Source organism: Lutra lutra, chromosome 4 (genome assembly GCF_902655055.1).
Source record: "Lutra lutra chromosome 4, mLutLut1.2, whole genome shotgun sequence".
Taxonomy (NCBI): Eukaryota; Metazoa; Chordata; class Mammalia; order Carnivora; family Mustelidae; genus Lutra; species Lutra lutra.
The window spans coordinates 160,562,405-160,632,041 of NC_062281.1; the positions used below are offsets into that span (position 1 = coordinate 160,562,405).

Genomic DNA, 69,637 nt, shown 5'->3' on the forward strand with positions numbered 1-69,637 from the left:
AAAATTTACATTTCTATTTTCATTTCTTTTCTTATTCTTTCATTTTTTCCTTTTTTTCCCCACCCTGTTACCTTTTCAAATAGATTCTTATTTCCCAGCCTGTATTTTTAAGTTGCTTCTTAACTTTTTTTTTACATGTTTTATAGATTTATGCCCCACACTAGTCTGTTTTTCACTCTATTCAATTTTATCTTGACATATATAAAAGTTCTGATTTCTTTGCAATTTGGAGATATAATGTCTACTAACACAGAGACCAAAATAAATCAGGAAGAGGCAAATCACCCTACTTTGTCCACCCTGAGAGATCATAAACTCTCTCCCTGCCCTTCCTCTTTTTTTTTTTTCATTTTTTTTTTTATTGTTTTGGATCATCTTGGCTTTGGTGGCATATCTGTGGTAGCTTTTGACCCTGTCAGATTTTGTCCAAGTTGATTTTGCTTGGGTCATGGTTGATATTTTGGACTCTATCCATTCGCTTAACCATCCCTCAACAGAATGACTAGGAGGAGGAACTCCCAACGAAGAAAAGAACCAGAGAAAATATTCTCTGCCCCAGAACTAATGGATATGGATATAAACAAGATGTTAGAGATAGACTTCAGGATAGCAATTATGGGCTTGAAATGATAGGCTTGGAAAAAGCATTAATGACAATATAGAACCTCTAAGGGCAGAAATGAGATCTAATCAGGCTGAACTTAAAAATACTATCCATGATGCGGAGAGAGGGGAACCCTCCTACACTGTTGGTGGGAATGCAAGCTGGTGCAGCCACTCTGGAAAACAGTGTGGAGGTTCCTCAAAAAACTGAAAATAGAGCTACCCTATGACCCAGCAATTGCACTACTGGGTATATATCCTAAAGATACAAACGTGGTGCTTCGAAGGGGCACGTGCACCTGAATGTTTATAGCAGCAATGTCCACAATAGCCAAACTATGGAAAGAACCTAGATGTCCATCAACAGATGAATGGATAAAGAAGATGTGGTATATATACACAATGGAATACTATGCAACCATCAAAAGAAATGAAATCTTGCCATTTGTGACGACATGGATGGAACTAGAGGGTATTATGCTTAGCGAAATAAGTCAATTGGAGAAAGACAATTATCATATGATCTCCCTGATATGAGGAAGTGGAGATGCAACATGGTGGGTTTGGGGGCTAGGAAAAGAAAAAATGAAAGAAGATGGGATCGGGAGGGAGACAAACCATAGAAGACCCAATCTCAAAAAACAGACCGAGGGTTGCTGGGGGGAGGGGGGTCGGGAGAGGGTGGTGGGGATATGGACATTGGGGAGGGTATGTGCTATGATGAGGGCTGTGAAATGTGTAAACCTGGTGATTCACAGACCTGTACCCCTGGGGATAAAAATATATTATATGTTTATTAAAAAATAAATTAATTAATTAAGAAAAATACTATCCATGAGATGCAGCTTAACCTGGATATTCTAACAGCCAGAGTAAATGAGGCAGAAGAATGACTCAGTGATCCATAAGATAAGCTGATAAAAAGGAAGGAAGCTAAGGAAGATAGGGATAGGCAGCTAATAACCCATGAAAATAGACTTAGAGAAATCAATGATGCCATGAAATGTTCCAATGTTGGAATTATTGGGATCCCCCAAGGAGTGGAGAGAGAAAGAGAGAGAACTAGAAGGTATATTTGAGTAAATCATAGCTGAGAACTTCCCTAATCTGGGGAAGGAAACAAGCATTCATGTTCAAGAGGCAGAGAGGACCCCTCCCAAAATCAATAAAAATAGATCAACACCCTGACATAGAACCATGAATCTTAGTGCAATAAGTGCAAATCTTACAGCCAAGGAAACTATCCTGAGAGCAGCTAGGGGGAAGAGATTTCTTACATATGAAGGGAGGAACATCAGAATAACACCATACCTATCCACAGAGACCTGGCAAGCCAAAGAGGGCTGGCAAGGCATATTCAGGGTACTAAATGAGAAGAATATGCAGCCAAAAATATATTTTATCCAGCAAGGCTGTCATTCAGAATGGATGGGGAGATAAAGAGGTTTTGGGACTGGCAGAAACTGAAAGAATATGTGACCCCGAAGACAGCCCTGCTAGAAATATTAAGGGGGAATTCTATAAAGGAAGAAAGACCCCCAAGGGTAACATGGACCAGGAAGTAACAGAGACAATAAGTAGAAACAGGGACTTTACGGGCCATACAATGACACTAATCATATCTTCCAATAGTTAATCTCAACACGAATGAACTGAATGTTCCCATCAAAAGGCGTAGACATATGCTGAGTGAAATAAGTCAAGCAGAGAGAGTCAATTATCATATGGTTTTGCCTATTTATGAAGCAAAAGACAGAGGGTTTCAGATAGGATTAAAAAAGAAGGAAACATCCATAAGCTGTCTACAAGAGACTTATGTTGAACCTAAAGTCCTCCAGATTGAAATTGAGGCAATGGAGAACCATTTACCATGCCAACGGACCACTAAAGAAAGGTGTGGTAGCAATTCTCTATCAAACAAATTAGATTTTATTTTTTTTTTTAAAGATTTTATTTATTTATTTGACAGAGAGAAATCACAAGTAGGCAGAGAGGCAGGCAGAGAGAGAGGAGGAAGCAGGCTCCCTGCTGAGCAGAAAGCCCAATGTGGGGCTCGAACCCAGGACCTGGGATCATGACCTGAGCCGAAGGCAGCGGCTTAACCCACTGAGCCACCCAGGCGCCCCAAACAAATTAGATTTTAAACCAAAGACCATAGTAAGAGTTGTCGATGGACACTATATCATACTTAAAGGGTCTATCCAACAAGAAAATCTAACAGTTGTAAATATCTATGCAACCAGCATGGGAGCAGCCAACTGCATAAACCAACTAATAACCAAAATAAAGAACAATATTGCTAATACTACATTAATAGTAGGAGGCTTCAAAACTTCACACACAGCAATAGACAGATCATCTAAATAGGAGATCAACAAAAACAAAAACTTTGAAGGACACATTGGACGAGATGGACCTTGTAGATACATACAGAACTTTCCATCCTGTAACAACAGAATACTCATTCTTGTCAAGTGCACAGAACTGTCTCCAGAGTAGATCACATACTGGGTCACAAATCAGGTCTCAACAAATACCAAAAGACTGAGATTATTCCCTACATATTTTCATACCACAATGCTTTGAAACTGGAACTTAACAACAAGGAAAATTTGGAAGGAATGCACACACTTGGAGGTTAAAAAAGAAAAAAAAGAATCCTGTTAAAGAATGAATGGTCAACCAGGAAATTAAAGAGGAACTTAAACAATTCATGCAAACCAATGAAAATAAAAACACATTGGTTCAACGCCTATGGGATACTGCAAAGGTGGTCGTTAGAGGGAAGTACATAGCCATCCAAGCCTCTCTCAAAAATTAGAAAAATCCCAAATGCACAAGGTGACCTTTATACTTAAAGGATCTGGAGAAAGAACAGCCAATAAATCCTAAACTAAGCAGGAGAAGAGAAATAATGAAGATTAGAGTAGAAATCAATGAAATAGAAACTAGAAGAACAGTAGAACAGATTGATGAAACTAGAAGCAGGTTCTCTGAAAGAATTAAGAAGATTGATAAACCTCTGGCCAGACTTATCCAAAAGTAAAGAGAAAGGACCCAAACCAATCAAATCATGAATGAAAGGGGAGAAATCACGACCAATACCAAGGAAATAGAGACAATTATTAGAACTTACTACCAGCAGCTATATCCCAACAAACTACGCAATCCAGAAGAAATGGATGCATTCCTGGATACTTATAAACTACCAAGACTGAAACAGGAAGAAATAGACAATCTGAACAGACCAATAACCAGCAAGGAAATTGAAGCAGTAATCAAAAATCACCCCATCTCTCTCTGCCTGCCTCTCTGCCTACTTGTAATCTCTGTCTGTCAAATAAATAAATAAAATCTTAAAAAAAAAAAAAGTCACCCCAGAAAACAAGAGTCCAGGGCTAGGGGAATTCTACCAAATATTTAAAGAAGAAATCGTACCTATTCTACTAAAGCTGTTCCAAAAAATCCAAAGAATGGAAATGAATGGAAAACTTCCAAACTCATTCTATGAGGCCAGCATTACCCTGATCTCAAAACCAGACAAAGACCCCATCAAGAAGGAGAATTACAGGCCAATATCCATGATAAACAAGGATACCAAAATACTCAACAAGATCCTAGCCAATAGGATCCAACAATACATTAAAAGGGTTATTCACCAGGAACAGGTGGGATTTATTCCTGGGATGCAAGGGTGGTTCAACATTTGCAAGTCAATCAACGTGATAGATCACATTAGCAAAAGAAGAGAGGAGACCCTCATGATCCTCTCAATTGTTGCAGAAAAAGCATTTGGCAAAATACACATCCTTTCCTGATTAAAACTCTTCAAAATATAGGGGTAGAGGGAACATACCTGAATATCAGAAAAGCCATCTATGAAAAGTCCACAGAGAATAACATTCTTAATGGGGAAAAACTGAGAGCTTTTCCCTTAAGGTCAGAAGGCAACAGGGATTCCCACTCTCACCACTTTTGTTCAACATAATATTAGAAGTCCTAGCCTCAGCAATCAGACAACAAAAAGAAATAAAATGCATTCACATTGGCAAAGAAGAAATCAAACTCTCTCTTTGCAGATGACATGGTAATTTATGTCAAAAACACAAAAGACTCCAACCCCAAATTACTAAAACTCATACAACAATTCAGCAACGTGATAAGATACAAAATCAATGCACAGAAATCAGTTGCATTTCTATACACTAACAATGTGATCAAAGAAAGAGAAATTAAGGAATCAATTCCATCTATAATAGCATCAAAAACCATAAGATACCTAGAAATAAACCTAACCAAAGATGTAAAGGATTTATACTCTAGAAACTATAGGACACTTATGTAGGAGATTGAGGAAGACACAAAGAGATGGAAAAACATTCCATACTCATGGATTGGAAGAATAAACATGGTGAAAATGTCTACGTTGCCCAGAGAAAGCTACACTTTCAAGGAAATCCCTGTCAAAATACCATCAACATTTCTCACCGAGCTGGAACAAGCAATCCCAAAATTTGTATGGGACCAGAAAAGACCCTGAATCACCAGGAGATTGTTGAAAAAGAAAACCAAAGCTGGGTCCATCACAATTCCTGACTTCAAGTTACATTACAAAACTGTGATCATCAAGACAGCATGGTATTGGCACAAAAACAGACACATAGATCAATGGAACAAAATAGAGACTCCAGAAACAGACCCTCAACTCTTTGGTCAAGTAATCTTTGACAAACCAGGAAAGAATATCTAATGGAAAAAAGACAGTCAGTTCAATACATGGTGATGGGAAAATTAGACAACCACATGCAGAAGAATGAAACTGGACCATTCTCTTACACCATACACATCTAAATGGATGAAAGACCTAAATGTGAGACAGGAATCCATCAAAATCCTAGAGGAGAACATAGGTAGCAACCTCTTTGACATTGGCTACAGCGACTTCTTTCAAGACAAGTCTGTAAAGGCAAGGGAAACAAAAGCAAAAATGAACTTTTGGGACTTCATCAAGATAAAAAGCTTTTGCACAGCAAAGGAAACAGTCAACAAATCTAAGAGGCAACCCACGGAATGGGAAAAGATATTTGCAAATGACATAAGAGACAAAGGGCTGATATCCAAAAATCTATAAAGAACTTATCAAACTCAACACCTCCAAAAAACAAGAAATCCAGTCAAGAAATGGGCAGAAGTCATGAGCAGACTCTTCTCCAAAGAAGACATACAAAAGGCTAACAGACACATGAGAAAATGTTCAACATCACTAGCCATCAGGGAAATACAAATTGAAACCACAATACGATACAACCTTACACCAGTTAGAATGGCAAAGGATGAATAAGACAGGAAACAACAAATGTTGGAGAAATGTTGGTGAAAGGGGAAGCCTCTTACACTGTTGGTGGGAATGCAAACTGATACAGCCACTCTGGAAAACAGCATGGGGGTTCCTTAAGACATTAAAAATAGATCTACCTACCCTATGACCCAGTAATTGCACTACTAGGTATTTGCCCCAAAGATACAGATGTAGTGAAAAGAAGGGACACATGCACCCCAATGTTCATAGCAGCAATGTCCACAATAGCCAAACTGTGGAAGGAGTTGAGATGTCCTTCAGCAGGTGAATGGATAAAGAAGATGTGGTCCATATACACAATGGAATATTATACAGCCATCAGAAAGGATGAATACCCATCATTTGCATCAGCATGGATGGATCTGGAGGGGATTATGCTAAGTGAAATAAGTCAAGCAGAGAAAGACAATTATCATATAGTTTGATTTGTATGTGGAAGTTAAGGACTAGTTTGGAGGACCCAGAGGGGAAGGGAGAGAAAACTGAATGGAAAGAAATCAGAGAAGGAAATAAACCATGAGAACCTCTGGACTCTGGGAAACAAACTGAAGGTTACAGAAGGGAGGGCGGTGGGGGGATGCGGTAACCGAGTGACGGATATTAAGGAGGGTGTGTGTGTGGTGATGATCACTGGGGGTTATATGCAACTAATGAATCATTGAACACTACATCAAAAACTAATGATGTACTGTATGTTGGCTAAGTGAACATAATAAAAAACAAAATAAAATAAAATCTAGTTTGTCTGATATAAGTATGATGATTCCAGCTTTCTTTTGATGTCTATTAACATGATAAATGGTTCCCCATTCCCCTCGCTTTCAATTTGGAGGTGTCTTTGTGTCTAAAATGAGTCTCCTGTAAGCAGCATATTAATGGGGCTTTTTTAAAAAATCCAGTCTGATACACTATGTCTTTTGATTGGAGCATTTAGTGCATTTACATTCAAAGCAATTATTGATGAGTATGAATTTAGTGCCATTGCATTACCTGTAAAGTCACTGTTCCTGTAGATTACCTCTGTTCCTTTCTAGGTTGTTGTTGTTGTTGTTGTTGTTGTTGTTGTTGTTGTTGTTGTTTTGATTGTGGCCTCTCCTTCCTGCTCGAAGGGTCCTCCTTCATAAGTCTTGCAGGCCTGGGTTTGTATTTACAACTTCTCTTGTCTTGGAAACTCTTTATCTCTCCTCTATTCTGAATGACAGCCTTGCTGGCTAAGATATTCTTGGCTGCATCTTTTTCCCCTTTGGCACATTCACTATATGATGCCACTCTTTTCCCACTTGCCAGATTTCTGTGGACAACTCTGCTGCTAACCTTACGTGTCTACCCTTGTAGGGACCTTTTGTCCCTAGCTGCTTTCAGAATTCTCTCTTTATCTTGCATTTTGCAAGTTTCATAGTGATATATCTCGGGGTTGACCTGTTTTTGTTGATTCTGAAGGTAGTTCTCCATGCTTCTTGGACTTGAATGCCTATTTCCTTCCCCAGATTAGGAAGTTTGTAGCTGTGCATTGTTGAAATTAGCCTTCTGACCCTTTTTCCTGCTCTTTTCTTCTGTGACTCCTATGATATGGATATTATTGTGCTTGACGGAATTGCAGATTTCAATGTCTACTTCCATGATCTAATAGTTTTCTTTCTCTCTTCTTTCCAGCCCCATTATTTTCCATAATTTTATCTTCTATCTCATCTATTCATTCCTCTACTTCTTCTTTGTTGTGATTGCATACAGTGGGTTTTGCATCTCATTTATAGCATATTTTAATTTCAGCCTAACTGGGTTTTAGATTTTCTACCTCTGCAGCAAGGGTTCCTCTGGTGTCTTCTACTTCTTTTTATTTTTTTTTTTAAGATTTTATTTATTTGTCAGAAAGAGAGAGTGAGCACAAGCAGGGGGAGTGGCAGGCAAAGGGAGAAGCAGGCTCCCCACTGACGAAGGAGTCCAATATGAGACTCCATCCCAGGACCCTGGGATCATGACATGAGCTGATGGCAGATGCTTAACTGACTGAGTCATCCAGGTGTTCCTCTCTGGTGTCTTCTATGCTTCCTTCAGCTTGAAAGAAGCTAGCATTCTAATGATTATTGCTCTAAATTCTTATTCAGATATATTGCTTTTATCTGTTTTGAGAAAATCCCTAGATGTGATTTCCTCTAGACCTTTCTTTTGGGGGAGAATTCCTCTGCCTTCTCATTTTGTATGTTTCCTGTTCCTCTTATTAATGCTACATTAAGAAGTGTCATACACTGTTGAGGACATGGTGCTTCAGGAAGTGCTCCCGGTGTAAGCTATGTTCACTATGCTGTTGTAGTTTGGCTGCTCTTTACTACAGGTCAGTCCTCTGCAGAGTTGCACCTTCCTTGTGGTGGGGAGTGTTTGCACTTTAACTAGGTGTGCTTTGATTTGTTTGTTAAAATAATTCTGGAGAAAAAGAAAGGACAAAGAAAGAGAAAGAAAAGGAAAAGAAATGAAAATGAACAAACAAAAAAACTATAAGGCTGTTCTGAAAGAAAATGAAAAGAAAAAGAAAAAGAATAAAAGAAAACCTGATCCAAAAAAAAGAGAAAAGGAAATGAAAAAACGAATAGAAGTCTAATTTGAAAGGTTGGGAAAACAGACAAAAAGAGAAAACGAAATAAAAATGGAAAGAAAGAAAGCCTGGTACTATTTCCACCAGAACTGTACTGATGGTTTGGAGCACTTTATGGACTTGACACGTGCAGGAGACCTTGGTTGATTTTCTGAGGGAGAGACCCACTGTGTTGGCTCACAGTCAGACTTGCCCGAGCTAGGCATAGGGTGGCAGGGTTTAGTGCAAGCAGCTCCTGCCTCCATGGGGAGCACTGTGTTTTTCTCTGATATCTGGTCACCTCGGTTAGCTAGGGGTGGGGTGATATTGATGCCACCCCACTCTTGTCTGTGGAAGGGGATCTCAAACCTGTTGCTATTCAGGAAACCCTCACAGAAAAGTGAATAATCTCCTATCCTGTGTCCCAAGCTCCCATCAGATCCCTGCCCTCACCCTGTCTCTGTCCAAGTGGTTGACACACCCACTGCCACACTTCTGTGTTTTATCTATGGTACCTGGCTGGGATTCAAACCTCCAAATGCCAAAGGATCTGGTGCAGCCTGGACACACTCTCTTCCCACTGAGAGCCTCACCAAGCTCTCAGTGAGAATATTTTTTAACATCGTTTTTTTTTTTGTTTTTTTGTTTTGTTTTGTTTTGTTTTTTTTAGGATTGTGTGGGGAGAACACATAAAGTTCCTTATTCAATGTCTAGAATATAGTAAGTGCTTACTAAATGCTATCTATTACCAATCATTATGCACCCAGTTCTGAGAGGAAACCGAGGACTCAGGAGGCAAACATGGAGTTACACCCAGAATTGCAACCCAGGCTGTCCCACTTCCAATCTTTCTCCACAACTGCCCATCATTTGCTAGGTACAAAGCTGGTACTGATCCAAGCAAGGGAAGGAGTTAGGCTCCAGAGTCCCTGGGCCTGGGTCAGAAAGGGGTGGTAAGTAAGCATAGAAATGGAGGAAAGTTGAGAGGCATGGGTTAACAAGGTTACACACACTTGGGTTTGGACAGGAGCCCAGGACTTAGAGGGAAATGGAGAGAACTGTGGCCCCATGGGTTGTGTAATAAATCTCCTGTCACAAGGTCGGCCACAGGAGGAGGGTGTGGGAATAACAAGGTAGATGGAGAGGAACATGGCAGGAGGAAAATCTGTCTTCCAAAGAACTCCTGACAAAAACATCTTGTTTTCCTTTCAGAGTTATGGGCTTGGAGTCAATTTGGGGGAAGAGAATCAGGAATGAAGTGAGGCTGAAAGACTTACTTGTCCTCCTCGGATGTGCTTTCATATGGTCTCCATGAGTCTTCAGTGCCCATCCCATTCCCTAGCACTCATCACCTGGTGAATTCCTATTCACCCTTCAGGGTCTCTTTCTTGTTTTTAGTTGTCTCCTTCCTGGGTGGGCCCACCCCCTTATTCCTTCTTTCAGTACAGGCCTTATCATGTTTTCCTGTACTACGTTCGTTTTCTGCCTTTATCTCCCAGACTGTGAGCTGAGGAAACATTTGCTGAGTGCATGTGTGACTGAATGAGCATTCCTAGGGAAAGGGATGATTACCGCCCCCCTTACAGTAGGAGAACCTGAGGCACAGAGAGTATGACTGGCTGGCTTCATATGTAATGAGCGAGCCCTGGATTGGGCCTCCTGAGTGTGAGGCCAGTGCTCTGCCCGCTGGCACAGTCATCCCAGAACATCACTGAATGATGGGCTGGGACAAGCATGGGGAACAACACAGGGGCAGCTGAGGCAGACAGTTTGGAGACCCCTGATTCTAATCATAGCTGACACTCTCAATGGTGGTTTTCCTCTGGTCACATCACTTTAGTTCCCTGTAAGTGTTTTCCTCTCACAAATGGGATAATAATCAAACCAAACCCACTTCCTGAGCATTTGGTAAACTAGACTGTGAAGTTTTTGCAGTCAGGATTCATGTCTGTTGTCAGGATTCATGTTTGCTGGCAGCTGTGTCCCAGCATATAGCACCTGCCTGGCACAGAGTAGGTGCTCCTGAAATATTTGAATACTAGGGAGAAGAGCAAGTGGGAACGTGCCCAGCCATTATCACTGTCTGCTGACAAAGCTTTCCTCCCAGTTTCCCATTAACATCCTCACAGTTAATGAACTTTAGAAGTCAGTCTAAGCCCCGCCCTCACCCTTCACCCTCCCTCCAGGTGGGCAGGGCCATCCTCCCCTGACTGTCTGGGCTGGGATGCTCAGGGAAGGTCAGCAACAGTCAGGGACAGTCAGGGAAAGTCAGTGATCCAGCAGCACCTGCACCATGAGTATCTCTGTGCTGAGTGTCATCAGACCCCTGAGCGGTGTCCCTGGGCTCCTGCAAGTGGTCTCCGTGCTAGGGCTGGTTCTGCTGCTGCTCAAGGCAGCACAGCTGTACCTGCACAGGCAGTGGCTGCTCAGAGCAGTCCAGGAGTTCCCGTCCCCTCCTTCCCACTGGCTCTTCGGGCACAGGCATGAGGTACGAAGGGGCTGGACTGGGGATGGAAGGGTAAGGTTGGCTGGGGAAGGCAGCAACCACCCACCCAACACTAGCTGTGTGCCAGCACTGGCTTGGTGTGAGGGCTGCCCATGGCAAAGGGAAAACCCACACGTGGAGGGGCTCACCAAGGGTTTATGGTTCCAACAAATGGTCAAAGTCCATTGAGGAGTTGTAGTCAACAGACCCAAGTAACCCAATAGCATTTTGGTAAATGATGACTTGATGAATGAACAAATGCATGAGGAAGGGATCCTAAAGGCCAATTCAGAGTGTCCAAATCTTCCCCCAAAAACTTGGGCTTCCCTCCATCATAACATTAATTATCCTCTAGTGTCATGGCCTCTTAATCTGTTGTCATCAAAGTAGTATTAATACACAAATTTAAATTTTGAAATACAGTCTACTTTATGCTCCAAATAAAATTGTATGGCACAATTGCTTACCATGTGATAAAAGTTGTCATAAGTTTATCATGCAAATGTTGGCTTCCAGTAGTTTTGTACACCATGGAGTTAATCCCTGACAAGTTTCTGTAGGCTGTTGATTGTGAAGGCCACTAACGCACTCGACAATGGGACATAATCTGGTTTAGGATAAACCTTGGACAACCAGGAAAGTCTGGATCAGAGCCAAAGTCATAAGAAACAGTTCTGAACACTTAGTTTGCTGATGGATCCAGAACTCTCTTCTTATGCCCATCCTGCCCTTACCCCTGGATCTAGCCACGGAACCAGAAGAAAGGTTTTATTGATTTCTCTTTCTTTTTTTTTTTAAGATTTCATTTATTTATTTGACAGACAGAGATCACAGGTAGGCAGAGAGGCAGGCAGAGAGAGAGGAGGAAGCAGGCTCCCCACAGAGCAGAGAGCCCGATGCGGGGCTCGATCCCAAGACCTTGAGATCATGACCTGAGCCGAAGGCAAAGGCTTTAACCCACTGAGCCACCCAGGCGCCCTATTGATTTCTCTTTCTTTTGGTGACAGTTGCAAAAAGAAGAGTACCTGCAACTGCTACTGAAATGGGTAGAGAAATTTCCATGTGCCTGTCCTCGCTGGCTATGGGGCACAGAAATGGAGGTCGTGATCTACGACCCTGACTACATGAAGCTGATCCTGGCACGATCTGGTGAGAGGACACCCGCATGCCTGTTGAAGCAGCTCTTCCCTCTTGGATACATGCCCAGGGGTCTGTGAACTTGCACAAGACACTGGAAGCTCAGCTATCAATACATGACTCTCTACCTATGACCCTCCCAGCATACAAGCCAGCCGAAGGCCAGATATTATTTAAATTGAATGTGGAAACAGCTGTGTTGGGCTGCTTTTTAACTTTTCTATTCCCTTCTCTTATCCTTTCTGTTGTGCACTGTTCATTCTGTTCTTCTCCCCTTCTTTCCTTCCTTCCTTTCTCTCCTCCTTCCTTCCTCCCTTCCTCCTTTCTGCCTGGCTGTTGCCGTCTTTCCTTCCTTTCTTAACCAAATTGAGACCATTCCATATCTGAAAGACAATTTCTTATACAAGATAACTTCAGTTTGGTACTTCTAAGTGTTCTCTATGATGGGTAATGGTATGGCTGAGTCACCACGATTCCTCAAAATACCTGAGACTCTGTCTTTTCACTGGCACTAAAACAGAGCCCTTGATTCTGCTGAATATACCTACCTGATCCAGTGGGGCTCTGCAGGGGGACTTTGAGTCTGCCTTCCCGAGCCTTCAGTGACTATCAGGAAAGAAAGAGAGTTCGCGTTGGAAGCAAGTAGGAGGTGCCTTGACACTAACTGCCAGCTAAGAATCATCAGAGAGGGATGGGGGACAATGGTCTGAAACATAGCTACCTCCGGGGGACACCATGCCTATGTTGGTCACCTCCAGTTTCCTGTAATGCCCTTCTTACTTTCAGACCCAAAGTCTGATGGTTCCTACAGATTCCTAGCTCCCTGGCTAGGTAAGTACATTTAATTATGACTGTGGTTTACCTTCTGCTTAGGTTTACCAACACCTATCCATTTGACCCAGATTAAATAAGAGGTGACCAGCACCACAGTCACTTCACTTAACTCTGAGTTGAGTCTCCATTCTCTTCTTCTAATAAAAACCTCACCCCTTCCTGATGGTGGGGGAGACCTCCTGATTCTCTGTTTATCCCACATCACTTCTGAGTCCTCGCCAATGATCTCAGCCCAACTTTTCACTAAAGTCCTTCTATAAACCAGCCTTAGCTCTGTTTCAGGCTTGATTTTTGCAGCTGTCATAACCACTTCCTGCGCACCAGGCTTCGGAAAGTCCCCTTCCTGACATGCACCGTCCTTTCCTGCCTTGCCCAGGATGCCCTTCTTCTGACACCCTGGGCTCCTCCCCAGTTGTCCCCAGACAACTCTTGGGAGGTTCCTCCCCCCCACACACACCCATTGTGGTCCAGGGTATGGTTTGCTCCTGTTGAACGGGCAGACGTGGTTCCAGCACCGGAGAATGCTGACCCCAGCCTTCCACTATGACATCCTGAAGCCCTATGTGGGGCTCATGGCCGACTCTGTCCAAGTGATGCTGGTAAGTTCAAACCCTGCCCACCTGCACACTCACACCCACAGCACAGTTCACAAAGTCCACTCTCAGACAGCTGTGTCCTTCAGACATCCATTAGACATGGCCCCCAGATTCACCCACTTATACCATATTATGAGACAGGTCCCCCTGAGGATAGATGGAATAGGAAAGGACCCAGGCACCTATTTTCTCCACTCTTTGCTCATTGCCCATAGGAGAGTCAGTCATGGTGGATAAAAGGTCCCTTCTCCTCCTGCTTTCATGTGTTTGATTTGGGCAGCAAGAGTAGTCAATGCCCCTAGACAACAGGACAAGCTTCTCCTGGCTGGTCTGGGCAGTAGGAGCTTCAAAGGCATTGTGGACATCCCATGTGGTCACTCAGGTGGGCTCTGGGCTGGGGCTGAAGGTTTCTGATGGGTTTTAGATGCTCCACGGAGGGAAATGGAGACCAGGTCTCTATCCCCAAAGCTGGGTCCTGCCATAACATCAACTCTGAGCATGACTCTATTTCTCACTCACTGTGCTCAACTGACATTTGTTGCAAAAGGGGAACTGAAGTCCCTGATATCCCTTCTTTAGAAACCCCAGTCTTAGCCCTTTGACCTTTCCTTTGCCTTGACTCTTGCTCCCTAAATTGGGACTTCACCTGTTTTTCATGTGTAGATCAACCCCAAGACACAAATGTTTACCCTGAGTCCCCTGAAAAACAATGTTTTCTGATCTGCTAAAAGGTGGTTATTACCAAACTTCTTCCTAAGTCAGATGGTAAAAGATCATGGTTAATTAAATGAAAATTAACTAACAACTTTCTCAGAGTATATTCTGAGAAAATACCACATTACAAACAAATGGCTATATGGTCCTAAACTGATGAAACACAACTGCTTTAGAAAGTGAGGGCATCTTTCAGAATATTTGGAGAGGCAGAGAGAGAGTCTAGCCTTGTTAGCATGGGTCTTTTAAAGGAGTAGAGAAAGGTATATGTGTCCCTCTACCACAGGACAAATGGGAGGAGCTCCTCAGCCAGAACTCATCTCTGGAGATCTTTGGACACATCTCCTTGATGACGTTGGACACCATTATGAAGTGTGCCTTCAGTGACCAGGCCAACCACCAGACAGAAAGGTTAGTGAAATCCTTATTAGGTGCAGGGTCCTATTTCTTACCAACTTGGGTGAACGTATCTGAGAGGCAGTTAGGACAGCTCGGATGTTCACCAGCCCAAAGAGTCACGTTCTGCAGAGAACCCCTGGCCCCAGTTAAATTCAGCCCGCAACAACCCTTCATTAGGCACAGACCCTGCTCTCTGCCACAGGAAGAAACCTGGATGCCCATGTCCCTCATAAAGGGCTAAGAGTCTCGAGGGTATAAGAACAACATGACAAATGCCGAGAGTTGCCTGTCCCATTGATTGTGGAATGCTCCCTACACAGGCCCACCACACTCCAGGTCACATGCCTCCTTCCATCCAGTCCATTCTGCATCCCCCCCTTTCAGGAACTCCCAGTCCTACCTTCAAGCCATTAGGGACCTGAACAGCCTGGTGTTTTCTCGGATGATGAATGTTTTCTACTGGAAAGACATCATCTACAGGATGACCACTGAAGGCCGCTGGAACCACCGGGCCTGCCAGCTTGCCCATCAACACACAGGTTGTATCTGCCCTCTGGGAAGCTCCCCTCCTTCACCAGGCACATCCCAAAGGGTCTGGCCCTGACCCTCAGGCTGAGTCCTGCCCCGGGCTGCCCTTCCAGGACCTGGGAAACACCCACCTGGGTACTCCTCTGGTGCAGGTGTTAGGGTGCCAGGTGCTATGTAAGCAGCTACATGTTTCACCCCATGGGTGAAGGTTGAATGAGAGCCCCTGCTAGCAGCATTCAAGCAGAGCCTCCTTGGGCTGTGCTGCTGAGGGGAGTGACAACCTGAAGCACTTGGTGCTAGAGGTCCCACTCCAACAAACACACCCACTCCCGTAACTCCTCCTGATCCACCTGGCACCCTGACTGGGGCTACTGTGAGTGTCTGTGTCTGGGCACCCAGAGCATTCAGCTCTGCCTGGGAACACTGTTCTGGATAGACCGAGTGATCAAGTTGAGGAAGGCTCAGCTGCAGGAGGAGGGAAACCTGGAGAAGGTCAGGAGCAAGAAGCACTTGGACTTCCTGGACATCCTCCTCTTTGCCCAAGTGAGTGTGACAGGGAAGGCCTGAGGCTTGTCCCACGAGTGTGGAGGAGAGTGGTAAACTCAAACCTGCCCTTGCCCTGTGTCTTCCCAGATGCAGAACAGGAGCAGCCTTTCTGACAAAGATCTCCGTGCGGAAGTGGACACCTTCATGTTTGAGGGCCATGACACCACAGCCAGTGGCATCTCCTGGATCCTCTATGCTTTGGCCACACACCCAGAGCATCAGCAGAAATGCCGGAAGGAGATCCAGAACCTCCTGAGGGGTGGTGTCTCCATTACCTGGTGAGTGCTCATGAGATGGGAGGCCCTTCCCTCTCAAGTAGAGAATTCCCTGGCTGCCAAGGCCTTGCCCACCCTTCAGGATAGCTTTGTTTTAGGGACCACCTGGATCAGATGCCCTACACCACCATGTGCATCAAGGAGGCACTGCGACTCTATCCGCCAGTTCCAGGTGTTGGCAGAGAGCTCAGCAAGCCCATCACCTTCCCTGATGGACGCTCCTTACCCAAAGGTATGAACTTCCCCATTCTCACTCATAAACTGTCGGCAGGAATGCATGAGAGACCAGAAATCCATACATACACCACAGTTAGTGCATGTCTTTGAGACACCTTTCCCCCTCAGGAAAACCAGTATTTCATTTGTTGTTCAGATGAGGTATATGGTGTTCTTTGCACAGAGCTTAAATCCAAGAAATAAAAACCCAATAGTCTCTGAATGTGGTTTTGTGTTTTGCCCTAATATTCTCATTCCTTGAGATATGAGTGCTTGAGAGAAAACCGATGGGACCGGGGGAGATGTGGTCTTTCTTTATAGGGTCTCGGCTAATGAGAGAGATCAGAGAATTCACCATCATGGCTCAGATGGTCCAGTCTCCAAGGAGCCCTCAGGATGATGGGAGAGAGTAGCTGATGACCAGATCTCAGATCCCTGCCATAGCTGGAGGCCACTGTTCGTCTCCTCTTTGCTCTGAATCCCAGCCCAGCCACATCCTAGCTGGGTGGTCAGAGGCAAGTTGCTCAGCTTCTCTGAGAATCAGGTGCCTCATGGGAATGATGGAGATGTGAGCCTTCATTGGAAGGTTATTGTGAGGATGTAGGTGTTTATGGATATTTCCAAGAGGCCACGGATGGTAGTTGATAAATGTGAGTTGTCCCTTGAGTTGCTCCAAAAAGTAAGCCTCCAGTCCCTTCCTGCTTCTCAGCCTGGTCATGGTTGATCTTCTAATCTATGCACACATGCACACCTGTTGTGCCATGTCTGCCCCATCTCTCCTGCAACGCTATCATTCCATTCACAGTGATGAGGAGTGGCTCTCAATGTGGCTGCCAAGCTGTGTGTGGGTGCAGCTGGGCCCCACAAGCATGTATGTCTAGCCTTCTCTCTTCTGGTCCCCAGGTTTTTTGGTGACGCTCTCCTTTTATGCCCTTCACCACAACCCAAAGGTGTGGCCAAACCCAGAGGTACGATGACCTTGGGCAGAAGAGGTGGGATGACCTCTCCAGATCAAACCCTCTTCTTGGCCCACCTCTGTCAAGGGTGTGTGCTGTCCCTTGGATGGTTGGAAGGAAGGGCTTGACCACACCTGTCCTGGCCCTGGTGCTCCCTCTGCAGGTGTTTGACCCTTCCCGGTTTGCACCAGGCTCCTCTCGACACAGCCATGCTTTCCTGCCCTTCTCAGGAGGATCAAGGTGAGGCACTTGTACCAGAATGGGAGGAGGCAGGGGCTATTTTGGGGGTACATACTTGATGTTTGTGACTTGCTACATTGATGTGGGTTTCTGTAGATATGTCCTGGCATGTTGGAGTGCTGGGAAAGAGGTATGTGTCTCTACGCAAAGAAAGTTGGTACTCACTGAAAGCCATGGACACTTTGACCCATTGCTCTTACCCAATCTCCAGCCACAATTCAGTGTCAGTGGGTATTCCACAGCTCAGGGTATGCTTGTGAGTTCTTCATTTTGTGAGTATGACTTTACAGAATTAGATTTTCTCACATGTAATTTTCAAGTGTTGTCAAAGTCAAAGACAGGATGGACACAAAAGTTTTCGCTGCACACAACCTCAAACCAGGCTTTTCCACTCAACTTCCCATTCTGCCTCCACACTGCACCATTGACTACATTCCATGTGTTTCCATACTCAGCGTCCTGCATGCCTCAAATATTTCAGCCATACACAGGAAAGGTTCCTCTGTCTCTTAAGTGCTTCATAAAGTACTCGACTAATCTGTGTTGTTGCTATATTTTCTTCAACCAAATGAATTATTGACTCTATGGTAATGGTCATGTACACTTGACAATTTTCCCAGTTGTCCAATCAGTACATATGATCTGGGCTCTACATACCTTAATATTACACTTAGAGTCCAGACATCCAAATGGGCAAATATATAAAAATGAGGACCTTTAATTGCTTTTGGAAGAAAATACAATCTGTTGTATATATATGACACATGGCATATGAACGCTATCTGGTGTGTAAAATGTAAAGCACACGTGAAGTAGCTGTTCAGTGGGATGACTATTGTCCAGTGTGGCTGCTGTGAAATCCTCCGGTGCTGCTGAAACTGTCCTATAAAGAGTAACTGCAGGAAACTTTGTAAGCAGTTCTTAGAAAAATGTATTTTTCCAAATACAGAAATCTGTCAGTCCTTCACATACAGAGTGAACCCACTTTCACACCACATCTTTAAGCAAATTGTGCTTCCAGATACTGGCTCCAGGATCTGTTTCTCCTTGGGATTGAGTCCTTCTTCCTAGACATTGGTGCAAGTCATGTGGCTGCCAGTAGAGACAGGAGAGGAGTTGGCAGCTCAGTTCCTAGCTCAGAACTAATGGTTACTCATTTTATTCCATTCAGCATGGGTTTATTTTTTCAGTTCAATAGACATCATTCATTTTTAAGACTGCCTATTAAGCCTCTCTGTGTGTGCCATGTCCTCTGCTATGATCTCTCATACTGCCCTCGCCTCCAGGAGTTTACACTCAAGAAATACATGCCTCCACTCAAAAGAGACATCTATCTATTTTTCTTTCTTTCTTTCTTTCTTTCTTTCTTTCTTTCTTTCTTTCTTTCTTTCTTTCTTTCTCTCTTTCTCTCTCTCTCTTTCTCTCTCTCTCTTTCTTTCTTTCTTTTTCTTTTTCTTCTCCTTCCTTCCTTCCTTCCTTCCTATCTTCGTTCCTTCCTTCCTTCCTTCCTTTCTTTCTTTTCCTTCACTCACTCATTTCCTAATTGACACCACCGTAGGAAGCTCCATGTTCCTGGCACTGTCCTACTCTGGAAAGCAATGTGTCCCTGAGTAAAGTATTAGGGTGATGTCAGGGTCCAGGAAGGAAGAGGCATGGTGAGCAGGAGTGGGGGTGAGGGCAGGCTATCATTGCCCTTAGCCATGAGCATGTGGCAGGCAGAGGTGGAGGGAGGGCATTCCTTGGAATCTCCTCAGCAGGAGCTGAGCTGGAAGGAGGAGAGAGTTAACAGGTGACTAGTGAGTGAGCCAACAACCGAGAGAGGACTCTGATGTCATCTGAGGCATTTGGACATGTTGTACCTGTGATGGAGGGCATGGGAGGTTCTGAACTTGGCTGGGGTTTCAGGAGAGGAAGTGGAGGCAGGAGACAGAAAAGTCTGGGTTAGGAGGTAGAGGGATGGCAAGCAGAGACATTTCTGCAGTAGAATTGGAAGGCTACAGCAGCTGGTTGACTGAGGGGCCAAGGGGGAGATAGGAGTCTGGACCCAACCTGGCAGGCAGATGGTGTAGCAGGTTGAGAGTCACTAAGGCTCTGCCCCTGCAGAAGCTTCTCTGTGCCATTCTGACTTCCTTACCCAACTCTGCCTTGTCCTTACTCTGAGGATCTGGACCCCTGTGTGCCCCAGATGGTTAGGCCTGAAGGTGGCCCAGCCCACCCCCTATGGTGCCCTGTCCTGATCCCCCATTGTGAAACCAGAAATGGCATGTGCAGAGAGCCAACAACCTAATAATAAACTATTTTAGTGATCCCTTGACTTTGCCCTGAGGCACAAGGAGCTGACCTTCTTGCAACAGAATTTCAGGCCTACTGAGAGCACGGATAGGAGTAGGAGCTAATCCTGGAAGAGTGTAGGCTTTGTCAAAGGTCAGGGGGAGAGTGTGAAACAAGCAAGGCGGGGTAGGCGTAGAGATGTGCGTGTGTCCTGAGGGAAGGGGACTGGGCTATGTCCATGCAGGAGGGCCATGAACGTGCTGTTCCCGCCAGGGGGTTTGATGCCACTTCTCATTTCCTTTTCCCTCCCTAATGCAGGAACTGCATCGGGAAGCAGTTTGCCATGAACGAGATGAAGGTGGCGGTGGCCTTGACACTGCTCCGTTTTGAGCTGGCACCAGATCCTTTCAGGGTCCCTGTTCCCACTCCAAGAATTGTGTTAATGTCCAAGAATGGGATCCACCTGCATCTCAGGAAGCTCCTCTAACCCTTGTGGGGACAAGGATGAGCCCCGACGGCCTCCTGCCTACCATCATGTTTTCCTGTCAGTCTCTCTTGTCTACTGTCTTCTGCCCACTTCCCACTTTCACTCTGCCCACAGCCAGTCTCCTGCTCTCCTCCCCTTGTGCATCTGATGTCTGTCCTTCTCCATCTCACCCTTTCCCAAGATTCCTACCTGTTTGCCTGTTACCTTTTTCCTACCCAGCTGTAGCTCTGACTATCCATGTAAGTCATGAACAGTGGCCTGTCCCCCAGGCTGTCTGCCCTCTCCGCTTTGCTGTTCCTTTCTGTCTGCTTTGTGTTCCTTGCTGCTTAACCACATTACACAGACTTGGTTCCTTAAAAGAGCACAAGTTGATGATCCTGTAGCTTAGCTGATCAGAAATATGAAATGGGTCTCCCTGGCACAACAAAGGTGTTACAGAACCTCTAAGGGAGCATCTCTTTTCTTGCATTTTCTGCCTTCTAAACGTCTGCTCTTAAGGCTATTCAGTGAGGGGATTAGACCTCCCCGTTTATCAAGGAAATATCCTGTTCTTAAATGCAATTGATTACAGGTGTTAACAGTACCCATGAAATTTTTAGTGCAACATCTAGACTTCTTTTTAATTGAATAACGGGGACTCCAGCCAATCCAAGCTGACATATAAAGCTAGTCATCACAGTCTACCATTTGTCCTCTTATCATTCACACATTCCATTAAACCATACTTCATCTGCAATTTAAGTATAATAAAGTCACACTTCCACCAACTAACCTTCATATGATTGAATGTGTGTTGATCCTTTTCCCCAAGCACAAAACAAAGTCATTGGAGGGTATTCTCTCTTCTCCCTGAAATCCTGTGACCTACATGCTATGATACAAAGTTGACTATTAGTACCACATGTCTGGGTTCTGCACAGGATATAAGACAAGAAAGAAAAAATCTGACACCCATGTGCATACATGCATAATCATATTCATAACAAAGCAGGAAAATGCTAGAAATAATTACCCTCTTTTTTATATAACCTATGACATGGCCATCCTTAGCATTTATAACAGCCTTGTTCCACTACCCATTCCATACTTGCTTTACCCTCTGAATGCCCCTCAGTTGGTTGTGGTTTTTTTCGCCTGACGCCATGACCCAAATCTTCACACTTAAAGGATCTAAGCAATTACTAGTCTTGCCTGAATTGGGCTGTGGCATTTTCCCATTTACTCTCATGACAGGGCAAGGTAGTTCTATGAGATGCCATGTATTTCCTCCATTCCAAGCATATTTTTTCTTACCCTCATGGTAAGGAAAGTGCCAATTTCCCCCTTGGTAATCAGAATTGATCATTACAGCCACTGCTTCTGAGGTAGACCCATGAGGAGCCCAAATTGTCCAGGAGTTACCTTCCCATAGTTATTCTTGTATCTCCCAGTGGAAGCACTCCTACTTTTGGAGGTGAGATCACTAGGACAACAGAACCTAAGGTTACAGTGATAAGTACTCCAAGTTTTGCTGATCAAATCACTGCGGGTAATAATGAATGGTGCCTCTCTCATTTCCATTCCTTGAGTCCTGGGTAGGTGAGTCCTGGCTATGAGAGACACAGCACCATATATTAGACATTGATTTAAAGCAGATGCAGCCTTCTGGAGAGCCTTCCTGCAAGTTATTGCCATCTAGCTGGTGCTATATACCCAAACCTATCCTGAGGTTATTTCTCTGGTTCTGGAATGCCTAGCTGGAATGGATATCCTCCCAACTGGCAAAGAAGAGTCAGTATAATATAGACGTTTGATGGCTCCAGCTTCATGGGACTTTTCCCATATGTCTCCATTCCAGTTTCTCAGTGTTTTCATTGTAACAGAAGATACCCTGGAAGATATGGAAATCAGTTTGCTGATAATTCAGACACAGGCATGATGTCATCTGTGTTTAGTTTCAGAATCTGGGTCCTGGCTAAAGCTTGTTTCTACAGGTCAGAGTGATCTTCAGTGCAGACATAGAAGCTTTTGGGTTATTTATTTATTTATTTATTTATTCATTCATTGTTTATTTATTTATTTATATCTGAGAATTTAAATCCCCCACATTGTTCTTTCCTTTTCGCACTTTTTCCAGTTTAGCCCAGACATCCAGTCAGTCTTCTTATGCTCCTTAGTTTGACTAACATGTTTTAAGGCATCCAGTACTTGGTCACCAGAACCTTACCTTTTGCAAGACTTTGATTAGCAGCATCCAATGGTGAAGTCTTGTGTATTGCAACATCAGGCCCTGGGCTACCGGTGCTCTTTACCATTGGTATTAGAGTCATCAGTCCCTTTCCAAATAATCCTATTGGAGAACCAATTCATGAAACCCAGAACTAAGTCAGAAAACTTATGATTCTGTTTTTCTAGAGTCAGTCTTAGTACCAAAATTTATATTAGTCATAGTACTACCAGAAAAATGAAACTAGTGGAATAGATATATGCGTGTCCAGAAGGAAAACAACAGACCCAGAAGGACAATGTATCTGAGCCTCACTTGCTGTCCAGCCAGTAGCTTTCTTATGTTCTCCGTGTCTTCACACTGAGCAGCTTAACTAAGAAAGGGGACTAAAGGACCAAGTCCTAGTTGATGGGATACCTGACTGAGTGAGGACACAGCAGGGAAGGGAAGGTCAGGGAAAGATTGTGGTCAGCCAGCACCAGAAGACAGGGATGGGAAGGGCAGGAAAGGTAGGTGCCCCCTCACCAATCCACTGGCAGAAACCCACTCACAAATCCACACTGGGCATCATGGGATATATAAAGAAAAGATGATCATGTCATGCACAGACTGAGAAATTCCCAGAAGAGGCTTCTGGATAAATAGGACATTCATGGACCTTAGCTCCCCAAACTTTTTTTTTTTTAATTTTTTATTTTTTCAGCATAACAGTATTCATTATTTTTGCACCACACCCAGTGCTCCATGCAATCCGTGCCCTCTACAATACCCACCACCTGGTGCCCCCAACCTCCCACCCCCCACCCCTTCAAAATTCTCAGATCGTTTTTCAGAATCCATAGTCTCTCATGGTTCACCTCCCCTTCCAATTTCCCTCAACTCCCTTCTCCTCTCCATCTCCCCTTGTCCTCCATGCTATTTGTTATGCTCCACAAATAAGTGAAACCATGCAGGCCCCAGGACTCCTCTCTACATGGCTCCTGAGCCCTTTACTCCCAGGAAGCCCCACCCTCTCCTGCCAACACTGACTCTCTAAGTTGTACAAAACCTTAAGAAAGTCAGGCTCATAGATATTCAGGAATCCAAGGGACTGTCCAAAGCAAAGTGCATAGGCATAGGAGAATTGGTGGGCCCAGGATACAATTTTGTCCAGGTTCTTTGTCTACTGTATCAGAAATATGACAAACTGGGAGGCCCCTCAGGAGACCACTGTCTCCAGCCAGACCCTATGTCCCTGGACAAAGAAGTCAGGGGATTTCCCAGACAGACCCTGGGAGTGTCCTTCCCTCATCCTGCATCCTTCTCCCAGCCAGTCACAGTCCTATTCATTTCTGGGGTCAGTTCCCTCTCCAGCCCCAGAGATACCACTATAAGTCCAAGCTACCCTCTTACTGTACCTGGGTGAGCTCAACAACACCAAGCTGGCCAACTTGCTACCATCATCAGCCCTTTATCAATGCTGCTCCAGGCAAGAGATTTCATTCTCATTAAAACTGTTTTCATGAGAATGATAACACCAGCTTGCTGTGCAATGCAGAATTCTGTTCAATTCTGCCCTGTTATGTCATTTGACACACTTTTCTGAGGGCTTACTATGTGCAGGCACTGTCTAGATGTCTCAGGGCATGAGATGGACTGGGTCTTGCCCTTTTATTCCATGGGCAAACTGATTAGATTCAACTAAACAATTAAGGAGTGTGAATACACCCAGTAGTAAGTGCTAAGAAGGAAGCAGAGAGCGACTAGCAGTGAGTATCTACTTAGAGAGGGAGATCAGAGATGGCCCCTGGTTGGAGAGGACATTCGTGGGGAACCCTGGAGGATGACAAGCAGCTGGCAGTGCAAAGAGCAAGGGACAGGATTCCCAGTAGAGCAAACTGCAAGCACAAAAGCGCAGTAATGAAAAGAAGGGCCATATGTACCCTAATGTTCATAGCAGCAATGGCCACAATTGCCAAACTGTAGAAAGAGCCAAGATGCCCTTCAACAGACGAATGGATAAAGTAGATATGGTCCATATATACAATGGAATATTATGCCTCCATCAGAAAGGCTGAATACCCAACTTTTGTATCAACATGGGTGGGGATGGAGGAGATTATGCTGAGTGAAATAAATCAAGCAGAGAAAGTAAATTATCGTATGGTTTCACTTACTTGTGGAGCATAAGGAATAATGTGGAGGACATTAGGAAAAGGAAAGGAAGAATGAATTGGGGGAAATTAGAGGGGGAGATGAACCATGAGAGACTGTAGACTCAGAAACAAACCGAAGGTTTTGGAAGGGAGGGTGGTTGGGGATGGGTGAGCCTGGTGGTGGGTATTAAGGAGGGCACATATTGCATGGAGCACTGTGGTGTGGTGTATAAACAATGACTCTTGCAACATGCTAAAATACATTTAAATTAAAAAAAAAAAAAAACTCTGGGACAGGAAAAAGTAATGGTGTCTTCCAGGAGCTGCCACCTGGTGGGACAGTGGCCTGAGATGAGGCTGGAGAGCATTCAGAGGGTGGTTGTACTCTAAGATAGGATGCTTTAAAATTTTAAGTAGAGGATATATGAAAGCACCGGCATCATGCCAACACAGAGTAAGCATTATACACAAAAATGGCATCCGGCACTAGCAAAAGGAGTACACAATTTGAGGTCATGGTCCTAACTGTGACATTTACTTTCTTCAGGACCTTGACAAAGTCAACTAGGTCCCTGGGCCTTAGTTTTCTTGTCTGTAAATTAAGGTTAATAAATTGTAAAGTGGTTATGTCTGTGCTTTGGAAATGCTATGCAAATATTGAGAAAATATTTTGGAAGCTTTACTGCATGCCAACAGCGAGCAGAGTCCGGGTCAGGAACCCTCACTTCTTCAGAATGACTTGTAGTTCATTTCAGGCAGAAAGTCTTCCTACACAATGTCCCCAGGAAAGAATAAACATGAGAGTTCTGTGTCTTCACTTGGTGGGAAAAGCAAGCAAATATTCAGGATTGAAAACATTTTGGCTGGGATGTGCAGTCTTTATAGGGGAGTACAAGTCAACAAGGTATGATATATTGTGTCAGCATCCAACCGAATGTTATCAGTCCCAGAAACAGGAATGCCTGGTGTTCTCTACCCACTGGAGTAATCCCTTCAAGCTGCCACCTTGGGGACTGACTGCACATACTCCTCTGCCTTCCTGTGGCCTATTAACAGAACCAGGAAGCATCCAGGAATAAAAATACTCATTTCCCTTTAAAATGTGGCAACCCAAACCCAACCTAGTCTCTTTAAGATAGATAGGGCACCACTGGGTATTTACCCCAAAGCTACATATGTAGTGAAAAGAAGGGCCATATGTACCCCAGCATTCCTAGATGCAATGGCCACAATCATCAAACTGTGGAAAGAGCCAAGATGCCCTTCAACAGACGAATTGATAAAGACGATATGCTCCATATATACAATGGAATATTATGCCTCCATCAGAAAGGATGAATACCCAACTTTTGTATCAACACGGAGGGGATTGGAGGAGATTATGCAGAGTGAAATAAGTCAAGCAGAAAAAGTCAATTATATGGTTTCACTTACCTGTGAAGTGCCACTTCCTGACAGCGCATGGGGGAAGAATGAGGCACAAACAAGTCAGCTGCAAGAAAAAGGGAGCAGGGGACAACAGGAGGAAAGACTGTCACTCCAAGGGGCACCTAGGTGGCTTAGTGGGTTAAAGCCCCTGCCTTTGGCACAGGTCATGATCCCATGCTCCTTTCTCTTTTCTTTTGATACACTTGGATCAGGCATTATCAATTTTGTTAATTCTTTCAGAGAGCCAGCTCCTAGTTTCATTGATACACTCTACAGTGGTTTTTTTAAAATTTCTATATCATTTATTTCTGCTGTAATCTTTATTATTTCCCTTGTTCTGCTGGTTCTAGGCTTTATTTGCTGTGCCCCCACAACCACGAACTCCATTAGGTTAAGGTTAAGTTGTGTATTTGAGACTCTTCTTGCTTCTTGAGGAAGGCCTGGATTGCTATATACTTCCCACTTTTGACCACCTTTGCTGCATCCCAAAGCTTTGGACTGTCGTGTTTTCATCTTCATTTGCTTCCATGTATATATTTTATTTCTTGTTTAATTTCCTGGTGAATCCATTCATTCTTAAGTAGGCTGTTCTTAACCTCTGTGTATCTGTGGTCCTTCCAAAGTTTTTTTTCTCGTGGTCGACTTCAAGTTTCCTCATGTTGTGGTCTGAAAATATGCATGGTATGATCTCACTCTTTTTGTACTGGTTGAGGCCTGATTTGTGACTCAGTGTGCCATCTGTTCTGGAGAGTGTCCCATGTGCACTTGAAAAGAATGTGTATTCTGCTGCTTCAGGATGAAAATATCTGAATAGAACTGTTATGTGCATCTGGCCCAGTGTGTCATTCAAAGCCCTTGTTTCCCTGTTGATTTTCTGCTTAGATGATCTGTCCACTGCTGTGAGTGGGGTGTTAAAGTCCCCTACTCTTATTGCAATATTATCAATGAGTTTCTTTAAGCTTGTTATTAATTGATTGATATATTTGGCTGCTCCCAAAATGGGGGTATAAATATTTACAATGGTTAGATCTTCTTGTTGGATAGACCCATTTATTATGATATAGTGCCCTTGTTCATCTCTTATAAACCTCTTCACTTTAAAATCTAGTTTGTCCGATATAAGTATAGCTACCCTAGTTTTTTTTTTTTTTTAATGTCCATTAGCATGACAAATTGTTCTCCATTGCTTTCAGTCTTGGGTCTTTGGGTCTGAAATGAGTCTCTTGTAAGCAACATATGAATGGGTCTTTTAAAAAAAATTTATTAACGTATAATGTAGTTTTTGCTTCAGGGGTATAGGTCTGTGAATTCACAGCACTCACCATAGCACATACCCTCCCCAATGTCCTTAATCCAGCCACCTTATCCCTCTCCCCCACCTCTCAGCAACCCTCAGTTTGTTTCCTGAGAGTAGAAGTCTCTTATGGTTTGTCTCCCTCCCTAGGCTCATTGTGTTTCTTTTCTTCCCTCCCTTCTCCCCAAGACCCCCTGACCTTCCTCTCAAATTTCTCATATCAGAATGGTCATATGATAATTATCTTTCTCTGATTGGCATATTTCACTTAGCATAATACCCTCTAGTTCCATCCACGTCATGGTAAATGGCAAGATTGCGGGCTTTTTGATGGCTGCATTATATATATATAACATTCTTCTTTACCCATTCATCTGTTGATGGACATCTAGGTTCATTCCATCATTTGGCTGTTGTGGACATTGCTGCTATAAATATTCAGGTGCTTGTGCCCCTTCAGATCACTACATTTGTATCTTTAGGGTAAATAAACAGTAATGCAATTGCTGGGTTGTAAGGTAGATCTATTTTCAACTTTTTGAGGAACCTCCATACTGTTTTCCAGAGTGGCTGCACCAGATTGCATTCCCACCAACAGTGTAGGAGGGTTGCCCTTTCTCTGCATCCTCACTAACATCTGTTGTTTCCTGAATTGTTAATTTTAGCCATTCTGACTGGTATGAGGTGGTATTTCACTGTGGTTTTGGTTTGTATTTCTGATGCCAAATGATGTGGAGCACTTTTTCATGTGTCTGTTGGCCATCTGGATGCCTTCTTTGCAGAAATGTCTGTTCATATCTTCTGCCCATTTCTTGATTGCATTCTTTGTTCTTTGGGTGTTGAGTTTGATGAGTTCTTTATAGATTTTGGACACTAGCCCTTTATCTCATGTCATTTGCAAATATCTTCTCCCATTCTGTCAGTTGTCTTTTGGTTTTGTTGACTGTTTCCTCTGCTGTGCAAAAGCTTTTGATGTTGATGAAATCCCCATAGTTCATTTTTGTGCTTACTTCCCCTGCCTTTGGTGCTGTTTCTAGGAAGAAGTTGCTTCAGCTGAGGTTGAAGAGGTTTCTGCCTGTGTTCTCCTCATGGATTTTGATGTATTCCTGTCTCACATTGAGGTCTCTCATCCATTTTGAGTCTACTTTTGTGTGTGGTGTAAGGAAATGGTCCAGTTTCATTCTTCTGCATGTGGCTCTCCAATTTTCCCAACACGATTTGTTGAAGAGACTGTCTTTTCTCACTGGACATTGTTTCCTGCTTTGTTGAAGATTAGTTGACCATAGAGTTGAGGGTCCATTTCTAGGCTCTCTATTCTGTTCCATTGATCTATGTATCTGTTTTTTTGTGCCATTACCATACTGTATTGATGATTACAGCTTTGTAATAAACCTTGAAGTGTGGAATTGTGATGCCACCAACTTTGGTTTTCTTTTTCAACATTCCTCTGGCTATTGAGGGTCTTTCTGGTTCCATATAAATGTTAGGATTGTTTATTCCATTTCTTTGAAAAAAATTGATGACGTTTTGATAGGGATTGAATTAAATGTGTAGATGGCTTTAGATAACATCGACATTTACACAATATTTGTTCTTCCAATTCATGAGCATGGAACGTTTTTCCATCTTTATGTCTTCCTCAATTTCTTTCATGAGTACTTTATCGTTTTCTCAGTACAGATTCTTTGCCTCTTTGGTTAGATTTATTCCTAGATATCTTATGGTTTGGGGTATGATTGTAAATGGGATCAATTCCTTAATTTCTCTTTATTCTGTCTTGCTCTTCGTGTATAGAAATGCAACTGATTTCTGTGCATTGATTTTTGACACTGACACTTTACCAAATTCCTGTCTGCGTTCTAGCAGTTTTGGAGTGGGGTCTTTTGGGTTTTCCACATAAAATATCGTATCAGTTGCAAAGAATGAGAGTTTGACTTCTTTTTTTGCCAATTAGATGTCTTTTATTTCTTTTTGTTGCCTGATTGGTGAGGCCAGGACTTCTAGTACTATGTTCAATAGCAGTGGTGATAATGGGCATCCCTGCCATGTTCCTGACCTTAGCGGGAAAGCTATCCATTTTTCCCCATTGAGAATGATATTTACTGTGGGTTTTTCATAGATGGCTTTGATGATACTGAGGTATGTACCCCCTATCTTTACACCGTGACGAGTTTTGATCAAAAAAGGATGCTGTACTTTGTCAAATGCTTTTTCAGCATCTATTGAGAATATCATATGGTTCTCATTCTTTCCTTTATTAATGTATTGTATCACATTGATTGATTTGCAGATGTTGAACTAACCTTGAAGCCCAGGAATAAATCCTACTTGGTCATGGTGAATAATCCTTTTAATGTACTGTTGGATCCTATTGGCTAGTATTTTGGTGAGAATTTTTGCATCTGTGTTCATTAAGGATATTGGTCGGTAATTCGTCATTTTGAAGGGGTCTTTGTCTGGTTTGGGGATCAAGGGAATGCTGGCTTCATAAAGGGAGTTTGGAAGTTTTTCTTCCATTCCTATTTTTTGTAACAGCATCAGGACACTAGGTATTAATTCTTCTTTAAATGTTTGGTAGCATTCCCCTGGGAAGCTGTCTGGCCCTGGGCTCTTGTTTGGGAGATTTTTGATGACTGCTTCAATCTCCTTACTGGTTATGGGTCTGTTCAGGTTTTCAATTTCTTCCTGGTTCAGTTTTGGTAGTTTATACATCTCTAGGAATGCATCCATTTCTTCCAGATTGTCAAATTGCTGGTGTTTTGTTGCTCATAATATGTTCTTATAATTGTTTGTATTTCCTTGGTGCTAGTTGTGCTCTCTCCTCTTTCATTCACGATTTTATTAATTTGGGTCCTTTCTCTCTTTTTTTTTTTTGATAAGTCTGGCCAGGGGTTTATCAATCTTATTAATTCTTTCAAAGAACAAGCTCCTAGTTTTTTTTTTTTAAGATTTTATTTATTTATTTGACAGAGAGAGATCACAAGTAGACGGAGAGGCAGGCAGAGAGAGAGAGAGAGAGAGAGAGAGAGAGAGAGAGAGAAGCAGGCTCCCTGCTGAGCAGAGAGCCCGATGCGGGACTCGATCCCAGGACCCTGAGATCATGACCTGAGCCGAAGGCAGCGGCTTAACCCACTGAGCCACCCAGGCGCCCCAAGCTCCTAGTTTTGCTGATTTGTTCTACTATTCTTTTGATTCCTATTTCATTGATTTTTTTGCTCTGATCTTTATTTTTTCTCTTCTCCTGCTGGGTTTAGGATTCCTTTGCTGTTCTTTCTCTGGCTACTTTAGGTGTAGGGTTAGGTTGTGTACTTAAGACTTTTCTTGCTCTTGAGAAAGACCTGTATTGCTATATACTTTCTTCTCAGGACCACCTTTACCTGGTTCCAAGGATTTCAAACAGTTGTGTTTTCTTTTTTTTTTTTATTTTTATTTCCATTTATTCTTTAGCGGGATGTTCTTTAGTCTCCATGTATTTGAGTTCTTTCTGATGGTCCTCTTGTGGTTGAGTTCTAGTTTCAAAGTGTTGTGGTCTGAAAATATTCAGGGAATGATCCCAATCTTTTGGTCCTGGTTGAGACCTGATTTGTGATCTATAGATAGAAGGATGTGATCTATTCTGCAGAATGTTCTATGGGCATTAGAGAAGAATGTGTATTCTGTTGTTTTGGGGTGGAATGTTCTGAATATATCTGGGATGTCCATCTGGTTCAGTGTGTCACTTAAAGCTTTTATATCTTTGTTGATCTTTTGCTTAGATGATCTGAACTTTTTAGTGAGGGGGGTGTTAAAGTCCCCTACTCTTATTGTATTATTGCTGATGTGTTTCTTTGATTTTGTTATTCATTGGTTTATATAATTGGCTGCTCCCATATTAGGGGCATAGATATCTAAAATTGTTAGATCTTCTTGTTGAATAGACCATGATGTAGCGTCCTTCCTCATCTATTATTTTAGTCTTTGGCTTAAAATCTAACTTATCTGATATAAAGATTGCCACCCCAGCTCTCTTTTGATGTTCATTAGTGTGGTAAATTGTTTTCCACCCCCTCACTTTAAATCTGGAGGTGTCTTTGGTTCTAAAATGAGTTTTTCACAGACAGCATATTGATGGGTCTTCTTTTTTTAATCCATTCTGATACATGTGTCTTTTGATTGGGCATTCACAGACCTGTACCCCTGAAGCAAATAATCCATCATATGTTGATTTAAAAGTAAAATAAAAGAAATAAATATTTACATTCAGATTAACTATTGAAAGATATGAATTTAGTGCCATTGTACTTCCTGTAAGGTGACTGTTACTGTAAGTTGTCTTTGTTCCTTTCTGGTCTGTTACTTCTAGGCTCTCTCTTTGCTTAGAGGACCCTTTTCAAAATTTTCTATAGGGCTGGTTTGGTGTTTGCAAATTCTTTTAGTTTCTGGAAGTTTTGTTTTGTTTTGTTTTTAATCTCTCCTTCTATTTTCAATGACAGCCTAGCTGGATATACTATTCTTGGCAACATATTTTTCCCTTTTAGTGCTCTGAATATATCATGCCAGTCTTTTCTGGTCTTCCAGGTCTCTGTGGTTAGGTCTGCTGCCAATCTAATATTTCTACCATTATATGTTACAGACCTCTTGTCCTGAGCTGCTTTCAGGATTTTCTCTTTGCCACCAAGACTTGTAAGTTTTACTATTAGATGAGGGGGTATGGACCTATTGTTATTGATTTTGAAGGGGGGTTCTCTTTGCCTCCTAGATTTTGATGCTTTTTCCCTTCGCCAAATTAGGGAAATTCTTTGCTATAATTTGCTCCAATATACCTTCTGCACTCCCCATCATCTTCTGAGATCCCAATTATTCTAATATTGTTTCTTCTCATGGTATCACTTATCTCTCAAATTCTCCCCTCGTGGTCCAGTAGTTGTTTATCTCTTTTTTTCTCAGCTTCTTTATTCTTTATTATTTGGTCTTCTATATCACTAATTCTCTCTTTTGCCTCATTAATCCTAGCAGTAAGAGCCTCCAATTTTTATTGCACCTCATTAATAGCTTTTTTTATTTCAACTTTGTTAGATTTTAGTTCTTTTATTTCTCCAGAAAGGGCTTTTATTTCTCCAGAAAGGGATTCTCTAGTATCTTCCATGGTTTTTTCCAAGCCCAGCTAGCTCCTTGATAATAATCATTCTGAACTCTAGTTCTGACATCTTACTAATGTCTGTATTGATTAGGTCCCTAGCTGTTGGTACTGCCTCTTGTTCGTTTTTTTGAGGTGAGTGTTTCTGCTTTGTCATTTTATCCAGGTAAGAATAGATAAATGGGAGAATGGGAGAACAAAATACTAAAAGAGTAGCAATGACCCTAGAAAAATACACACTGACCAAGTTGGAAAAGACCTGAAACCTGGGGGAGAAGAAAGGAGAGTATACACACACATACACACACACACACACACATATACACATATACACATGTGTGTGTGTGTGTGTGTGTATTTTTTTAGACTGGTGAATAGAACAGAGTCATACACTTGATTTTGGGTGTAGTTTGGTCTGTTAGAAGAAACTGCCTCCCCAAGTTTTAAGGAAAGAAAAACTTATATATATATATATATATATATATATATATATATATATATATACATAAATAAGGGTAAATATGGTGAGAGGATGGAATATGACTGCAAAGATGAAAATTAAAAAAAGATTCTAAAAAAGGAATTGATAAATTAAGAGGCTGGTTAAAAAAGAAGAAAGAATGTAATCAGGCTGAAGACTAAAACAAAGCCATACACTAGATTTAGGATATATTTTGATCTGTTAGAAGGAACTGTATCCCAAAATTTTAAGGAATGAAAAACCTATATGTATAAAAAAAGAAAAAAAAAGGTTAAATACAATGAAGGGATAGAATGTGACTATAACAATGAAAATTTTAAAATATTTTTTAAAGGTATTGATAAGATAAAATAGTTTAAAAGGGCTAAAATAGGAAAGAGGAAAAATTTTTAGAAGTAGAATAAGGAAAAATAAAATTTCAAAAATTTAACTTTAAAAGACTGAAGAATTGTAGGAAATGAGCCATGATTTCTATGTGTTGCATTCCCCTACCTAGAGTTCCGCAGTTCTCATTGATCAGTAAACTTGGTCTTGGAGGGATGTTCTTGCTAGTCTTCTGGGGGAGGGGCCTGTTGCAGTGATTCTCAAATGTCTTTGCCTGAGGTGGAATTGCACTGCCCTTTCCAGGGGCCAGCATAAGTAATCTGCTCGGTTTTTGTCTCAGGAGCTTTTGTTCCCTGAATGTTTTCCATACAGATTTGGAGAATGGGAATGAAGATGGTGGCCTCCCAGTCTCAGGCTCCATAGAAGCTGAGAGCTCAGGGCCCCACTCCTCAGTGCACTCTCAGAGAAAAGCAATCAATCACTCCCATCTCCCTGGTGTCTTGCTACAGTCTGTGCTTACCTGGACTTTAACTGAGCATTTCTATCTCTGGTGCACAGCCCATTTGGAATCTCCTACCCTGCTGATTCCTGGAATCAGTGCCTCCCAGAAAAGGAAGGTGAGTCTCCCTGAATCTGCTGCTTGTGGGGTCTCTGCTCAAAGAGCAGTGGCCCGACTATGCCTTGGATCATGGCTTAAAGTAACCCTGAGATGAGAGCCCATTCCTTGACTCCATCTCTACAGCCAGCTTCCCCTCTCTGATACCAGGGAGCTCTGCTACACTTAGACACCCCGGGTCTTTTTGTGAGCCCATCGGTCCTGAGGCCATACTGTCCCCGTGAGGGTTCCATCCCCCGCTTAGCCTCTGGAGCAATGTCCCTCAGTGGAACAGACTTCTAAAAGTTCCAATTTTGTGCTCCACTGTTCTACCATTTGCCAAGAGCTTCTCCCTCCCCCAAGATCTAGGTTCCTGCATATCTCCTTAGATTCACTTCTCTGCATGTCCTACCTTCTAGAAAGTGGTCGCCTTTCTCTTCCTAGAATTGCTGCTCTTCTCTTCAATCTCCTGTTGAGTTTGTAGGTATCCAGAATGCTTTCTTAACTATCTAGCTGAACTCCAGAGACCCAACGATATTTAGGTCTTCTACTCCTCCGCCATCTTGCTCAAGAGCCTGGGTCTTTTTTTTTTTTTAATCCATTCCAATATCCTTTGTCTTTTGATTGGAGCATTTAGTCTCTTCACATTCAGAGTGATTATTGATAAGTATGAATTTAGTGACATTGTGTTACCTATAAAGTCATTGTACTGTAGATTGCCTCTATTCCTTTCCTTTCCTTTTTTTCCACCTTTCTTTCGCTCTCTTTCCCACTTGAAGACTCCTCTGTCATATGTCTTGCAGGGCTGGTTTAGTGTTCATGAACTCCTTTTGTTTTTGCTTGCATTGGAAATACTTTCTCTCTCCCTCTATTCTGAATGACGGAATTGCTGGATAAAGAATTCTTGTTTGCGGTCAAGATGGCAGAGAAGTAGCAGGCTAAGACTACTTCAGGTAGCAGGAGATCAGCTAGATAGCTTATCTAAAGATTGCAAAGACCCACAAATCCAATGGGAGATCAAAGAGAAGAAGAACAGCAATTCTAGAAACAGAAAATCAACCACTTTCTGAAAGGTAGGACTGGCGGAGAAGTGAATCCAAAGTGACAGGAAGATAGACCGCGGGGGTAGGAGCCGGCTCCCGGCAAGGGGCGGAGCAACAGAGCACAGAATCAGGACTTTTAAAAGTCTGTTCCACTGAGGGACATCGCTCAAGAGGCTTAACCGGGGTGAAGCCCACGCAGGGTCAGCGTGGCCTCGGGTCCCGCAGGGTCACAGAAGGATCGGGGGTGTCTGAGTGTTGCAGAGCTTACATGTATTAGAACGGGGAAGCCGGCTACAGAGACAGAGCTGAGGAGTGAGCTCTCAGCTCGGGTTTACCTTGAACCGGTCGCAGGCTCGGTCAGCTCGGAGCGCAGCTGGAGTACGGGGTGATGGGAGTAATTGGGCACTGTTCTCTGAGGGCACACTGAGGAGTGGGGCCCCGGGCTCTTGGCTCCTCCGGGCCAGAGACTGGGAGGCCGCCATCTGCATTCCCATCCTCTGGAACTCTACGGAAAGCGCTCAGGGGACAAAAGCTCCCGAAAGCAAACCCGAGTGGATTACTCAGCCCGGCCCCTGGTAAGGGCGGTGCAACTCCACCTGGGGCTAAGACACTTGAGAATCACTACAACAGGCCCCTCCCCCAGAAGATCAACAAGAAACCCAGCCAGGACCAAGTTCACCTACCAAGGAGTGCAGTTTCAATACCAAGGAGAGCAGCGGAATTCCAGAGGAGGAGAAAGCAAAGCACGGAACTCATGGCTTTCTCCCCATGATTCTTTAGCCTTTTAGTTAATTTAATTTTTTTTCTTTTCAATTATTTTCTCTTCTTCTGCTAAATTTAACTTTTACCCTTTTCTTTTTTAACGTTTTTTAACTAATTTATCATATATATATATATTTTTTTATATTTTTCTTTATTCGTTTACTTCTTTTAATTGTTTCATTTTTTTTTCTTTCTGAACCTCTTTTTATCCCCTTTCTCCCCCCTCACGAGTTGGGATCTCTTCTGATTTGGCTAAAGCATATTTTGCTGGGGTTGTTGCCACCCTTTTAGTATTTTACTTGCTCCTTCATATACTCTTATCTGGACAAAATGACAAGGCAGAAAAATTCACCACAAAAAAAAGAACAAGAGGCAGTACCAAAGGCTAGGTACCTAATCAATACAGACATTGGTAATATGTCAGATCTAGAGTTCAGAATGACGATTCTCAAGGTTCTAGCTGGGCTCGAAAAAGGCATGGAAGATATTAGAGAAACCCTCTCGGGAGATATAAAAGCCCCTTCTGGAGAAATAAAAGAACTGAAATCTAACCAAGTTGAAATAAAATAAGCTATTAATGAGGTGGAATCAAAAATGGAGGCTCTCACTGCTAGGACAAATGAGGCAGAAGAAAGAATTAGCGATATAGAAGACCAAATGACAGAGAATAAAGAAGCTGAGCAAAAGAGGGACAAACAGCTACTGGACCACGAGGGGAGAATTTGAGAGATAAGAGACACCATAAGACGAAACAACATTCAAAAAATTGGGATTCCAGAAGAAGAGGAAACAGAGAGGGGAGCAGAAGGTATATTGGAGAGAATTATTGGAGAGAATTTCCTAATATGGCAAAGGGAACAAGCATCAAAATCCAGAAGGTGCAGAGAACCCCCCTCAATATCAACAAGAATAGGTCGACACCCCGTCACTTAATAGTAAAATTTACAAGTCTTAGTGACAAAGAGAAAATCCTAAAAGCAGCACGAGAAAAGAAGTCTGTTAACATACAATGGTACATTAGATTGGCAGCAGACTTATTCACAGAGACCTGGCAGGCCAGAAAGAGCTGGCATGATATATTCAGAGCACTAAACGAGAAAAACATGCAGCCAAGAATACTATATCCAGCTAGGCTATCATTGAAAATAGAAAGAGAGATTAAAAGCTTCCAGGACAAACAAAAACTGAAAGAATTTGCAAACATCAAACCAGCTCTACAGGAAATATTGAAAGGGGTCCTCAGAGCAAAAAGAGACCCCAAAAGTAGTAGATCAGAAAGGAACAGAGACAATATACAATAACAGTCACCTTACAGGCAACACAATGGCACTTAATTCATATCTCTCAATACTTACCCTGAATGTTAATGGGCTAAATGCCCCAATCAAAGGACACAGGGTATCAGAATGGATTAAAAAAAAAATCCATCTATATGTTGCCTACAAGAAACTCATCTTAAACCCGAAGACACCTCCAGATTTAAAGTGAGGGGGTGGAAAAGAATTTACCATGCTAATGGACATCAGAAGAAAGCAGGAGTGGCAATCCTTATATCAGATCAATTAGATTTTAAGCCAAAGTCTATAATAAGAGATGAGGAAGGACACTATATCATACTCAAAGGAACCGTCCAACAAGAAGATCTAACAATTTTAAATATCTATGCCCCTAACGTGGGAGCAGCCAACTATATAAACCAATTAATAACAAAATCAAAGAAACACATCGACAATAACACAATAATAGTAGGGGACTTTAACACTCCCCTCACTGAAATGGACAGGTCATCCAAGCAAAAAATCAACAAGGAAATAAAGGCCTTAAATGACACTGGACCAGATGGACATCACAGATATATTCAGAACATTTCATCCCAAAGCAGCAGAATACACATTCTTCTCTAGTGCACATGGAACATTCTCCAGAATAGATCACATTCTTGGTCCTAAATCAGGTCTCAACCGTTATCAAAAGATTGGGATCATTCCCTGCATATTTTCAGACCACAATGCTCTGAAGCTAGAACTCAATCGCATGAGGAAATTTGAAAAGAACCCAAATACATGGAGACTAAACAGCATCCTTCTAAAGAATGAATGGGTCAACCAGGAAGTTCAAGAAGAATTGAAAAAATTCATGGAAACAAATGATAATGAAAGCACAACAGTTCAAAATCTGTGGGACACAACAAAGGCAGTCCTGAGAGGAAAATATATAGCGGTACAAGCCTTTCTCAAGAAACAAGAAAGGTCTCAGGTACACAACCTAACCCTACACCTAAAAGAGCTGGAGAAAGAACAACAAAGAAAGCCTAAACCCAGCAGGAGAAGAGAAATCATAAAGATCAGAGCAGAAATCAATGAAATAGAAACCGAAAAAACAATAAAAAAAATCAACGAAACTAGGAGCTGGTTCTTTGAAAGAATTAATAAGATTCATAAACCCCTGGCCAGACTTATCAAAAAGAAAAGAGAAAGGACCCAAATAAATAAAATCATGAATGAAAGAGGAGAGATCACAACGAACACCAAAGAAATACAGACAATTATAAGAACATACTATGAGCAACTCTACGCCAACAAATTTGACAATCTGGAAGAAATGGATGCATTCCTAGAGACATATAAACTACCACAACTGAACCAGGAAGAAATAGAAAGCCTGAACAGACCCATAACTAGTAAGGAGATTGAAACAGTCATCAAAAACCTCCAAACAAACAAAAGCCCAGGGCCAGATGGCTTCCCGGGGGAATTCTACCAAACATTTAAAGAAGAACTAATTCCTATTCTCCTGAAACTGTTCCAAAAAATAGAAATGGAAGGAAAACTTCCATACTCATTTTATGAGGCCAGCATCACCTTGATCCCAAAACCAGACAAGGATCCCATTGAAAAAGAGAACTACAGACCAATATCCTTGATGAACACAGATGCAAAAATTCTTGCCAAAATACTAGACAATAGGATTCAACAGTACATTAAAAGGATGATTCACCATGACCAAGTGGGATTTATTCCAGGGCTGCAAGGTTGGTTCAACCTCCGCAAATCAATCAACGTGATACAACACATTAATAAAAGAAAGAACAAGAACCATATGATATTCTCAATAGACGCTGAAAAAGCATTTGACAAAGTACAGCATCCCTTCCTGGTCAAAACTCTTCAAAGTGCAGGGATAGAGGGCACATACCTCAATATTATCAAAGCCATCTATAAAAAACCCACCGCAAATATCATTCTCAATGGAGAAAAACTGAAAGCTTTTCCGCTAAGGTCAGGAACACGGCAGGGATGTCCATTATCACCACTGCTATTCAACATAGTACTGGAAGTCCTAGCCTCAGCAATCAGACAAAAAAAAGGAAATTAAAGGCATTCAAATTGGCAAAGAAGAAGTCAAGCTATCACTCTTCACAGATGATATGATACTATATGTGGAAAACCCAAAAGACTCCACTCCAAAACTGCTAGAACTTGTACAGGAATTCAGTAAAGTGTCAGGATATAAAATCAATCCACAGAAATCAGTAGCATTTCTCTACAACAACAACAAGACAGAAGAAAGTGAAATTAAAGAGTCCATCCCATTTACAATTGCACCCAAAACTATAAGATACCTAGGAATAAACCTAACCAAAGAGACTAAGAATCTATACACAGAAAACTATAAAGTACTCATGAAAGAAATTGAGGAAGACATAAAGAAATGGAAAAATGCCCCATGCTCCTGGATTGGAAGAATAAATATTGTGAAAATGTCTATGCTACCTAAAGCAATCTACACATTTAATGCAATTCCTAGCAAAATACCATCCATTTTTCTCAAAGAAATGGAACAAATAATCCTAAAATTTATATGGAACCAGAAAAGACCTCGAATAGCCAAAGGAATATTGAAAAAGAAGGCTAAAGTTGGTGGCATCACAATTCCAGACTTCAAGCTCTACTACAAAGCTGTCATCATCAAGACAGCATGGTACTGGCACAAAAACAGACACATAGATCAATGGAACAGAATAGAGAGCCCAGAAATAGACCCTCAACTCTATGGTCAACTCATCTTCGACAAAGCAGGAAAGAATGTCCAATGGAACAAAGACAGCCTCTTCAATAAATGGTGTTGGGAAAATTGGACAGCCACATGCAGAAAAATGAAATTGGATCATTTCCTTACACCACACACGAAAATAGACTCAAAATGGATGAAGGACCTCAATGTGAGAAAGGAATCCATCCAAATCCTTGAGGAGAACACAGGCAGCAACCTCTTCGACCTCAGCCACAGCAACATCTTCCTAGGAACATCGCCAAAGGCAAGGGAAGCAAGGGCAAAAATGAACTATTGGGATTTCATCAAGATCAAAAGCTTTTGCACAGCAAAGGAAACAGTGAACAAAACCAAAAGACAACTGACAGAATGGGAGAAGATATTTGCAAATGACATATCAGATAAAGGGCTAGTGTCCAAAATCTATAAAGAACTTAGCAAACTCAACACCCAAAGAACAAATAATCCAATCAAGAAACGGGCAGAGGACATGAACAGACATTTCTGCAAAGAAGACATCCAGATGGCCAACAGACACATGAAAAAGTGCTCCATATCACTCGGCATCAGGGAAATACAAATCAAAACCACAATGAGATATCATCTCACACCAGTCAGAATGGCTAAAATTAACAAGTCAGGAAATGACAGATGCTGGCGAGGATGCGGAGAAAGGGGAACCCTCCTACACTGTTGGTGGGAATGCAAGCTGGTGCAACCACTCTGGAAAACAGCATGGAGGTTCCTCAAAATGTTGAAAATAGAACTACCCTATGACCCAGCAATTGCACTGCTGGGTATTTACCCTAAAGATACAAACGTAGTGATCCGAAGGGGCACGTGCACCCAAATGTTTATAGCAGCAATGTCTACAATAGCCAAACTATGGAAAGAACCTAGATGTCCATCAACAGACGAATGGATAAAGAAGATGTGGTATATATACACAATGGAATACTATGCAGCTATCAAAAGAAATGAAATCTTGCCATTTGCGACGATGTGGATGGAACTAGAGGGTATCATGCTTAGCGAAGTAAGTCAATCGGAGAAAGACAACTATCATATGATCTCCCTGATATGAGGTAGAGGAGATGCAACATGGGGGGTTAAGGGGGTAGGAGAAGAGTAAATGAAACAAGATGGGATTGGGAGGGAGACAAACCATAAGTGACTCTTAATCTCACAAAACAAACTGAGGGTTGATGGGGGGAGGGGGGTTAGAAGAGGGGGTTCGGGTTATGGACATTGGGGAGGGTATGTGCTGTGGTGAGTGCTGTGAAATGTGTAAACCTGGAGATTCACAGACCTGTACCCCTGGGGATAAAAATATATTATATGTTTAAAAAATAATAAAATAAAAAAAAAAGAATTCTTGTTTGCATATTCCCCCCCGCCTTGGCACATTGATTATATGATGCCTCTTTCTTCCAGCCTGCCAGATTCTGTGGACAGGTCCCCTGCTAACCTATGTGTCCACCCTTGTAGGTTAAGTACCTTTTAACCCTAGCTGCTTTCAGAATTCTCTCTTCTCTTCTATTTGCAAATTTCACACCGATATGTCTTGGTGTTGACCTGTTTTTGTTGATCTTGGAGGTAGAGAACTACCTCCGTGCTTCTTGGACTTAAAAGACTGTTTCTTTCTCCAGACTAGGGAAATTCTCAGGTATAATTTGTTCAAATTCACCTTCTGCCCCTTTTTCCTGCCCCTCTCTTTTGGGATTCCTATGATATAGATATTATTGTCCTTTATGGAATTGCTGAGTTCCCTAAGTGCACCTTCATGAGCTCATATTTTTCGTTCTCTCTTCTTTCCAGCTTCATTATTTTCCATGATTTTATCTTCTATCTCACCCATTCACCTATTTGTTCCTCTGCTTCTTCCATCTTTGTTGTGATTACATACAGTGGGTTTTGCCTCTCACCAATAGCATTTTTAAATTTCAACCTGACTAGGCTTTAGATCTTCTTTCTCTGCAACAAGGGTTTCTCTGGTGTCATCGTCTTCTTCTTCTTTTTCCTCCCCTCCTCCTCCTTCTTCTTCTCCTTCTTCAAGATTGTATTTATTTATTTCTTTGTGAGAGAGAGTGTAAGCAGGGGGAGTGGCAGGCAGAGGGAGAAGCAGGCTTCCCACTGACCAAGGAGCCCAATATGGAACTCCATCCCAGGACCCTAGGATCATGACATGAACTGATGGCAGATGCTTAACTGACCGAGTCACCCAAGTGTCACTTTCTGCTGTTTTCTATGTTTCTTTCAGCTTGAAAGAAGCTAGTATTCTAATGACTATTGCTTTAAATTCTTATTCAGATATATTGCTTATATCTGTTTTGAGAAAATCCCTAGATGTGATTTCCTCTAGACCTTTCTTTTGGGGAGAATTCCCCTGCCTTATCATTTTGTATGTTTTTTGCTCCTCAGATCAACACTACATTAAGAAGTGCCATGTACTGTCAAGGACCTGGTGCCTCAGGAAGTTCTTCTGGTGTAAGCTCTGTGCACTATGCTGTTTCATTTTGACTGCTCTTTCCCACAGGTCAGTCCTGTTCAGAGTTGCACTTTTCTTGCAGTGGGGAGTGTTTGGAACTATAAAAATTATAAATTTTAATTTAATTTATTTTAAATTTATTTATAAATAAATAAATAAATAAAATTTATTTAAATTTAATTAAATAAATTAAAATTTAATAATTTATTTAATAAATAAATTAAAATTTAAATATAAATTTAACTTATTTAATTTATAATTATAAAACCTATAAGCCTGCGTTCAAAGAAAAAGAAAAAGAAAAGAAAAGAAGCCTGATCCAAAAAAAAAAAAAAGATTAAAGGAAACAAACAACAACAACAACAACAAAACCACAATAAGCCTGATTCCAAAGGGGAAAAAAAGACAAAAAGAATAAACAAAAATGACAGAAAGAAAGCAAACCTGGTTCCTATTTCCACCAGAACTGCACTGAGGCTTTGTAGCACTCTATGGTCAGATGACTTGGTACATGCAGGGGGACTGCATTGACCTTCTGAGGGAGAGACCCACTGTGCTGGCTCACAGTCAGACCTGCCCCTAGTAAAGATATCCCTGCCAGGAACAGGGTAACGAGGTTTGGTGTAAGCATCTCCCGCCAACACTGAGGGTGTTGTGTTACTCACTGAAGTCTAATCATGTTGGTGACAAGGGGGAAAGTGGTGCCACCCCACGTTTTCATCTAGGGGAGGATATCTCATGCCTACTACTGTTCAGGAAGCCCTCATAGAAAAGCAAATAATCTCTGTTTTGTGTCCCAAGCCTCCATCAGATCCCTGCCCTCACCCCTTCTGTGCCCAGGGCCGTTGGCACACTGTGCTCCACTGTTGTGCATTTCATCTCTGGCGTGTGGCTGGGATTCAAATCTCCAATTTTTTTTCCTTCCCCATGTGATTTATTTTTTTATTTACCTACTTATTTTTTTCTTTTTTCTTTTTTTGTTTGTTTTGAATTTTCTTTAAAATTCAATTTAGTTAACGTATATGTATTATGAGTTTCAAGGGTAAAATTAATGAATCATTCTTGTATATCACATCCAGGGCTCATTACATCAAGGTCCCTCCTTAATGCCCATCACCTAATTACCCCAACTTCCCACCCACCTCCCCTCAAGCAACCCTTAGTTTTTGCTGTATACTTAAGAGTCTCTTATGGTTTGTCTTCCTCTCTGTTTTTATCTTATTATCCTTTCTTTCTCCACATATGAGAGAAATCACATAGTATTTGTCTTTCTCTTACTGACTTATTTTACTTAGTATAACAGTTCCATCCTCGTCATTGTAAATGGCATGATTTTATTTCTTACTGATGGATGAGTAATATTCCCTTACATATATACATATTTTTTTCTTTATCCTTTCATCTGTTGATCTGCGCTTTTTCCATATTTGCACTATTGTGGACATGTTGCTATAAACATTGGGGTACATGTGCCCCTTCAAATCACTATGCTTGTATCCTTTCAATAAATACCTAGCAAACGGTGACTCTATTTTTAACTTCTTGAGGAACCTCCAACTTTTTTCCAGAGTGGTTGTACTGCATTCCCACCAACAGTATAAGAGGGATTCCTATTCCCTGCATCCTTGCCTACATCTTTTGTTTCCTGAGTTGTTAATTGTAGCCATTTTGATGGGTGTGAGGCGGTATCTCATTGTGGTTTTGATTTGTGTATCCCTAATGAAGAGTGACGTTGAGCATCTTTTCTTGAGTATCTTAGTCATTTTTATGTCTTTCTTGGAGAAATGTCTCCACATGTCTTCTGCTCATTTCTTGACAGGATTTCTTGTTTTGGGGATGTTGAGTTTAATAAATTCTTTATAAATTTTGGGTAGTAGTCCTTTCTCTGATATGTCGTTTGTGAATAATTTCTCCCATTCCATCTGTTGCATTTTAGTTTTGTTGGTTCCTATGCTGTGCAAAAGCTTTTTATCCCAATGAAGTCCCAAGAGTCCATTTTTCCTTTTGTTTCCCTTGCCTTTAAAAAACATGTCTAGGAAGACATTGTTGTGGCTGAGATCAAAAAGATTGCTCCCTTTGTCCTCCTCTATGGTTTTGATAAATTCCTAGCTCACATGTAGGTCTTTCATCCATTTTAAGTTTATTATGGTATTATGGTATGAGGAAGTGGTCCAGTTTCATTCTTCTGCATGTGGCTGTTCAATGTACCTTTGTTGAAACCATTTGTGGAAGAGACTATGTTTCTTCCACTGCATATTCTTTCTTGCTTTGTCAAAGACTGGTTGGCCATAGAGTTGAGGGTCAAAACTCCAAATTTTGGGGTGCCTGGGTAGGTCAGTAGATTAAGGGACTGCCTTTGTCTCAGGTCATGATCTCAGGTTTCTGGGATCAAGCCCTGCATCAATCTCCCTACACAGCAGGGTGTTTGCTTTTCCCTTTGCCTCTGCTTCTCCCCTACTCCATCACACCCCTGCTTATGCATTCTCTCTCTCTTTCTCTCAAATAAATAAATAAAATCTTTAAAAACAAAACAAAAAAACTCCAAATCTTAAAGGACCCATCTCAGTGTGGACTTGCTCCCCTGCCCCTGAGAAGGGTCTTCCCATGCTGAGACTTCAGGTTTTTTTTTTTTAATCTGTTTTGTAGGATTCTTGTGCTGAAAACACATGAAGTTCCTGCTCAGTGTCTAGAATATAATAAACACTCACTAAATGCTACATATTACCAAGCATTATGCACCCAGATCTGTAAAGGAAACTGAGGACTCAGGGAGGTAAACATGGAGTTACACCCAGAATTTCAACCCAGGCTGTCCCACTTCCAAGCTCTCTCTCCACAACTGCTTATCATGTGCTAGGTGCAAAGCTGGTACTGATCCAAGTAAGGGAACGAGTCAGGCTCCTGAGTCCCTGGGCCTGGGCCAGAGATGGACAGAAAGTAAGCATAGAAATGGAGGAAAGTTGAGAGGCATGGGTAACAAGGTTACACACTCTTGAGTTTGGACAGGAGCCCAGGACTTAGAGGGAAATGGAGAGAACTGTGGCCCCATGGGTTGTGTAACGAATCTCCCGTTACAAGGTCAGCCACAGGAGGAGGGTGTAGGAATAAAAAGGTAGATGGTGAGGAACAGGGCAGGAGGAAAAGTTGCCTCCCAAAGAACTCCTGACAGAAACATCTTGTTTTCCTTTCAGAGTTATGGACTAGGAGTTGGAAGAGAATCAGGAATAAAGTGAGGTCGAGAGACTAACTTGTCCTTCTCAGATGTGCTTTCATATACTCTCCATGAGTTTTCAGTGCCCATCTCTCTCCCTAGCACTCTTCACCTGGTGAATTCCTATTCACACTTCAGGGTCCGATTCTTGTTTTTAGTTGTCTCCTTCCTGGGTGGGCCCATGCTCTATTCATTCTTTCAGTACAGGCCTTATCATGTTTTCCTGTACTACGTTCATTTTCTGCCTTTATCTCCCAGACTGTGAGCTGAGGAAACATTTGCTGAGGGCATGTATGACTGAATGCCTGACTAAATGAGCATTCCTTGGGAAAGGGATGATTACCCCCACTTAAAGAAGGAGAACCAGAGGCACAGAGAGTATGACTGGCCGGCTTCATATGTCATGAGCGAGCCCTGGATTGGGCCTCCTGAGTGTGAGGCCAGTGCTCTGCCCACTGGCACAGTCATCCCAGAACATCACTGAATGATGGGCTGGGACAAGCATGGGGAACAACACAGGGGCAGCTGAGGCAGACAGTTTGGAGACCCCTGATTCTAATCATAGCTGACACTCTCAATGGTGGTTTTCCTCTGGTCACATCACTTTAGTTTAGTAAGTGTTTTCCTCTCACAAATGGGATAATAACCAAATAAAACCCGATTCCTGAACATTTGGTAAGCTAGACTGTGAAGTTTTTGCGTTCAGGATTCGTGTCTGCTGTCAGGATTATGTTTGCTGGCAGCTGCGTCCTGGCATATAGTAGCTGCCTGGCACAGAGTAGGTGCTCCTGAAATATTTGTTGAATAACAGAGAGAGGAGCAAGTGGGAATATGCCCAGCCATTATAGCTGTCTGTTGACAAAGTTTTCCTCCCATAGTTTCCCATTAACATCCTCACAGTTAATGAACTTTAGAAGTCCAGCCTAAGCCCTGCCCTCACCCTTCACCCTCCCTCCAGGTGGGCAGAGCCATTCTCCCCTGACTGTCTGGGCTGGAATGCTCAGGGGAGGTCCCCAACAGTCAGTGACAGTCAGGGAGAGTCAGCAATCCAGCAGCACCTGCACCATGAGTATCTCTGTGCTGAGTGTCATCAGACCCCTGGGCAGTGTCCCTGGGCTCCTGCAAGTAGCCTCCGTGCTAGGGCTGGTTCTGCTGCTGCTCAAGGCAGCACAGCTGTACCTGTACAGGCAGTGGCTGCTCAGAGCAGTCCAGGAGTTCCCATCTCCTCCTTCCCACTGGCTCTTCGGGATAGGCATGAGGTAGGAAGGGGCTGGAGGGGAGTGGGAATGCTGGGCATCCAGGGCTCCTGGAGCATCATCCTGGTCATCAGATGTATCCCACATAGGTTTCTCGTGTGACTAGCACATGTGCCTTGGGGGAACACCCAACTTACTGCTCAGATCTTGGCTCCTCACTCCACTCCTGGGAGCTCCATGTTGGAAGGGACCCTGTGTTGGTGCCCTCAGGCTGGTCTCACCCTCTTTCCTAAAGTAGATCTGCAGGCTGTAATGCAGTCCTGCACTGCCGCTTCCTGAGGGTGCACGGGAGAAGAATGAGGCACAAATAAGTCAGCTGCAAGAGAAAGGGAGCAGGGATGACAGTAGAGAAGACTGTTGCCCTAAACAACTGCTCAGTCCCGTATTTATTAGATACAAGATAACAATTAACAAAGGAGCCGAAGACGGCTTATATATTAACCATATGCTTTATAGATAAATAAGAAAGAATAGGAGTTATACATTGATTTCAAATCTTTTAGATAAGCAAGGAGAGTAGGATATATATGGTTAAGCAGTATAGAACTTATAATTGAACAAGCACATTTAAGGGGATTATCATGATGACTGATTAACGGTAGGCTGGATCTGAGGCAGGGGAGTAACATCCAAAAATGAAGCAGACGGCCTTCCATCCTGAGCGGGGCCGGGCATACCTGCCTGCTCAACTTCCAAGACGTAAATCATCCTCTCCCCCAGAGACCTGTTGCTAATGCATGTTCTTCTTAAGGTAACATTTAAGCATGCTTGCCAGGCTAGTTCAATTTCTCATGGGTTTTATTTTAAGCACTACCTTGTTTTGAGAGACAGTTACACTGCACCTTAAGGATGATGGCTGTTCCTTCCTGAGTCTTCCCCTCCTAGCTGAGGAGCCCCAGCTCCTCTCTCAGAACACCCTTCCTGATGCTCCCCTGTCCTGGCCACTCAATCCTATCCTTGAAGCCTAGCCCTGAGCTGCTTGGGAACACAGACATCAGAGGGGTTCACAGCTTATGGAGACCATAGACAGGAATCGGGGGTCAGGTCCCTGGAAAACAGGTTCACCTGCCAGATTGGGGGTCATGTCCGGTGCAAGGAACCAACCAGCTTGGTTTCCCTGAGACTATGAGGTGTTCCAGACTGGTGATTTCAGTGTTAAAACCCTGACAAGTTACTGGCACTCATGAGAGAGAAGTTTTCCAGGATGGGGCAGATAAAGAGTATTGACATTGAGTTGCACCATTAAAAGAATCTGTTTACCTCCTAGTTCTCCTTCCCCAACCACAGTACTGTGGGTTCCTTGGGCTGAGGATGTCACCTCCTTCCAGTACCCAGTTACCAGCACAGAGCTGACCCCAAGAGATGCCTGAGCAGGTTGTGGAATGACAGAGGAAGGAGCAGCTTGCAGCTAGATTGGAGATGGTACTTACTCTCCAGCTCTGTCAGTACTGGTCCTTCAGCAGGGAATCAGCAAGTGGGGGCATGTGAGGAGGGGCTGTCTTGTGGTGTGTGGACTGAACAAGCCTAGCCTGGGGATGTTGCTGAGGAGGCCAAGCGATTTCAGCTGAATGGAGCCAAAGACAGAAACCTCACATCAGCCACAGGGAGACAGTCATAGGCCAGTTTCTTTATGCAAATTGTTGCACTAATGGCTTCCAGATTGCCCATTTGGAGAAAATGCGACCTTTTGTTAGATGCAGTTGTCCCCTTTCTGAGGCAGGATTTGGCCTAAGCAACCACTAAAATTTCCTCCACTGACTCCCATTACATGGATGGTATGGATACCGTAAGCACAGGAGTTCTATTTCCATAACTCCTATTACTCCCAGTGCCCAATCAGCCCTCAGCTTCTGCTGGCCTATTATATTGCAGCCAGATTTTTCTTCCTCTTACAAATCTAAGACTTCATTTATTTGGTATCTCTCTTATTGGCTAAGTCAGGAATTAGACTGCCATGTGCAGTAGGATAAAACTAATCTTTTAGGCCAGGTGACATATAACAAATGAGACAGGGAAGCATATGGGCTCTGAGCCAAGCTATCTGGATTCTACCCTAGCTCTGCCACATACTTCAAATACTTGCTCTATCCTTCTGTTTCCTCATCTGTAAAATGGGGATGATGATTATTATAGTCTCGTGTGAGTTATACTAATCTCCAAATGTCACCTGGCACAGACCAATGGTCACAGTTACACTCTAATTATAAAAATTGAAAATAATGGTAATGCCTATGAAAGACAAGCAAGTTTGTAGGTTACCAAACCTGCTGCACTAAATAGGGCTGAAATGAGTCAGGAAACATGAAAGGGGAACTTCTGTATGGAAATCCATGAGCAAACAGCCTCATCTTTTCCCAGATCCTCCCCCCTGTCTTGGAGACCACAGGTCAGCACAGCCCACAGCACCTGACAATTGATTGCCTGTGCTGACCCTTTATTTTCTGTCCACTGTCATGGTATCTCACTTGGGGACATTTTTTGTGACCCCAGTTCCCAGGAGGAGGCAGGTGAAAAGCTGTCGTGGACCACTGCCTGTGTGAGTGGCCATAGCCTGAAAGCTAATAGACACTGAGTTTCAGCCTACGGAGTTACTGCCACTGCCACAATAGGCACCATGTCCTCTATAAGAGTCTCAGCTGCCCTGGCTACACCTGCTCAGGAAGAGATGGCTTTCCCAAGCAGTTGTCTGGAAAGTTGACAGACCAGTGGGTGTCAAGTGACCCGGAGAGAGGAAGAGCCAGACAGAACACCGTCTAGCTCCTTGGGGTCCCTAAATGAACTACAGACACAACCCAGGAGCAGGAGTTTCTGGAAGCCAACTGGCTTGGAGAGCAAGCAATTGGAAAGGAGGAAGGCAGCTGTGCTGAAAAAGGATTCCCCAGGGGCCCCTGCTGCACAGGTTTGAGAGACCCTGGAGGATGAGGTAACATAGCTTCATGGTAAGAGGTTCCCACTATGCAGTCCCTGCACTGGATCCAAGCAGAAGGTTGGTCGCAGCAATGGACGTGACCTGGGAGCACAGTGAAGCCTCTTTACGTCATTGGACAACACATATCAATAGAGGGCATGATTGACTTTCCCACCTCTACTTCCACTAGAACGTAAGTTCCATGAATCTGGAATCCCTATCAGAGACTTGCTCATCAGAAACATTTCCAAACTCCTAATCACTGTTGATATCCAGAACTATCTCCATGTCGCCATCGACCCTCCACCCCCTCTCCAAGCACTGGACCTAAAGAGGAGGCAAGGTTTTATTGATTTGTCTTTCCCTTGGTTACAGCTCCATGATGATCAGGAGCTACAAGAGCTTCAGAAAAGGGCAGAGAAATATCCATGGGCCAGTCCTCGCTGGCTATGGGGGAGCAGGGTTAGCCTCATAGTCTATGACCCAGACTACATGAAGGTGATCCTGGGGTGATCTGGTGAGTGCAAACCCACTTGTCTGTTGGAGTGGTTCTTCCCACTTGGATACATTCCTGGGGTACTGTGACATTTCAGGGGAGACTGTTGGCTCAGTCATTAAATCTGACCCTCTACCTGCCATTCTTCAAGCCCAAGAGCCAGCAGAAACCTGAATACTGTTACTCAATTTGAAAGTTTAAACACCTGTAAGGAATTACCTCTTGTACTTTCTCCTACCTTCCTTCCTTCCTTCCTTCCTTCCTTCCTTCCTTCCTTCCTTCTTTCCTTTCCTTTCCTTTTTTCTTCTCTTCTCTTCTCTTTTTTCTTTTCTCTCTCTTTTTCTTTCTCCTTCCTTCCTTCCTTCCTTTCCTCTCTTTCTTTCTTTCTCCTTCCATCCTGCCTTCCTTCTTTTCTTTCCTTTTTCTTTTCTTCTCTTCTCTTTTTCTTTACTCTCTCTTTCTTTCTTCTTCCTTCCTTCCTTTCCTCTCTTTCTTTCTCTATCTCTCTCTCTCCTTCTTAATCTCCTTCCTTCCTCCATTCCCTACCTCCTTCCTTCTTTCCTTTGTTCCCTCTCTTTCTTCCTACCTTCCTTTCCTCCTTTTCATTTTTCATTCTTTCCACCTTTTATTCTTTCCTTCTTTCTTGCTAACTTTCTTCATCACAATGGTGTGATCCCAGAACTCAAGACAATTTCTTATTCATGATGGCTAGCATGGAACCCCGATCTGTTGCCTGTGCTGCCACGTGGAATGACTGAGCCACCACAGAAAATAAAAAACAAAAACAAAAAAAGGAAGAAAACAAATAAACAAAAAACCCACTGGACAAGTTACTCTTTTGTCACTAGCACTGAGAACAGAAGCTATATTTCTTACTGATTCAACTTCATAGGGCTCTGTGGTGGGACAATCAGTCTGCCTTCCTGAGAGGTAACTATCAGGAAAGACAGAAAGACATGGTTGAAAGGGAAGTGGGAGGTTGGTTGACACAAATTGCCAGCTGACAATCATCAGGAAGGGATGGGGACAATGGACTAGACAACAGTTACCTCCTGGGGGCAGCTTGTGTTCGATGGTCACCTCCAGTTTCCTGTAATGCCCTTCTTACTTACAGACCAAAGCCCCTTGGTTCCTACAGATTCATGGCTCCCTGGATAGGTAAGTATATTTAACAAGGACTACGGTTCACCTTCTGCTTAGGTTACCAACAAATGTCCATTTGGCCCAGACAAATAAGAGGTGACCAGCACCACAGTCACTCCACTCAACTCTGAATGAGCTTCCTTTCTCTTCTTCAGATAAAAGCCTCACCCATTCCTAATGGTAGGGGAGCCCTCCTGCAGTTCAGTTTCTTGCACATCACTTCTCAGTTCTCCGTAATGATCTCAGACTAACTTTTCATTGAAGTCCTCCATTAACCCAGTGCTGCCCTGTTTCAACCTCAATCTCACAGCTGTGCACCAAGCTTTGGGAAGCCCCCTTTCTGACATGCACTGTCCTTTCTTGCCTTGTCCAGGATGCCATTCTTCTGACACCCTGGGTTCCTCCCCAGTTGTCCCCAGACAACTCTTGAGAGGTTCCTCCCCCCAACACACACACACACACACACACACACACACACACACACACACACACACACACATTGCAGTCCAGGGTATGGTTTGCTCCTGTTGAATGGGCCGACGTGGTTCCAGCACCGGAGAATGCTGACCCCAGCCTTCCACTGTGACATCCTGAAGCCCTATATGGGGCTCATGGCTGACTCTGTCCAAATGATGCTGGTAAGTTCAACCCCTGCTCACCTGCACACTCACACCCACAGCAGAGTTCACAAAATCCACTCTCAGACAGCTGTGTCCCTCAGACATCCATTAGACGTGGCCCCCAGATTCACCCACTTATACCATATTATGAGACAGGGCCCCCTGAGGATGGATGGAACATGGAAGCACCCAGGCACCCATTTTCATCCACTCTTTGCTCATTGCCCACAGGAGAGACAGTCATGATGGATAAAGGGTCCCTTCTTGTCCCACTTCCATGTCTTTGACTTGGACAGGAAGAGTAGTCAATGACCCTAGACAACAGGACAAACTTCCCCTGGCTGGCCCGGAAAGTAGCAGCTTCAGTGGCAAGGTGGACATCCCATGATGTCACTCAGGTGGGCTCTGGGCTAGGGCTGATGGCTTCTGATGAATTTTCGCAATTCTGTGCAGGGAAATGGAGACCAAGTCTCTACCCTCCAGAGCTGGGTCTTGCCATAACATCACCTCGGAGCCTGACCCTATTTCTCACTCACTGTGCTCAGCTGACATTGTTGAATAAGAGGAACTGAAGTCCCTGATATCCCTTCTTTAGAAACCCCAGTCTTAGCCCTTTCCTTTGCCTTGACTCTTGCTCCCTAAATTGGGACTTTACCTGTTTCATGTGTAGATCAACCCCAAGACACATGTTCGCCTGTAGTCCCCTGAGAAACAATGTTTTCTGACCTCCTAAAAGGTGGTTACCACCAAACTTCTAAGTCAGATGATAAGAGATCATGATTAATTAAATAACAATTAACTAACTTTCTCAGACTGCATTCTGAGAAAATGCTTACCATATTACAAACACATGGCTATATGGTGCTAAACTGATGAAACGCAACTACTTTAGGAAGTGAGGGCATTTTATCAGAATATTTGGAGAGGCAGAGAGAGAGTCTAACCTTGTCAGCCAGGGCCTTCTGGAGGAGTAGAGAAAGATATATGTGTCCCTCTACCACAGGACAAATGGGAGGAGCTCCTCAGCCAGAACTCATCTCTGGAGATCTTTGGACACGTCTCCTTGATGACTTTAGACATCCTTATGAAGTGTGCCTTCAGCTACCAGGGCAACCAACAGGCAGATAGGTCAGTGAAATCCTTAGTTGCAGGGTCTATTTCTTACCACTGGGATGGACTATCTGAAAGGCAGTTAGCAAGCTTGGGTGTTTACCAGCCCAAAGAGTCACTTTCTGCCGAGAGCCCCTGGCCACAGTCAGATTCAACCCACGCCAAGCCTTCATTAGAGACCCTGCTCTCTGCCACAGGAAGAAACCTGGATGCCGAAGTCCCTCATTAAGGGCCGAGAAACTCGAGGGTATAAGAACAACATGACAAATGCCTAGAGTTGCCTGTCCCATACACAGGCCCACCACACTCCAGGTCACATGCCTCCCTCCATCCAGTCCATTCTGCATCCTCCTTTTCAGGTACTCCCAGTCCTACCTTCAAGCCATTCGGGACCTGAACAACCTGGTGCTTTCCCGGATAAGGAATGTTTTTTACCAGAAAGACATCATCTACAGGCTGACCCCTGAAGGCCACTGGAACCACCGGGCCTGCCAGCTTGCCCATCAACACACAGGTTGTATCTGCCCTCTGGGAAGCTCCCCTCCTTCATCAGGCACATCCCAAAGGGACTGGCCCCTTACCCTCAGGCTGAGTCCTGCCCCTGGCTGCCCTTCCAGGGCCTGGGAAACACCCACCTGGATACTCCTCTGGTGCAGGTGTTAGGGTGCCAGGTGCTATGCAAGCAGCTACATGTGTCACCCCATGGGTGAAGGTTGAATGAGAGCCCCTGCCAGCAGCATTCAAGCAGAGCTCCTTGGGCTGTGCTGCTGAGGGGAGTGATGACCTGCAAGCACCTGGTGCTAGAGCTCGCACCCCAACAAACACACCCACTTCCACACTCTTCCTGATCCACCTGGCACCCTGACTGGGGCTACTGTGAGTGTCTGTGTCTGGGCACCCAGATCATTCAGCTCTGCCTGGGAACACTGTTTTGGACAGACTGAGTGATCAAGCTGAGGAAGGCTCAGCTGCAGGAGGAGGGAAACCTGGAGAAGGTCAGGAGCAAGAGGCACTTGGACTTCCTGGACATCCTCCTCTTTGCCCGAGTGAGTGTGGCAGGGTAGGCCTGAGGCTTTGCCTACAAGTGTGGAGGAGGGGGGCAAACTCAAACCCTGTCCTCGCTCCGTATCTTCCCAGATGGAGAACAAGAGCAGCTTTTCCGACAAGGACCTCTGTGCAGAAGTGGACACCTTCATGTTTGAGGGCCATGACACCACAGCCAGTGGCATCTCCTGGATCCTCTATGCTTTGGCCACACACCAGAGCATCAGCAGAAATGCCAAGAGGAGGTTCAGAGCTTCCTGGGGGATGGTGCCTCCATTACCTGGTGAGTGCTCATGAGATAGGAGGCCCCGACGCTTCAAGTAGAGAATTCCCTGGCTGCCAGGGCTTTGCCCGCCCTTCAGGATAGTTTTGTTTAGGGACCACCTGGACCAGATGCCCTACACCACCATGTGCATCAAGGAGGCACTGCAACTCTATCCGCCAGTTCCAGGTGTTGGCAGAGAGCTCAGCAAGCCCATCACCTTCCCTGATGGACGTTCCTTACCCAAAGGTGTGAACTTTCCCAGTCTCCCTCCATAAACACTCGACAGGAACGTGTGCAAGGTCAGAAATCCACATGTTCTGGGCAGTTGGTGCATGTCTTTCAGAGTCATTTCTCCCTCAAGAGAACCAATATTTCCTTTGTTTGTCAGATGAGGTATATGGTATGCTTCCCCACAGAGTTTAATCCAAGAAACAAATACATGACAGCCCCTGAATGTGGCTTTGGGTTTTGCTCTAATATTCTCATTCTTTGAGATATGAGTGCCTGAGAGAACATCAGACAGGGCAGGGAGATGGGAGGTCGTTCCTTATAGGGTGTATGCTAATGAGAAAGATCAGAGAATTCACCATCATGGCTCAGATGGTCCACTCTCCAGGGAGGCTTCAGGATGATGGTAGAGAGTAGCTGATGACCAGATCTGAGATCCCTGCCATGGCTGGAAGCCACTGTTCGGCTCCCCTCTACTCTGAATCCCAGCCCTGCCACATCCTAGCTGGGTGGTCAGAGACAAATTGATCGGCCTCACTGAGGCTCAGGTCCCTCATGGAACAATGGAGATGTGAGCCTTCATTGGAGGGTTGTTGTGAGTATGGAGGTGTTCAGGATATTCCCCAAGGGCTCATGGATGGTACTTGATGTGAGTTGTCCCTTGAGTTGCTCCAAAAAGTAAGCCTTCAGTTCTTCCCTGCTCGTCAGCCTGGTCATGGTTAATCTACCAACCTGTGCACACGTGCCTACCTGTTGTGCTGTGTCTGTCCCACCTCTCCTGCAATGCTGTCATTCCATTCACGGTGATGAGAAAGGCTCTCATGATGGCTGCCAAGCTGTGTGTGGATGCACCTGGGCTCCAAAGGCATGTGTGATCAGTCTTTCTTCTGCCCCACAGGATTCTTAGTCTTGCTCTCCTTTTATGCCCTTCACCACAACCCAAAGGTGTGGCCAAACCCAGAGGTATGATGACCTTGGGAGGAGGAGGTGGGATGACCTCTCCAGACCAAACCCTCTTCCTGTCCCACCTCTGGGTGTGCTGTCCCTTGAATGATTGGAAGGAAGGGCTTGACCACACCTGTCCTGGCTCTGGTGCTCCCTGCAGGTGTTTGACCCGTCCCGGTTTGCACCAGATTCCTCTCGACACAGCCATGCTTTCCTGCCCTTCTCAGGGGGATCAAGGTGAGGCACTTGTACCAGAACAGAAGGAGGGGTGACTGAGGCTTTTGACCTGCTATATTTATGTTGTTTTCTGTAGATATGCCGTGGCATGTTGGAGTGCTGGGAAAGAGGTATGTGTCTCTATGCAAAGAAAGTTGGTAATCACTGAATGCCATGGACACTTTGACCCATTGCTCTTACCCAATCTCCAGTCACAATTCAGTGTCCGTGGGTGTTCCACAGCTCAGGGTATTCTTGTGAGTTCTTCATTTTGTGAGTATGACTTTACAGAATTAGATTTTCTCACATGTAATTTTCAAGTGTTGTCAAAGTCAAAGACAGGATGGACACAAAAGTTTTCGTTACACACAATCTCAAACCAGGCTTTTCTGCTCAACTCCCCATTCTGCCTCCACACTGCACCATTGACTACATTGCATGTGCTTCCATACTCAGCTTCCTGCATGCCTCAAATATTTCAGCCATACACAGGAAAGGTTCCTCTGTCTTTTAAGTGCTTCATAAAGTACTCGACTAATCTGTGTTGTTGCTATATTTTCATCAACCAAATGAATTATTGACTCTATGGTAATGGTCATGTACACTTGACAGTTTTCCCAGTTGTTCAATCGGTACATCTGATCTGGGCTCTACATATCTTAATATTGCATTTAGAGTCCAATCAATCAAATGAGCAATTATTTAAAAATGAGGACATTAAATTGCTTTTGGGAGAAAATCCAGTTTGTTGTAAATATACAACACGTGGCATTTGAAGGTTACCTGGTGTGTAAAATGTAAAGCACACGTGAAGTAGCTGTTCAGTGGGATGACTATTGTCCAGTGTGGCTGCTGTGAAATCCCCCAGTGCTGCTGAAACTGTCCTATAAATAGTAACTGTAGGAAACTTTGTAAGCAGTTACTAGAAAACCGTTTTTTTCCAAATACAGGAATCTGTCAATCCTTCACATACAGAGTGAACCCACTTTCACACCACATCTTTACGCAAATTGTGCTTCCAGTTACTGGCTCCAGGATTTGTTTCTCCCTGCGATTGAGTCCTTCCTCCTAGACATTGGTGCAAGTCATATGGCTGCCAGTAGAGAGAAGAGAGGGGTAGACAGCTCAGTTCCTAGCTCAGAATTAATGGTTACTCATATTTTATTCCATTCAAGGTGGGTTTCTTTTTCAGTTCAATAGACATCATTCAGTTTTAATACTGTCTATTAAGCCTGTCTCTGTGTGCCAAGTCCTCTGCTATGAGATGGCATAGTGCCCTTGCCTCCAGGAGTTCACAGTCAAGAAATAAATGCCTCCATTCAAAAGAGACTTCCTTCCTTCCTTCCTTAATTTATTTATTTCTCTCTCTCTTTCCTTTCTCATTTTTTCTTTCCTTCTTTTATTCTTTCTTCCTTCTTCCCACCCTCTCTCCATCCCTCCCTCCCTCTCTCCCTTCTTCCTTCCTTCCTTCCTTTCTTCCTTCCTCCCACCGTTCCTCCCTCCCTCCTTTTCTTCCTTTCTTTTTTACGTGCACTCACTCATTTACTAATTGACTCCACTGTAGGAAACTCTATGTTCCTGGCACTATCCAAAATGGAAAATGATGTCTCCTTGACTAAAGTATTAGGGTGATGTCAGGGTCCAGGAATGAAGAGCACTTGGGCAGAGGTGGGGGTGAGGGCAAGCTGGCATTGCCCTTAGCCTTGAGCATGTGGCAGGCAGAGGTGGAGGGAGAGCATTCCTTGGGATCTCCTCAGCAGGAGCTGAGTTGGGAGGAGGAGGAGTTGAGCAGGTGACAAGTGAGTGAGCCAACAACCCAGAGAGGACTTTGATGTCAGCTGAGGCATGTGGACATGTTGTAGCTGTGATGAAGGGCGAGGGAGGCTCTGAGCTTGGCTGGGGCTTCACGGGAAGGAAGTGAAGGTTGGGAGCAGAAAAGTCTGGGTGAGGAGGTAGAGGGATGGCAAGCAGAGACATTTCTGCAGTAGAACTGGAAGACTACAACAGCTGGTTGACTGAGGGGCTGAGGGGGAGGCAGGAGTCTGGACCCAACCTGGCAGGTGATGGTGCAGCAGGTTGAGAGTTACTAAGGCTCACCCCCTGCAGAAGCTTCTCTGTGCTGTTCTAATTTCCTTATCCAACTCTGTCTTGTCCATCCTTTGAGGATCTGGACCCCTGTGTGCTCCAGATGGTTAGGGCCTGAAGGATGGCCCAGCCCACCACCTCTGCTGCCCTGTCCTGCTCTCCCCATTGTGAAACCAGAAATGGCTTGTACAGGGAGCAACCAAATTAATAATTAACTGTTTTAGTGATCACTAGACTTAGCCCTGAGGCACAAGGTGCTGACCTTCTTGTAATGGCATTTCAGGCCTACTGAGAGAACAGATGGGAATAGAAGCTAATCCTGGAAGAGCGTAGGTTTTGTCAAAGGTCAGGGGGAGAGAGTGAAAGAAGCAGGCGGGGTAGGCGTAGAGATGTGCATGTGTCCTGAGGAAAAGGGATCCAGGCTGGGCCCATGCAGGAGGCCCCTGAATGTGCTGTTCCTGGCAGGGGGTTTGAGGCCACCTCTCATTTCCTTTTCCCTCCCTGACCCAGGAACTGCATCGGGAAGCAGTTTGCCATGAATGAGATGAAGGTGGTGGTGGCCCTGACCCCACTCCGCTTTGAGCTGGCACCAGATCCTTTCAGGGTCACTGTTCCCACTCCAAGAATTGTATTGATGTCCAAGAATGGGATCCACCTGCATCTCAGGAAGCTCCTCTAACCCTTGGGGGGACAAGGATGAGCCCCGACGGCCTCCTGCCTACCATCGTGTCAGTCTCTCCTGTCTGCTGTCTTCTGCCCACTTCCCACTTTCACTCTGCCCATAGCCAGTCTCCTGCTCTCATCCTCTTGTGCATCAGACTGTCTGTCCTTCTCCATCTCACCCTTTCCCAAGATTCCTACCTGTTTGCCTGTTACCGTCCTCCTACCCAGCTGTAGCTCTGACTATCCATGTAAGTCATGAACAGTGGCCTGTCCCCCAGGCTGTCTGCCCTCTCCCCATTGCAGTTCCTTTCTGCCTGCTTTCTGTTCCTTGCTGCTTAACCACATTACACAGACTTGGTTCCTTAAAAGAGCACAAGTTGATGATCCTGTAGCTAGCCGATCAGAAATAGGGAATGGGTTTCACTGGCACAACAAAGGTGTTACAGAACCTCTAAGGGAGAATCTCTTCTCTTGCATTTTCTACCTTCTAAATGTCTGCTCTTAAGGCTATTCAGTGAGGGGATTAGGCCTCCCCGTTTATCAAGGAAATATCCTGTTCTTAAATGCAATTGATTACAGATGCTAACAGTACCCATGAAATTTTTAGTGCAATACCTAGACTTTTGTTTAATTGAATAACGGGGACTCCAGCCAATCCAAGCTGACACATAAAGCTAGTCATCGCAGTCTACCATTTGTCCTCTTATCATTCACACATTCCATTAAACCATACTCCAAAAATTAAGTATAATAAAGTCACACTTCCACCAGCTAACCTTCATCTGATTGAATGCCTGTTGATCCTTTTCCCCACCCACAAAGCAAAGTCATTGGAGGGTATTCTCTCTTCTCCCTGAAATCCTGTGACCTATATGCTATGATACAAAGTTGACTATTAGTACCACATGTCTGGGTTCTGTGCAGGATATAAGACAAGAAAGAAAAAATCTGACACCCGTGTGCACACATGCATAATCATATTCATAACAAAGCAGGAAAATGCTAGAAGTAATTTCCCTCTTTATTTCTATAACCTAGGACATGGCCATCTTTAGCATTTATAACAGCCTTCTTCCACTACCTATTCCATACTTGCTTTACCCTCTGAATGCCCCTCAGTCGGTTGTGGGGGTTTTGTTTTGTTTTGTTTTGTTTTTGCCTGACGGCATGACCCAGACCCTCACTCTTAAAGTATCTGGGCCATCACTAGTCTTGCCTGAATTGGACTGTGGCATTTTCCCATTTACTCTCATGACAGGGCAAGGTAGTTCTATGAGATGCCCATGTATTTCCTCTATTCCAAGCATATTTTTTCTTACCTTCATGGTAAGGAAACTGCCTATTTCCTCCTTGGTAATCAGGATCGATCCAGTACAGTCACTGCTTCTGAGTTAGACCCATGAGGAGCCTAAAGTGTCCAGGAGTTATCTTCATGCAGTCATTCTTGTGTCTCCTGGTGGAAGCACTCCTACTTTTGGAAGTAAGATCACTAGGACAACAAAACACAAGGTTGTAGTGATAAGTACTCCAAGTTTTGCTGATCAAATCACTGGGGGTAAAAATGAGTGGTGTTTCTCCTATTTCCACCCTTTAAGTCCTGGGTGGGAGAGTCCTGGCTATGAGAGACACAGCACCATATATTAGACATTGATTTAAAGCAGATGCAACCTCCCGGAGAGCCTTCCTTCAACCCTGCTAGTTATTGCCACCTAGCTGGTGCTGTATACCCAAATCTATCCTGAGGTAATTTCTCTGCTTCTGGAACACCTAGCTGGAATAGATATCCTCCCCAACTGGCAAAGAAGACAGTAGAATTTAGGGGTTTGATGGCTCCAGTTTTATGGGGCTCTTCCCATATGTCCCCATTCCAGATTCTCAGTGTTCTCATTGTAACAGAAGATACCCTGGAAGATACGGAATTCAGTTTGCTGATAATTCAGACACAGGCATGATGATATCTGGGTTTAGTTTCAGAATCTGGGTCCTGGCTAAAGTTTGTTGCTACAGGTCAGAGTGATCTTCAGTGCAGACATAGAAGCTTTCAGGTTATTTATTTATTTATGTCTGAGAATTTGAATCCTCCACATTGTTCTTCCCTTTTTGCACTTTCTCCAGTACAACATGGACATCCAATGAATCTTGTTATGTATGCTCCTTAGTATCACTAACATGTTTTAAGGCATCCAATACTTGGTCACCAGAACCTTACCTTTTGCAAGACTTTGATTACCAGCATCCACTGGTGAAGCCTTGTGTATTGCAACATCAGGTCCTGGGCTACCCATGTGCTCTTTACCATTGGGAATAGAGTCATCAGTCCCTTTCCGAATAATCCTATTAGAAAACCAAGTCATGAAACCCAGAACTTAGTCAGAAAACTTATGATTCTATTTTTCTAGAGTCAATCTTGGTACCAAAATTTATATTATTCAGAGTACTACCAGAAAAATGAAATCAGTGGAATAGATATATGCCTGTCCAGAAGGAAAATGACAGACCCAGAAGGACAATGTATCTGAGCCTCACTTGCTGTCCAGCCAGTAGCTTTCTTGTGTTCTCCGTGTCTTCACACTGAGCAGCTTAACTAAGAAAGGAGAGTAATGGGCCAAGTTCTAGTTGATGGGATGCCTGACTGAACGAGGACACAGCAGGGAAAGTAAGGTCAGGGAAAGATCATGATCAGCCAGCACCAGAAGATAGGGATGGGAAGGGCAGGAAAGGTAAGTGCTGACTTACCAATCCACTGGTGGAAACCCACTCACAAATCTACATTGGGCATCATGGGATTTATAAGAGAAAGGTGATCATGTCATGCACAGACTGAGAAATTCCCAGAGGAGGCTTCTGGATAAATAGGACATGCATGGACCTTAGCTCCCCAGACTTTTGATGCAGGCCCCAGGACTCCTTTCCACATGGTGCCTGAGACCTTTACAAGCAGGAAGCCCCACCCTCTCCCACCAATGCTGACACTGTCAGTTGTAAAAAAAAAAAACAAAAAACAAAAAACAAAACAAAACAAAACAAAAAAACGCCTTAGGGAAGTCAGGCTCATAGATGTTTAGGAATCCAAGGGAGTGTCCAAACCCAAGTGGATAGGCATAGGAGAACTGATGGGCCCCGGATACAATTTTGTCCAGGTTCTCTGTCTACTGTATCAGAAATATGAATGGGAGGCCCTTCAGGAGACCACTGTGATCAGCCAGTCCCTACGTCCCTGGGCAAAGAAGACAGGGGATTGCCCAGACAGACCCTGGGAGCAAACTTCCCTCATCCTGCATCCTTCTCCCAGCCAGTCACAGTCCTATATATCTCTGGGATCAGTCCCTTCTCCAGCCCCAGAGAGACCACTATAAGTTCAAGCCACCCTCTTCTTGTACCTGGGTGAGCTCAACAACCCCAAGATGTCCAACTTGCTTCAATCCAGTTCCTGTCATCAGCCCTCTATCTATGATGCTCCAAGAAAGAGATTTCATTCTCATTAAGGCTGTTTTCATGAGAGTGATAACACCAGCTTGCTGTGCAATGCAGAAATCTGCTCAATTCTGCCCCTCCTATGTCATTTGACACACTTTTCTGAGGCCCTACTATGTGCAGGACATTGTCTAGACATCTCAGGGCATGAGATGGAAAGGGTCTTACCCTTTCATCCCATGGGCAGACCAATTAGATTCAACTAAACAATTAAGGAGTGTGAATACACCCAGTATTAGGTGCCAAGAAGGAAGCAGACATGCTGCTATGAGAGAGACTAGCAGGGAATATCTACTTAGAGAAGAAGATCGGAGATGGACCGGGTTGGAGAAGACATTCAAGGGGAAACCTGGAGGATGACAAGCATCTGGCAGTGCAAAGAGCAAGGGACAGCATTCGTGGTAAACAGCAAGCACAAAAGCATTTAGTAAAAAGAAGGGCCATATGTAACCTAATGTTCATAGCAACAATGGCCACAATTGCCATACTGTAGAAAGAGCCAAGATGCCCTTCAATGGATGAATGGATAAAATAGATATGGTCAATATATGCAATGAAATATTATGCCTTCATCAGAAAGGATGAATACTCAACTTTTCTTTACAATTTTTTAAATTAACATATAATGTATTATTAGCCCAAGGGGTATAGGTCTGTGAATCACCTGGAATCACATACCTCCCCCAATGTCCATACCTCCACCACCCTCTCCATAACCCCCTAACCCAGCAACCCTCAGTTTGTTTTGTGAGATTAAGAGTCTCTTACGGTTTGTCTCCCTCTCTGATCCCATCTTGTTTCATTTATTCTTTTCCAACCCCCCAAACCCTCCACTTTGCATCTCAACTTCCTCTTATCAGGGAGATCATATGATTATTGTCTTTCTCTGATTGACCTATTTCGCTAAGCATAATACCCTCTAGTTCCATCCACGTCATCGCAAATGGCAAGATTTCATTTCTTTTCATGGCTGCATAGTATTCCACTATCTATATATACACCACTCTTCTTTATCCATTCATCTGTTGATGGACATCTAGGTTCTTTCCATAGTTTGGCTATTGTGGACATTGCTGCTATAAACATTCAGGTGCACATGCCCCTTTGTATCACTACATTTGTATCTTTAGAGTAAATACCCAATAGTGCAATTGCTGGGTCATAGGGTAGCTTTATTTTAAACTTTTTGAGGAACCTCCATGCTGTTTTCCAGAATGGTTGCACCAGCTTGCATCCTCACCAACAGTGTAGGAGGATTCCCCTTTCTCTGCATCGTTGCCAGCATCTGTCATTTCCTGACTTGTTCATTTTAGCCATTCTGACTGGTGTGAGGTGGTATCTCATTGTGGTTTTGATTTGTATTTCCCTGATGCCGAGTGATGTGGAGCACTGTTTCATGTGTCTGTTGGCCATCTGGATGTCTTCTTTGCAGAAATGTCTGTTCATGTCCTCTGCCCATTTCTGGATTGGATTATATGTTCTTTGGGTGTGGAGTTTGATAAGTTTTGTATAGATTTTGGATACTAGCCTTTTATCTTATATGTCATTTGCAAATATCTTCTCCCATTCTGTCAGTTGTCTTTTGGTTTTGTTAACTGTTTCCTTTGCTGTGCAAAAGCTTTTGATCTTGATGAAGTCCCAATAGATCATTTTTGCCCTTGCTTCCCTTGCCTTTGGCGATGTTCCTAGGAAGAAGTTGCTGTGGCTAAGGTCAAAGAGGTTGCTGCCTGTTCTCCTCAAGGATTTTGGTGGATTCCTTTCTCACATTAAGGTCCTTCATCCATTTTGAGTCTATTTTCATGTGTGGTGTGAGGAAATGATCCAATTTCATTTTTCTGCATGTGGCTGTCCAATTTTCCCAACACCATTTGTTGAAGAGACTGTCTTTTTTCCATTGGACATTCTTTCCTGCTTTGTCGAAGATTAGTTGAACATAGAGTTGAGGGTCTTTTTCTGGGCTCTCTATTCTGTTCCATTGATCTATGTGTTTGTTTTTGTGCCAGTACCATACTGTCTTGATGATGACAGATTTGTAGTAGAGCTTAAAGTGTGGAACTGTGATGCCACCAGCTTTGGCTTTCTTTTTCAATATTCCTCTGGCTATTTGAGGTCTTTTCTGGTTCCTTATAAATGTTAGGATTATTTGTTCCATTTTTTGAAAAAAAAATGGATGGGATTTTGGTAGGGATTGCATTAAATGTGTAGATTGCTTTAGGCAGCATAGACATTTTCACAATACTTGTTCTGCCAATCCATGAGCATGGAACATTTTTCCATTTCTTTATGTCTTCCTCAATTTCTTTCTTTGAGTACTTTATAGTTTTCTAAGTATAGATTCCTTGCCTCTTTCGTTAGGTTTATTCCTAGGTATCTTATGGTTTGGGGTGCAACTGTCAATGGGATCAATTCCTTAATTTCTCTTTCTTCTGTCTTGTTGTTGGTGTAAAGGAATGCAACTGATTTCTGTGCATTGGTTTTATATCCTGACACTTTACTGAATTCCTTTACAAGTTCTAGCAGATTTGGAGTGGAGTCTTTTGGGTTTTCCACATATAGTATCATATCATCTGCAAAGAGTGATAGTTTGACTTCTTTTTTGCCGATTTGGATGCCTTTAATTTCTTTTTGTTGCCTGATTGGTGCTAGGAGCTAGGACTTCTAGTACTGTGTTCAGTAGCAGTGGTGATAATGGGCATCCCTGCCATGTTTCTGACCTTAGCGGGAAAGCTCTCAGTTTTTCTCCATTGAGAATGATATTCACTGTGGGTTTTTCATAGATGGCTTTGATGATATTGAGGTATTTACCCTTTATCCCTACATTTTGAAGAGTTCTGAACAGGAAAGGATGCTGTACTTTGTAAAATGCTTTTTCAGCATCTATTGAGAGTATCATATGGTTCTTGTTCTTTCTTCTATTAATGTATTGTATCACGTTGATTGATTTGTGGATGTTGAACCAACCTTGCAGCCCAGGAATAAATCCCACTTGGTCATGGTGAATCATCCTTTTAATGTACTGTTGGATCCTATTGGCTAGTATTTTGGTGAGAATTTTTGCATCTGTGTTCATCAAGGATATTGATCTGTAATTCTCCATTTTGATGGGATCCTTGTCTGGTTTTGGGATCAAGGTAATGCTGGCCTCATAAAATGAGTTTGGGAGTTTTCCTTCTATTTCTATTTTTTGTAACAGCATCAGGAGACTAGGTATTAATTCTTCTTTAAATGTTTGTTAGCATTCCCCTGGGAAGCTGTCTGGCCCTGGGCTCTTGTTTGTTGGGAGATTTTTGATGACTGCTTCAATCTCCTTACTGGTTATGGGTCTGTTCAGATTTTCAATTTCTTCCTGGATCAGTTATGGTAGTTTATATGTCTCTAGGAATGCATCCATTTCTTCCAGATTGTCAAATTTGCTGGCATATAGTTGCTCATAATACATCCTTAAAATTCTTTGCCTTTCTTTGGTGTTGGTTGTGATCTCTCCTCTTTCATTCATGATTTTATTTGGGTCCTTTCTCTTTTCTTTTTGTTAAGTCTGGCCAGGGGTTTATTAATCTTATTAATTCTTTCAAAGAACCAGCTCCTAGTTTTGTTGATTTGTTCTATTGTTTTTTTGGCTCCTATTTCATTGATTTCTGCTCTGATCATTATGATCTCTCTTCTCCTGCTGGGTTTAGGCTTTCTTTGTTGTTCTTTCTCCAGCTCTCTTAGGTGTAGGGTTAGGTTGTGTATTTGACACCTTTCTTGTTACTTGAGAAAAGTTTGTATCGCTATATATTTTCCTCTCAGGACTGCTTTTGCTGTGTCCCACAGATTTTGATCTGTTGTTTCTATTATCATTTGTTTCCATGAATTTCTTCAATTCTTCTTGAACTTCCTGGTTGACCCATTCATTCTTTAGAAGGATGCTCTTTATGTATTTGGGTTCTTTCCAAATTTTCTCCTGTGATTGAGTTCTAGCTTCAGAGCATTGTGGTCTGAAAATATGCAGGGAATGATCGCAATCTTTTGATACCGGTTGAGACCTGATTTATGACCCAGGATGTGATCTATTCTGGAGAATGTTCCATGTGCTCTACAGAAGAATGTGTATTCTGTTGCTTTGGGATGGAATCTTCTGAATATGTCTGTGATGTCCATCTGGTCCAGTGTGTCATTTAAGGCCTTTATTTCCTTGTTGATCTTTTTTTTTTTTTTAATTTTTTTTTTTAAAGATTTTATTTATTTATTTGACAGAGAGAGATCACAAGTAGGCAGAGGCAGGCAGAGAGAGAGGAAGGGAAGCAGGCTTCCTGCTGAGCAGTGAGCCCGATGCAGGACTCGATCCCAGGACTCTGGGATCATGACCTGAGCAGAAGGCAGCGGCCTAACCCACTGAGCCAACCAGGCGCCCCTTCCTTGTTGATCTTTTGCTTGGATGATCTATCCATTTCAGTGAGGGGAGGAGTTTTAAAGTCCCCTACTATTATTGTATTATTGTCGATGTGTTTGTTTGGTATTGTTATTAATTGGTTTATATCGTTGGCTGCTCCCATCTTAGGGGCATAGATATTTAAAATTGTTAGATCTTCTTGTTGGACAGACCCTTTGAGTATGATATAGTGTCCTTCTTCATCTCTTACTATAGACTTTGGCTTAAAATCTAATTGATCTGATATAAGGATTGCTACTCCAGCTTTCTTTTGATGTCCATTAGCGTGGAAAATTGTTTTCCACCCCCTCGCTTTAAATCTGGAGGTGTCTTTTGGTATAAAATGAGTTTCTTATAGACAGCATATTGATGTGTTTTGTTTTTTTATCCATTCTGATACCCTGTGTTTTTGATTGGGGCATTTACACCATTTACATTCAGGGTAGATATTGAGAGATATGAATTTAGTGCCATCGTATTGTCTGTAGGTTGACTGTTACTGTATATTGTCTCTGTTCCTTTCTGATCTACTTCTTCTAGGCTCTCTCTTTGCTTAGAGGACCCCTTTCAATATTTTCTGTAGAGCCAGTTTGAGGTTTACAAATTCTTTTAGTTTTTGTTTGTCCTGGAAGATTTTTATCTCTCCTTCTATTTTCAATGATAGCCTAGCTGAATATAGTATATATATATATACTATATTCAGAAAGAAAAAAAAAGAAACAATTAAAAAGGAAAACCAATAAAGAAAAAATATAAAAAGGAAAAAAAAAATATATATATATATATTAGATAAACTAGTTAAAAAACCTTAAAAGAAAAGGGTAAAAGTTAAAAATATTTAGCAAAAGAAGAAAAAAAATTGAAAAAGAAAAAAAAATCAAATTAACTGCAAGGCTAAAGAATCATGGGGAGAAAGCCATGACTTCCGTGCTTTGCTTTCTCCTCCTCTGGAATTCAGCTGCTCTCCTTGGTATTGAAACTGCACTCCTTGGTAGGTGAACTTGGTCCTGGCTGGGTTTCTTGTTGGTCTTCTGGGGGAGGGGCCTGTTGTAGTGATTCTCAAGCGTCTTTGCCCCAGGCAGAGTTGCACCGCCCTTACCAGGGGCCGGTCTGAGTAATCCGCTTGGGTTTGCTTTCAGGAGCTTTTGTTCCCTGAGTGCTTTCTGTAGAGTTCCAGAGGACGGGAATGAAGATGGTGGCATCCCGGTCTCCGGCCCAGAGGAGCCGAGAGCCCGGGGCCCCAATCCTCAGTGCGCCCTCAGAGAACAGCGCCCAATTACTCCCATCACCCTGGCCTCCGGCCGCGCTCCAAGCTGACCGAGCCTGCGACCGGTTCAAGGTAACCCCGAGCTGAGAGCTCACTCCTCGGCTCTGTCTCTGTAGCCGGCTTCCCCATTCTAATACCTGTAAGCTCTGCGACACTCAGCCCCGATCCTTCTGTGACCCTGTGGGACCTGAGGCTACACTGACCCCGCGTGGGCTTCACCCCGGTTAAGCCTCTGGAGCGATGTCCCTCAGCGGAACAGACTTTTAAAAGTCCTGATTTTGTGCTCCGTTGCTCCGCGCCTTGCCAGGAGCCGGCTCCTACCCCCGCAGTCTATCTTCCCGTCACTTTGGATTCACTTCTCCGCCAGTCCTACCTTTCAGAAAGTGGTTGATTTTCTGTTTCTAGAATTGCTGTTCTTCTTCTCTTCGATCTCCCGTTGGATTTGTAGGTGTTTGCAATCTTTAGATAAGCTATTTAGCTGATCTCCCGCTACCTGAAGTAGTCTCAGCCTGCTACTTCTCTGCCATCTTGACTCCTCCCCCCTCTATTCTTATTGATATTTTTTTTCCTTGCAGATTATTTTTTTTTATTTTCAGCATAACAGTATTCCTTGTTTTTGCACCACACCCAGTGCTCCATGCAATCCGTGACCTCTCTAATACCCACCACCTGGTTCCCCCAACCTCCCACCCCCCGCCCCTTCAAAACCATCAGATTGGGGACGCCTGGGTGGCTCAGTTGGTTAAGCAGCTGCCTTCGGCTCAGGTCATGATCCCAGCGTCCTGGGATCGAGTCCCACATCGGGCTCCTTGCTTGGCGGGGAGCCTGCTTCTCCCTCTGCCTGCCATTCTGTCTGCCTGTGCTCGCTCGCTCTCCTCTCTCTGACAAATAAATAAAATCTTTAAAAAAAAAAACCCTCAGATTGTTTTTCAGAGTCCATAGTCTCTCATGGTTCATCTCCCCTTCCAATTTCCCCCAACTCATTTCTCCTCTCTAACTCCCCTTGTCCTCCATGCTATTTGTTATGCTCCACAAATAAGTGAAACCATATGATAATTGACTCTCTCTGCTTGACTTATTTCATTCAGCATAATCTCTCCCAGTCCCGTCCATGTTGACACAAAAGTTGGGTATTCATCCTTTCTGATGGAGGCATAATACTCCCTAGTTTATATGGACTACATCTTCCCCATCCATTCATCCATTGAAGGGCATCTTGGCTCTTTCCACACTTTGGCGACTGTGGCCATTGCCACTATAAACATTGGGGTACAGATGGCTCTTCTTTTCACTACATCTGTATCTTTGGGGTAAATAACCAGTAGTGCAATGGCAGGGTCATAGGGAAGCTCTATTTTTAATTTCTTGAGGAATCTCCACACTGTTTTCCAAAGTGGCTGCACCAACTTGCATTCCCACCAACAGTGTAAGAGGGTTCCCCTTTCTCCACATCCCCTCCAACACATGTTGTTTCCTGTCTTGCTAATTTTGGCCATTCTAACTGGTGTAAGGTGATATCTCAATGTGGTTTTAATTTGAATCTCGCTGATGGCTAGTGATGATGAACATTTTTGTATGTGTCTGATAGCCATTTGTATGTCTTCATTGGAGAAGTGTCTGTTCATATCTTCTCTCCATTTTTTGATATGATTATCTGTTTTGTGTGTGTTGAGTTTGAGGAGTTCTTTATAGATCCTGGATATCAACCTTTTGTCTATACTGTCATTTGCAAATATCCTCTCCCATTCCATGGGTTGCCTCTTTGTTTTCTTGACTGTTTCCTTTGCTGTGCAGAAGCTTTTGATTTTGATGAAGTCCCAAAAGTTCATTTTTGTTTTTGTTTCCTTTGCCTTCGGAGACATTTTTTTTAAGATTTTATTTATTTATTTGACAGACAGAGATCACAAGTAGGCAGAGAGGCAGACAGAGAGAAAGGAGGAAGCAGGCTCCCCGCTGAGCAGAGAGCCCGATGCAGGGCTCGATCCCAGGACCCTGGGACCATGACCTGAGCCGAAGGCAGAGGCTTTAACCCACTTAGCCACCCAGGAACCCCTGGAGACATATCTTGAAAGAAGTTGCTGTGGCTGATATCGAAGTGGTTACTGCCTATATTCTCCTCTAGGATTCTGATGGATTCCTGTCTCACGTTGAGGTC

The 69,637-nt window shown here is 43.4% G+C and overlaps 1 protein-coding gene and 1 pseudogene across 4 annotated transcripts; both read left to right on the top strand.

Annotated features, from left to right (window-relative positions):
• Positions 1 to 10,712: 10,712 nt before the first annotated feature.
• LOC125097017 (cytochrome P450 4A11-like) lies at positions 10,713 to 20,130 on the top strand. 4 transcript variants are annotated; one of them, XR_007126458.1, is made up of 12 exons: positions 10,714 to 11,019; positions 12,024 to 12,165; positions 12,940 to 12,984; positions 13,459 to 13,586; positions 14,584 to 14,708; positions 15,081 to 15,235; positions 15,661 to 15,767; positions 15,858 to 16,048; positions 16,133 to 16,277; positions 17,165 to 17,229; positions 17,381 to 17,457; positions 20,047 to 20,130. XR_007126458.1 is itself a non-coding variant. In XM_047724334.1 (11 exons), the coding sequence occupies exons 1-11, from the start codon at positions 10,825 to 10,827 to the stop codon at positions 17,459 to 17,461; spliced, it is 1,368 nt and encodes a 455-aa protein (XP_047580290.1). In that variant the 5' UTR covers positions 10,716 to 10,824. The 4 variants fall into 4 exon arrangements, 3 of the variants coding, with proteins under 3 accessions (XP_047580292.1, XP_047580291.1, XP_047580290.1); XM_047724334.1 differs by lacking the exon at positions 20,047 to 20,130 and having other exon boundaries at positions 10,716 to 11,019; positions 16,144 to 16,277; positions 17,381 to 17,461; XM_047724336.1 differs by lacking the exons at positions 17,165 to 17,229; positions 17,381 to 17,457; positions 20,047 to 20,130 and adding an exon at positions 16,583 to 16,694 and having other exon boundaries at positions 10,713 to 11,019.
• Positions 20,131 to 46,312: 26,182 nt separating this feature from the next.
• LOC125097019 (cytochrome P450 4A11-like) lies at positions 46,313 to 58,942 on the top strand (annotated as a pseudogene).
• The last annotated feature ends 10,695 nt before the right edge of the window (positions 58,943 to 69,637 follow it).

Excerpts from the sequence above, each read along its gene's own strand:
- LOC125097017 (XM_047724334.1), top strand. The coding sequence starts at position 10,825 with ATGAGTATCTCTGTGCTGAGTGTCATCAGACCCCTGAGCGGTGTCCCT. Across the intron at positions 11,020-12,023 it reads TCTTCGGGCACAGGCATGAG|TTGCAAAAAGAAGAGTACCT; the intron begins GTACGAAGGGGC and ends TTTTGGTGACAG. Across the intron at positions 15,236-15,660 it reads GCTTGCCCATCAACACACAG|ACCGAGTGATCAAGTTGAGG; the intron begins GTTGTATCTGCC and ends TGTTCTGGATAG.